We start from the raw sequence: 72089 nt of genomic DNA on the forward strand, positions 1-72089 counted from the left end.
TCCCTCTTATGCAAGGTTCAGCCCTTTTGCTTTGTATCTCTGTAATAACGCTTCATCTCTCTTGATCACCTATGTACTAGCTCATGACATGGTAGTGCCCCTTGCACCTTCTTTAGCATACAAGGTCCTGATGCCACCCTGTCACAGTCACTGCCTGTAGACTGCTGTAACAACAAGGAAGAGGATACATCCACTGCTAAACCATACATTGCAGACCCCAGCTTATCGTGATAGGTTCATATTTGTAACTTTGTAGCATCAGTTTACATATGATCATTGATTTTTTTATTTTTTTTTTGATTTTTTTAACTTTACCAAAAAGAACAGAGAGGCAGTGCTATTTGTAACATAGTTTTTAAGGCTGAAAAAAGACATCCATCCATCCAGTTTAGCCTGTTATCCTGTAAAGTGTTCTTCATCTTCTACACAGAGATGCCACGTTCTCGCTTCAGATCATCCTTCCAAGGTTGTACACATCAGGAAAGGGTTGAGGAGTATCATGGCAGGCTGAGAACAGAGGCAAATGTAAAGGGGAGAATGAACCAGGGCTTCAGCACTTCATTGATCCCTATTTTTTTTTAATCTATAATGATATTCATCCAGAAAATGGCCATGGCTTTCATCTTTGTACCACTGACAGGAGCTGTGACCATGGAAAACCATCACTGAGCAGGTGAGGGAAGACAAGAGACCAGTGACTCCCAATAAAGGTTAAAGAGTAACTAAACTTTTGTATACATTCTTGTTAACCTGTTCCTAATGCCCTAATAACACTTTTTGTAATGTAGTTTGTTAATGTTTTTTGTATTTTTATTATACTTTTCCCTACCTAAAGTGCATGTTTCACTGTGCACTTAAAATCTATTTCTCTGTACACCGCTGAGAGGTGTACAGAGTACGGACTGTACACATTTTATCAATTGGACCGCAGCGCAGTGAGTACGGGCACGAGCGCATATTGCTATGCCAGGATTTAGTAAATCTCCGGGGGGCACGGATAGGAGCAGCAATATGCGGCCCCATTGATAAAATGTTTACAGCCCATACTCCGTACACTGCTGAGCAATGAGCGGTGTACAGAGAAGTCGATTTTATGCGCACAGCAAAATGTGCACTTTAGGTAGAGAAAAGTGTAATAAAAATACAAAAAACATTACTAAACTATATTACAAAAAGTGTTATTAGGGCATTAGGGACAGGTTAACAAAAATGTATACAAAAGTTTAGTTACTCTTTAAGTTGACATGCCTGAGGGCCCGATGTGCCAGGGTCCTGCAAACCCCCTGGATAATGGAGCCTGGTTGTAACTAATAAGACCGTTGTGACCCCTATAGTCACGACACTGCTTCAAGAAGAGAATTTATATTACGATGACACTCATATGTAGTATACATACAGTACTGTTTGTGTACATGAAGTCAAAGCCTACCATGACTTGTGCAGACAAAACAAAAACACACAAAAACTAAGTTTTAACAAAATGAATACAATTCCAGTGATATCATACTGTAAGGTAATAAACTGTTTTCATTTTTAACATTCACTGTGGTGTTTGTTTTCATGCCGCACCCTCCAGCCTGTTCCTGAGATATGTCCCCCAGTGATACTAACACACTATATGTAATTTGCTTGTGGTTTTCCAAGGGGATGACTACCAAAATTATTCTCCTGAGTGAGAGCTCTCTCCATTACTCTAGCATTGACCGAAGAGCAAGACCAGCACTGGTTAAGGCAAGTAACTAATCTTGCAGATTCAAACTAGTGACAGGTCCTCCTAGAATATCTATTGATGTCACCCAACAGCCTGCACCAGACTCTAGAACACTAGAGAAGGTTAGGTTTTATGACAGCTGATAGTAGTGAGGCTGAGTCCTGAACTGTATAACGGTATACAGGAGGGTAGCTAAAGGCTCATGGGCCCTGGTGCAAGGGTTCACTTTGGGCACCCCTTCTAGGTTGGCCAGAGGTCTGGTTTTAGGCCTGGACAGTCCGGTTTTCTAGCTGCCTGTCCTCCATCCGGCACAGGGCCTGGACAGATGCAGGGATGTCCTCCATTTCAGCAGCTCACACTTAGACAGCAGCACTGCACTGTCTGATCGTGACCTGCAGAAACATATTGACTGAGGCTTCTCTAACCACCAGTCAGTCCCTAGAGCCGGCAGACATGGTTCTCTTTGGCTGATTGAGGGGGAGAGAAGCATTCCCGGCCCCAGTGCAGCTCACCTCACCATCTTCCAGGTCTATTTTTAACCCCCTTCCCCTGCACTGGGCGCGTGGCTTGTGGACTTGGGGTGTGGCTTGACAGACCCAGGGGCATGGCTACAATGTCTGGCTTTTGAGGGTGAAGCAAATGGTCAGGGCCGGTGCTATAATAAGGCAGACAAAGTGACTTAGGGCGCAAAGATGGGGGGGGGGGGGCGGAAAAAATGAAACTTTTTAAAAAAATACCCTGTATTTTTCGCCACTGGGTTTTATGGGGCGAGTACTAATGAAGCACTTCCATTTTGGAAGCGCTTCATTAGTAACGGAGGAGCGGGAAGCGGTGAAGGATCTGTACTCACCGCTTCCTGGTCCTCCGCTCGGCTGTCTGTTGTAAAGGGCTGCGCACCATGTGACAGCTGACAGCCGAGAACCAGGAAGAAGAGAGAGAGCGCTGGTGGGGAGGAGTGGTGGCGTCCAGGAGCAGGAGAAGTAAGTAATTTTAATTTTTATTTTATTTGCGCTGATGGCTGACATAAGAGGGCATGATGGCTGACATAGGGACATGATGGCTGACATGGGGGAATGATGGCTGACATGGGAGCATGATGGCTGACATGGGAGCATGATGGCTGACATGGGGGCATGATGGCTGACATAGGGGGCTTATGGCTGACATGGGGGCATGATGGCTGCCATGGGGGTCTGATCTGAGGCATTGGGGGTCTGATCTAAGGTCTGATTAACATTGAGGGTCTGATTGCTGGTCAGACCTAAGATGCAATGAAAAATATTTTTTTCTTATTATCCTCCTCTAAAACCTAGGTGCGTCTTATGGGCCGGTGCGTCTTAGAGGGTGAAAAATACGGTTCTCAAACCAGCGATTGTCTGAAGCAGAGAGAAGATACCAGGACCACACAGAGGAGAAGCCAGCTGCTGCAGATGGGACCAGGGCCGGGTGAGCTGCAAGGGGGGCGCCTAAATGTAGCTTCGCTTGTGTTGGCAAAAATCCTGGCGCTGCAAATGGTCAGTGCTTTGTGGCCAGGGACAGGGGAGCACATAGCCTTCATGCTGCCTGAGACAAAAATTTAAACAGCACTCCCCATGCCAAATTCTTGACCTATCCACTTCCCTCCAGCCAGAGGTGTAACTTTATCAGCATGCAATTTCTATAATACTGGTGTTTTCTTATGCGGCACAAGGGTCTTTGGGGACCCTCAGGCTCCTGGGCCCAATAGCAACTGCTACCTCTGCACCCCCTATAGTTATGTCCCTAAATGTATAGCAACTGATCTAACTTGGTCTGACCTGTTTCCTTGTAGACTGAATGCAGCAATCACTCTTGCAGAATGTCAGCCAATGCAGTCTGGTGTGTACTGGTGGCCTCTAGTGGTTGCTGCAACAATGTGTGTCACTATAATGTACAATGTAATAACAAATTCTTGGACAAAGTGGACATACTCACTGTATAATGTAAAGACGGTCATTAGAAGCAAAACTAACCATTGAAAACCATCATCAAGGCCCCAGAGAGCCACAGCTGCACCAAAACAAGTGTCTTATAATATCACTGGTAGTAAATCTACACAAGACAACACAAGGTTTATTATTCCAATGGTAAGGTCATAATAAAATATTTAATAACATCATAATAAGGGCTTATTAACACATCAGAGAATCACAGATGTGTGCTGTGTTCTCACCAGATTGCACACAAGCATCCATTGATTTTAATGTCTTTATGCACACATTCTTGTTTTGTTTTTGTTTTTCTGAACAATCATTTTTATTGAAATATTTTTTTTAAAGTAGAAGGAATCTCAGGAAGACTCAGCTCACAGGACTGAGAAATGTGTACAGGGCACTAATCATGTCAGCATTAATCACAAAAATAATAAGGAACATAAAAACACTAAAAGGGGAAAAAAGGAATAGGGAAAAGATGGGATAAGGAGGAACAAGGGGGGAAAAGCACGGGTTGAAGGGAGGGGGGTAAAAGTGAGTATAATTGGAGGAATGTAGCAGTCAGGAGGAAGATCAATACATAATATCAAACAGTTGACTTGTAACGCAAGTGAAAGGGTCACATAAGAGTACTCCAATGTTCTACCATTATAGTTATCTAGACATTAATTTGTATCTGTAAGGCTTACTGTGTCTGCATCGAGCTCATCACTCTTTACAGATTTAAAAGGCACTTTACAATAAGAACTGGTAAGCCAGGTCTCCCATCTCCTCTCGAAAGTCACATTGGAATTGGTAGATGAGGCCCAAGAACTTTCATACCAACAATTGTTGTTGACTGATCAAATAATTCTGTTGATGTTTGGTAATACGTTAGATTTCCAGCATAATGCAATTTTATGTCTTGTTCCTATCAAGAAGTGCAATATTGTTGCTCTGTATTCAAAGGGAAAATCATCTATTCCGATTGATAGTAAGTCTAATTCTGGAGCAGGATGGATCATGAGTTGGCAGATTTCCGAGAGGAGAGCAAAGACCCCCTCCCATAGTTTAAGTACTTTAGAACATGACCACCATATATGAGTATAAGAACCTTCCAATTCTTGACATCTACAACAGATGAGCAATATTGGAATATACTGTGGAGATATTGGGGAGAGTAATACCATCTGTATAATATTTTCCTAGCGGTCTCTATATGACCCGCACATTTGGAATATTTAGAGATAGCAGAGTAGGCTGTTTTCCATTGATCCGGGGAGAAGTTCTTTCCCAAGTCAGTATGCCATATATCTAGTATACGGGTCAAGGGGTCTATTGGTAATAATTTTAGGATTTGGTATCCCTTGGTTATCCCTTTGTCAGATAATCTTGCAGACGTGATCCATTCATGAAAATCAAGCGAAATGGGATTAATGTTGATATGGTCTGATGAGAGTAAAAGATGTCATACCTGTAGAAACTTATAGAAATTTTTGTTAGGGATATTAAAGGATTTTTTAAGAGAGTTGAAGTCTGTAAATATGTTGTTTGACCAGAATTGTGAGAATAGATGGAGGCCTGAATCTATCCAATTTTTTAAGCATAAGACAGGAATAACCAGTTCGAAGGTTCTAAAGAGGATGAAGAAAAGGAAAGTGGAATAAATTGGTCAACCCTAAATAGGGCTCTCCAGATTTTCTATATAGTTTGTAAACATATGAGATTGTTGTTAAATTTAGTGTGAAAGATTGGATGAGCTGTTAGATGGGAACTAATGGATTTGGGTCCCATAATCCATGTCTCAATCTCAACCCATTTTTGTGAAATGTATTTGAAGTATAGGTATCTAAACTGGTCACAAATAGAGGCCTTATAATAGTGCATTATAGATGGGAAGTTAATGCCTCCTTGGGCTAAAGATTTATATAAGATCTTGGCGCTGACTCTAGGTCTCTTTCTCCCCCACAAGTGTTGTAGTTGCATTGATTGGAGTTTGTTTCTATAGGCAGTGGATAGGGGAATGGGTACATTATACAAGAGATATAGGATTTTGGGTAATATAATCATCTTTATTGCTGCCACTTTACCCAACCATAATAGAAAATGTAAGTTTAAATCTGAGAAGGATTTTACTGATATTTTTGAGTAGAGGTTGATAGTTATGTTCAAATAGCAAAGAGGTATGTTAGGTTAGGTTTATTCCTAAATAACAGATTGCTCCATCAGCCCAGGTGTATCCAAAAGTATTGGGTATTCTTTTTGATATAGATAGTGGAATTCCCATATTGAGCATTTGTGATTTGTTTATGTTTATTTTATAATATGAGGCTTTACCAAAACAGAAAATTATGTCATTGATGGGACCCAGTGATTCCATGGGGTTGGATGTAGCTATATTAACATCGTCAGCAAAAAGCCTAATTTGGTGGTCTTGTTGTCCTACCTTTATACCTTTTATATGAGGTGATGAACGAATATGTTCTGCGAAGGGTTCCATAATTAGTGCAAAGATCAATGGCGAGAGGGGACAGCCTTGTCTGGTGCCATTCTTTATTTTAAAAGAGGAAGACAAGAAACCTGAAGTGTACACAGATGCATTTGGGTTAGAGTACAAAGACATCACTGCATATAGGAAGAAGCCTGTGTATCCGAATTTGGACAAGGTGGCTTTTATGAATCCCCAGTGTACAGTCGTGGCCAAAAGTTTTGAGAATGACACAAATATTAGTTTTCACAAAGTTTGCTGCTAAACTGCTTTTAGATCTTTGTTTCAGTTGTTTCTGTGATGTAGTGAAATATAATTACACGCACTTCATACGTTTCAAAGGCTTTTAATCGACAATTACATGACATTTATGCAAAGAGTCAGTATTTGCAGTGTTGGCCCTTCTTTTTCAGGACCTCTGCAATCGACTGGGCATGTTCTCAGTAAACTTCTGGGCCAATTCCTGACTGATAGCAACCCATTCTTTCATAATCACTTCTTGGAGTTTGTCAGAATTAGTGGGTTTTTGTCCACCCGCCTCTTGAGGATTGACCACAAGTTCTCAATGGGATTAAGATCTGGGGAGTTTCCAGGCCATGGACCCAAAATGTCAACGTTTTGGTCCCCGAGCCACTTAGTTATCACTTTTGCCTTATGGCACGGTGCTCCATCGTGCTGGAAAATGCATTGTTCTTCACCAAACTGTTGTTGGATTGTTGGAAGAAGCTGCTGTTGGAGGGTGTTTTGGTACCGTTCTTTATTCATGGCTGTGTTTTTGGGCAAAATTGTGAGTAAGCCCACTGCCTTGCATGAGAAGCAACCCCACACATGAATGGTCTCAGGATGCTTTACTGTTGGCATGACACAGGACTGGTAGCGCTCACCTTTTCTTCTCCGGACAAGCCTTTTTCCTGATGCCCCAAACAATCGGAAAGAGGCTTCATCGGAGAATATGACTTTGCCCCAGTCCTCAGCAGTCCATTCACCATATTTTCTGCAGAAGATCAATCTGTCCCTGATGTTTTTTTGGGAGAGAAATGACTTCTTTGCTGCCCTTCTTGAAAACCAGGCCATCTTCCAAAAGTGAATCCTCTTTAGGAGACGATCCTGGCGCTTGCTGGACTTTCTTGGATGCCTTGAAGCCTTCTTAACAAGAATTGAACCTTTTTTCTTGAAGTTCTTGATGATCCTATAAATTGTTGATTGAGGTGCAATCATAGTAGCCACAATACCCTTGCCTGTGAAGCCATTTTTATGCAACGCAATGATGGCTGCACGCATTTCTTTGCAGGTCACCATGGTTAACAATGAAAGAACAATGATTTCAAGCATCACCCTCCTTTTAACAGGTCAAGTCTGCCATTTTAACCCAATCAGCCTGACATAATGATCTCCAGCCTTGTGCTCGTCAACATTCTCACCTGAGTTAACAAGATGATTACTGAAATGATCTCAGCAGGTGCTTTAATGACAGCAATGAAATGCAGTGGAATGGTTTTTTGGGGATTAAGTTAATTTTCATGGCAAAGAAGGACTATGCAATACATCTGATCACTCTTCATAACATTCTGGAGTATATGCAAATTGCTATTATAAAAACTTAAGCAGCAACTTTTCCAATTTCCAATATTTATGTAATTCTCAAAACTTTTGGCCACGACTGTACTCTGTCGAACGCCTTCTCTATATCATGCAGGAAACTGTTTATTTGTGATTGGGTAGGTTGGATGGTATCCGTAGAGTACTCCAGATCATATAAAGAGGCATAATAGTTTGCGAATTCTTCTGCGATGTTCCTAGGATTAATTATTTTCCTTTTGAGGTTATCTAACAGGTATTGGATCCTAGATCTTGCTTCTTTTTTATTCTATTAGCTAGCATTTTTGTTGCTTTATCACCTTGCCAATAATAATTTGATTAGATTTTCCTGAGATGTAACTCATATTTATGATGCAGGAGGAGATATAGTTGGTGTCTGGTTTCTTTTAGTTTGGGAAGAATGTTGGGATTGAGAGATTGTTTGTAGTCTCCTTCTAGTGTTTGGATTGTTTTTAGAAGGTCATTGACCACAGCAGTTCTGATTTTCTTTTGAGTAGCTACCAGTTTTAAAAAGTCGCCTCTCATATATGCTTTGTGCGCGCACCAGGGAGACATTTCTGATGTCGTGTTATTATCATTAAGTAAAAAAAAAAACTCGGTGAGAGATGAAGAGGTTGCTTTTAAAGAGATGGGACACTGCAGAAGGGAGTTGTTGAGTCTCCACGGGGTAGTAAATTGAGTGTTACTTGTTTTGGACAGTGTAAGAATAATTAGCGCATGATCTGACCAGGAAATTCCTAGAATTTCTATTTGGTGAGCCTTTTGTAGGAGCCATATATCAGAAATAAATAGGTCTATTCGAGACCAGGATTTATGGGTATTAGAGAAGAAGGTAAAGTCTTTCTCGTTAGCATGCAGACAGCGCCATATATCAAATAAACGTTCTTAAAAAATAAAGTCTTGTAGTGTAGTTTTGTTAGATTGTGGATTTGGAGAGGGGTTTCTGTCTACTTTGGGATCTGGAGGAATATTAAAGTCCCCACATAGAAGTAATGATCCTTGTTGGATATTAATAGCAGAATGAACTATCTATTTAAAGAACTTAAACTGATGTTTGTTAGGGGCATAGATGTTAACTGGTGTGTATAATTTATTATTAAGGGAGCAGACTAATGTGATAAATCTGCCTTCTTCGTCTATAAGGTAATTAAGGCACTGGAAAGCCAGGGTGTTTTTAAAGCCAATGATGACCCCTCCTTTTTTTGTGTTGGGCGTGAGCATAAAATAGGTTGGAGAAGGAGGAGTGATGGAGTCTATGAGCATCAGATTGGTTCAAATAGGATTCTTGAATACAAAATATATCACATTTTTGCTTTTTAACTTCTGACCAGAATGTAGATCGCTTGAAAGGAATGTTCAAACCCTTCACATTGAGTGTTGGAATTTTAAGTACCATACAAATGTTTGAAAAAGATGTGTTGAGACAATAAGTGAAATACAACAAAGTGTTTGAGTAGTAGTGTCGAGCCCAATACAGAGTACCTCATAATAAATAAGGAGTTATCGAGTCCTTCTTCCTCAAATAGGTCCTCTGGACATCTGTAGAGTGATGGCAATGGAGTCGTGTAACCTAAAAACAAAAAAACTGAGAAGGGAAAAAATGAAACATAGATCCAACTGGGACGAAAAGTACCATGAGATTTAAATAAGTGGAGAATGGAAAGTCTCTTGGATAAGGAAGAGACAGACTTACGTAAGGGAGACCAGCCCACGATCACTAATGATTTGGTGGATTACAACAGGTTGCTAAGAGGTAAACCAAAAAGGCACTGAGCAGCCTGATGTATAAGGTCAAGTCTACATGGTGTTTTAAGGTGAGACTTGCTTTGAGTTGGGACCGACTTTAGACCACTCCTGGGTTAACATAGTCAGTTTTTTCCTTGGAGGTGACGCACACGATTCTCTACCTTGATCAGTTTTGCCTTTTTGAGGAAAGAATATGTTCCATTTGCGCAGAATTTCTTTGGCATCTTCAGGAGAGTTTAGAATATGCGTAGTACCATTGTGGTGTAATATCAATTTAACAGGATAACCCCATTTGTAGGGGATGTTGTTCAGCCTGAGAGTTTTGGTGTACTATATAAATTCTCTTCTTCTTGAGAGAGTTACTGGTGATAAATCTGTAAAGAGCAGAACTTGTTTAAATCTTTCAGGTTTATTTATTACAGTTTTTTTCATTATGGCCTTTTTAATATAGTAAAAATGAAGCCTGGCTAAAACGTCCCTTGGCACGCTTGCTGGAAGGGATTTTGGTTTGGGTGCTCTGTGTGCCTTATCTATTACCAGATCTGAGCTTGGAGTTTCAGGGAGATAAGCCACTATTAACTCCGTTAGAAATTCCTTTAGTTGCGAATCTGTTTCTAAAGCAAACATTATTGCGCCTACAGCGGTCTTCTAGGTCTGCTATTTTCAATTTGATAACCGCTAGCTCATCTTCAACTGTGTTGTGCCCGTCTACTAAGGTATTATGGGCCTTTACGAACTCCTCCATCTTATCTTCTAGATGAGCTGTACTCTCTCCTATAGCCACTATTTCAGTGAGGAGGGCTGAAATTGCCTCCTTAATGTCTTGCAATATGGACTCCCTGAGGTCTTTAAACATGAGCTAAAGATCTGCTCTAGAAATAGAGGAATTAAAGCTTGTAATATTGTTTTAGCCCGAAATCATGAGCGTCGATGAGGGAGCTGTACTCCCCAGGCTTTGGGCGCTTGCCACAGAGGTAGAGTTGCGGTATGGAGCGCTGGGTGAGCTTTTCTGAGGATTGTTTCCTGGAGAATTGTTGCTGCGGGTGGTTTGGCTAGCTGACACAGGTGAGCTCTGACTGCTCTGGCGGGAGTCGGCGCCATCTTTGTGAGCGGGAGGCGTGTGAGTAAAGAAGGCAGTCAACTTGGCTGGACTTGTACCTTTTTTTCTTCCTCTTGTCATCTTCTGTGACATTTATGAGGGTTAGTAGAAAGTTTGGGTTCACTCTTGGTGGAAAAATGTTGCTTAGGAACTATTTCTGTGAGCCACTTGCGATCGTAGGCTTGGAGCTACCAACTCACGCGTCCTTCTCCCCCGGCATCCGGCCACGCCCCCATCCTTGGTTTTTCACTGTGGCTCAGTGGTTAAACAACAGAATCGTGCACTACATTGGTCTGTAATGCTGACCAAACACACCCACTAGCATCCGTGTTCTGTCAGTGTTTTTTACAGACCATTGGTAGGAGATGCTCTGGAAATACCCTTTTCAGTCTAGTCAATATGGATGACATATGTGAAAAAGGGACCAAAGATAGATTATGGAGATCCCACATTCATGGGCCCCCTTGAGTGCATCAGCCCTATTGCAGCCCTCACCTGCGACGTACCTTAGGTGGCTCCCGATCCTGTACCCAAGACGGTCCTTTCACTCCCAGACTGTGATGCTCCTCCCCCTGTCTCTTTTGGTAGCCAGGAACATGTGACTGTTCCTGTACCATTGGGGTCCTGGATTCTGCCATATTGTTTCCCTTACCATTCTGTTCAAATGGGCCTCCTGCCTCTAAGATTCTCCCTGAAAAGGCTTCTTTTCATCAGCAGCTCCATCTTTATAATGTTCCTAATGTAGCGCCTTCTGTGGGAAGTTACCATGCAAGTGAGGGATCCATGCGGTGGACCTTGTATCTGTCAGATCCCGATTGCATTTGTCTGCCTTTCATGGCTCAGCCCCATATAAGGTTGCTTGGCACAGATTGAGAAAGAGAGCACATAATACAGAGCACACATTACTCCCATTACCATTCCAAGACTTTCAGGAGGAGAAAATGTTTGTGGAGATCCCGCTCTTCCCATTGTCCGTTTCTGCCTTCATCTTAGGGATCGTTGTGGTTGTGGAGCTGTGGGAAGTTCAGTTGTACAGGAAGGTGTGTTTTTGGTCACATACTGTAAACTGAGTGTTGTCCTCTACAGTTCTTTCCTTGGTGCGCCACTGGTGTTGTGATGTTTGCAGTTTATTAAAGAAATTTATTGTGTGCAAAGTGATCAAATGCTGGGGAAGGGAATGTTAAAAAAAAAGTGTCATACCTTAAGCATGTGTCAAAACCTTCTGTCATAATCCTTGTCCCATTTGGTCTTAGCTACTAAGGAGGCTGAACCTGTCCTTTTGAATCTTCCCTTTATTTGGACTGCATTTCAGTGTCTTTTTTTTAGTCCATTGAGGGTCAGTGAACTGGTCTCTTTTTCTCGGTCTCTTCCAGGTGGTTTGCAGTGTAAAAAAAAGGATGTCACGTTAGCAAACGGTTTGGTGTAGCTTCATATTCCTCACTGCATAGTATGGAGGGAGTAGCATGCTTGGTCTTTTTGGTTTTGGAGGACATGCTTTTCAGTGACAGTGCTAGCGATTTTGTTTCGTCGTGAGTCATTTCCAATTTCAAACTGTGTTTATGCAATTCTCGACTGTGGTAGGGGTTCAGGCCTGAGATTTTAGAATGCACTCGCCCAGAAATGGGTGGCTAAAGCGGGTTTGCCTAATATGGGGGTGCAGCATATAGGGCACTGGAAGTAGTCTGTTTCGTAAGTTACTTTATGTTCGTCCTGATCTTTTAGTCTAACAAATTTTTCCTTTTGCAGATCTCTATCCTGTAGTTTGTTTCTTGAGCACTTGTACATGTTCTGGGTGCACACCTGGTGGGAGAAATGTCAGATTATGGAATATTCAGGTATTCCAGCAGGGTGATACCTGAATATGCATCTTCTCATACAGCTGCAAAATGACCCATCTCTCCACAAGGATAGCATACTTTATTCTGTTATCACAGTGCAGCATTGACTCATTTGCCCCTCTCTGCAACATTTATTGCAGTTTGCAGTATGTCTCTCTGGAAAATGTCCTTTTGTACTCCTGGTTTTCTTATTATAATAGGTAGTTCATTCCTTTTTGCAATGTTATTCAGATTTAGTTCTGTCATATTAGGTACCTTCAGTAGTCTCGTTCTGAGATGCAGAGAGGTACTTCTCAATAACCTGATCTATGATTAGTTACTCTGTTGCAGCGAAAATATTTTAACTTGGTCACAAAATTGTCAGTGGCTTGCCCAGGTCACGACTAGTATCAATGGCCTGGGCGGGGCTAAGCTCTGTTCACTTGAATGGAGCTTAGCTCCACCCAGGCCATTGGATACTAGTCGTGACGTCACTGGGCCTGCGGTAAACAGTAAGAAGGCCGCTGCACTACTGCCAGCGCTGTTGCCTTCTCAAACAGCTGATCGGCAGGGGTCCCGGGTGTCGGACCCCCGCCGATCAGATGCTGAGGATAGATCATCAGTTTAAAAAAACTGCAGAACCCCTTTAAAGGTCTCTCACACTGTGAGAAACAAGATTCTCTGGTCTAAAGAAGCCAAGATTGAACTTTTTGGCCTCAATTCTAGGTGTCTTGTCACCACAAAGAACCCAATCACTATTCATTGTGGTTGCAGCATCATGCTGTGGAGGTGTTTTTCAGGAGCTGCGGCAGAGAAACTAGTCACGGCTGAGGGAAAGCGGAATGGAGCAAAGTACAGAGAGATTCTTAAAGCACCTAGGAAAAAGAGAGTAATACTGTTAGATTCAGGTGACATTAGCACATTTCTAATGTCAGCCTGTTTACTAAGCATGTTTCTGATGACAGAAACCCGTTAATGTTGAACCTGATTCAGAGTGCTCTGGACCTCAGACTGGGTGAAAGGTTAACCTTCCAACAAGATAGTGATCCTAAGCACACAGTTTAGAAAACACAGGAGTGGCATTGGGACAACTCTGTAAATGTCCTTGAGTGGCCCAACCAGAGCCCCGACTTCAACCCAATCGAACATTTCTGGAGAGACTTAAAAATGTCTTTCTACTGATGGTTCCCATCTAACCTGAAAGAGCTTGAGAGGATCTGCAGAAACAAATGGCAGAAAATTCTCAAATCCAGGTGTGCAAACCTTGTGGTATCATACCCAAGAAGCCTGGAGGCTGTAATCACTGCCAAAGGTGCTTCAATTAAAGGGATTCTGTCACCAGATTTTACCCCTATAACCTAAAGATATCCTCATGTCCGGACTAAGAAGAAGAATCCTAAGCTGGCCTTATTAAAAGTCACTGAGGCTCTATTTGTCCAAAAAACAGGTTTTTATAACCTGCCAATCACTTACTTAAGGTGCCCAAGGAGAGGTCCGTTAATACAGGGTGCCCGTCCGCACCCCTCGCCGTCCGGTGCCCAGCGCCGCCTTCCGTCTTCATCGCCGCCTTCTACAGCTCAGCGCCACCCCTGCAATCCTCCCGTCCCTTTGCCAGATCCCGCGCCTGCACACTAGGCTCGGCCTGATGCGCCCGTGCGGACTCCTGGCAGCGGCTTCATTGAGCGAAGTGCGCATGCGCCGGCGTGATGCGCACTTCGCTCAACCCTAATATGACCTGCAGATTGGCCGAGCCTAGTGCGCAGGCGCGGGATCTGGCAAAGGGACGGGAGGATTGCAGGGGCGGCACTGAGCTGTAGAAGGCGGCGATGAAGACGGAAGGCGGCGCTGGGCACCGGACGGCGAGGGGTGCGGACGGGCACCCTGTATTAACGGACCTCCCCTTGGGCACCTTAAGTAAGTGATTGGCAGGTTATAAAAACCAGTTTTTTGGACAAATAGAGCCTCAGTGACTTTTAAAAAGGCCAGCTTAGGATTCTTCTTCTTAGTCCGGACATGAGGATATCTTTAGGTTATAGGGGTAAAATCTGGTGACAGAATCCCTTTAAGTCCTGTATAAAGGTTCTGAATACTTATGTCAAGGCAATATTTTAGTTTTTCCTTTTTAATATATTAGCAAAGACTAAATGGGTTATTGAGTGCAGAATGATGGGGAAATAATATTTATTTTTTTTCAGCTCAAAGCCGCAAAAAGCTAAAGGGTCTGAAGACTCCAAATCCACTGTATTTTATATGTAGTCAGACAAACAATTTTGTGTTATCCCTGGGGTTTTGAGGAGCCAAGACTTTTTTTTTTAGATAGCCAGGAGGTCAGGATATGCCTAACATGCTTGATCGAGAACTTTCCAAGATACTTCCTCTGACTCATCGTCAACTGTGACTATATTACAAACGATTTTACTTTTTATATTTTATAATCTGAAAACTCAGACAAATCATGGCAGATATTATAATTCTGTCCAGGAGGTGGCAGCAAACTTTTTGTGTTTAAATCTAGGAACTAAGATGGTCCTGTTTTATTACTAGATGGCGCTCATAAATCAAAGACGGTTTTGTGTTACTACATTATAAAATACTTAGTAATAAATAAGCATATCTGAGATATAAAATAATTAAGTGGTCCTAAGAAATAGAAATGTACATAACTGGACGCTATACATTTTAGATCACAGTTTATTTAATAACAGCAATAAAGGTTCAGTTTTATTCCTCCCTGCTAAGGAACTTTATATTTGGACAATCACATGTGACAAATGCAAACCTGGATGCTATAAACTAAAATATATGACTACTGAATCTTATATAATACTTGGAAATACAGGTAGAGGCTTATCTATCCATATATACTGTGGCAGTGGAGCTGCCAAAGTGTCATATGAGGGCCATTAAAAGTGTGTATCTCACCCAGAGGAAGCTGGGTGAGAACAAGAAAGACATGGGAAGTAGGGTTTTCCCTCTGTGTGTAGCAGCCAGGCTTGTAATGCGTTGTAATTCGCAGCCAGCTAAGGAGCTCGGTGAAGTATCGGCTGGGCTCCTCAATCAGGGCTCCAGGTCTGGGGAAGAAACAGGCTGCGTCAAGGCCTGCGGGACCCTCTGACCCTCTCACCCTCTGAGGGGTAAGTACTGAGTGGTGTTTTGGGGAGCTGGGTGGTAGACCCAGATCCCGGTAGAGAGGGAAACTACTGTGTACTCAGTGGCCAGACGGCCGAGGAGTTGTGTTTATGTTTTTTTGACTGCTGTAAAAGTGACAATAAAGCTGGTGGCGGCCAGTTTGCACCCAAGTCTGCAGCGTTGGAGTGGCTTCTTGAGGTGTGCCAACCATCTAAGGTGAGAAGACGGTGATCCTGGAGAGCTAAGTGACCCTGAGTTGTCACAATACATATACAGTGCATTTGAAAAGCCTTTTACATTTTCACATTTTGTTACTCTGCAGCCTTTTGTGGGAAAAAAAATAATCAAGTTTTCCTCCATCAATCTGCACTCAATCAATGAGACTGTTCTGTTGCTAGTGGCAAACGCCTGTGAAGTCATATGGCTCATCCAGTAACCTTGGCACCCGCCTATGGAGTTAATCGCAAAAAATATATAACAGCTATAGCATTGCTATTGACAACAGCCAAGCTATGTACCTCACATCTCTATGGGCCAGATTTATCATTAGCTCAAGTCAAAATAATAGAGTGAAAAAGTCGCAAATTTTTGCGCAATCGCTAAAACTGCGCAAAAATGTGCAACTTTTATTGGCTCTGCGCTATGCTCACCAGTTTTCTGAAAGTGGGCGTGTTTTCTTATGTGAATTAATCTCTAGACAGATTTACTATTGCGACAATTGAAAAAGTTGCTAAAAATTGCGCATCTTATGCGACTTCTTAATAGAACATTCAAATTTTTCGTAAAGACGTGAAACTTTTGTAAAGCCGCTTACTGAAGGATAAACTGCTACCATCAAACCACATTTATCACAGTATTAAAGGACCATTAATAAATATGACTTAGCCAAAAGTGACTTTGGACATATGTCAAAGTGGAGTAAGATGTAAGTGTAATGATAAATCTGGCCCTATGTGTGTAATTGTCAAACTTTGTGCTTCAGTACTGTGTCTAACCATCAAGTTTACAGGTCCTTCTAAAAAAATTAGCATATTGTGATAAAGTTCATTATTTTCTGTAATGTACTGATAAACATTAGACTTTCATATATTTTAGATTCATTACACACGAACTGAAGTAGTTCAAGCCTTTTATTGTTTTAATATTGATGATTTTGGCATACAGCTCATGAAAACCCAAATTTCCTATCTAAAAAAATTAGCATATTTCACCCGACCAATAAAAGAAAAGTGTTTTTAATACAAAAAAAGTCAACCTTCAAATAATTATGTTCAGTTATGCACTCAATACTTGGTCGGGAATCCTTTTGCAGAAATGACTGCTTCAATGCGGCGTGGCATGGAGGCAATCAGCCTGTGGCACTGCTGAGGTGTTATGGAGGCCCAGGATGCTTCGATAGCGGCCTTAAGCTCATCCAGAGTGTTGGGTCTTGCGTCTCTCAACTTTCTCTTCCCAATATCCCACAGATTCTCTATGGGGTTCAGGTCAGGAGAGTTAGCAGGCCAATTGAGCACAGTAATACCATGGTCAGTAAACCATTTACCAGTGGTTTTGGCACTGTGAGCAGGTGCCAGGTCGTGCTGAAAAATGAAATCTTCATCTCCATAAAGCTTTTCAGCAGATGGAAGCATGAAGTGCTCCAAAACCTCCTGATAGCTAGCTGCATTGACCCTGCCCTTGATAAAACACAGTGGACCAACACCAGCAGCTGACATGGCAACCCAGACCATCACTGACTGTGGGTACTTGACACTGGACTTCAGGCATTTTGGCATTTCCCTCTCCCCAGTCTTCCTCCAGACTCTGGCACCTTGATTTCCGAATGACATGCAACAGTCCAGTGCTGCTTCTCTGTAGCCCAGGTCAGGCGCTTCTGCCGCTGTTTCTGGTTCCAAAGTGGCTTGACCTGGGGAATGCGGCACCTGTAGCCCATTTCCTGCACACGCCTGTACACGGTGGCTCTGGATGTTTCTACTCCAGACTCAGTCCACTGCTTCCACAGGTCCCCCAAGGTCTGGAATCGGTTCTTCTCCACAATCTTCCTCAGGGTCCGGTCACCTCTTCTCGTTGTGCAGCGTTTTCTGCCACACTTTTTCCTTCCCACAGACTTCCCACTGAGGTGCCTTGATACAGCACTCTGGGAACAGCCTATTCGTTCAGAAATTTCTTCCTGTGTTTTACCCTCTTGCTTGAGGGTGTCAATGATGGCCTTCTGGACAGCAGTCAGGTCGGCAGTCTTACCCATGATTGCGGTTTTGAGTAATGAACCAGACTGGGAGTTTTTAAAAGCCTCAGGAATCTTTTGCAGGTGTTTAGAGTTAATTAGTTGATTCAGATGATTAGGTTAATAGCTCGTTTAGAGAACCTTTTCATGATATGCAAATTTTTTTAGATAGGAATTTTGGGTTTTCATGAGCTGTATGCCAAAATCATCAATATTAAAACAATAAAAGGCTTGAACTACTTCAGTTGGTGTGTAATGAATCTAAAATATATGAAAGTCTAATGTTTATCAGTACATTACAGAAAATAATGAACTTTATCACAATATGCTAATTTTTTTAGAAGGACCTGTATACCCTCTGTTAGAGACTGTAACGGTATGGTCGTTGCCTCAGCCTAGAGCGCCAAACACCTTGCAGAGTCTGTGCAAATCACTGCGCTATCCTCAAGTGGTGTGCCATGTAATCATCAGATCAAGTGGAAATTGACTTTTTAATGTCCAATTTATGATAAGGTTTTACCCCATGGCCTAGTAGATTTGCCATCTCAGCCGCAAAGACTGAAGCACTTCTCATTTCCCTGGCTTTTGTTCCTTGGTTATATTTGGGTGTTTCTAATACAGTACTCCTTAGTCCTTAATACAGGTGTATAACAGGGATACCTAGGCAAACACTAATGGCGCTCAACACAAATACGACCTAATTAGGGAAGGAGTTGGGGTCAGTAATGGGGCAAATAAAAATCAAATACATTTAGATATACCTTCAATGGCGGTTATTCATGAGCCGTGGTAAAATCACTGTAAAATTGCAATCCAGCTGCAACAGAGTTGTATTTTTTGTCTTTGTGACTTATTTTGTAATGCGGTGGTCTGTACCTGTCTCTGCTTTGTTCCACCTGGTAGGCACGGCTGCTGCATTGCTCACCAATTTTACCACTCCAGGTTTCTCGCAGTTTTGAGCCGTCGGCTTCCCTCTCCTCCTGTCAGGCAGGCATGTCCTAGAATAGACAAACAACCCGTATGACAATGCCAATAACCCCCAAAAAAGTAAATAATAGACAATAATAGAAAAGTAGAATTTATTGATCCAGTAAATAATAACACAAATATAAATATAAAAAATAGGGTCAAAGCCCCAAAATGTATGCTACAGAAAAGAAGCCAATACAGCGCAGTTTAGACAAGGCCAATAGGATACTCATGGAGATAGCTGTCTTTAAGCATACTTTTACACTAGTATTTTTCTTTTCCGGTATTGAGTTCTGTCACAGGGGCTCAATACCGGATAATAACTGATTAGTTTTATCCCAATGCATTCTGAATGGAGAGCAATATATTCAGGATGTCTTCAGTTCAGTCACTGTACGGTTATTGGATGGACAAAATACCACAGCATGCTGCGGTATTTTCCCCGGCCAAAATTCCAGAACACTTGCCAGAATGCCGGATCCGGCATTATTTCCCATTGAAATGCATTAACTTTGGATCCGGTAGCTAGTGGATTTTCGTTCGCCGCCTGCGCCGGGATATAGAAGGAGTTGGTGTCGCAGCTTCCTGTTTGTCTCTTTGCTCCAGCCTGTGAGGGAAAAGGAAGCACGCCATTGAAGGTGAGTATATTTGTGTTTTTTTTGGTGCAACAATAGAAAATTAAATATAAGCAGCTCCTATGTACTGTAAGGGATTAGGTAGCGGGGCTGTCGTCTCCTGGGTAGACAGGCACAGTTTTGCAGGCACACCGAAGAAGTTGCAGTCCACACAGCAGGAACTTCGTCTAACTGACCTCAGCCAGCTTTATTGTCAGGTTGAGGTACAGAACATAAAACATAACAAACAAAAATCCTAAGCCTGTCCGGATCTAACTATACAGCATGAACCCTCCCTGACCAAGTGCCGGCCTAATACCAAGCACCTAAACAAAATAGCAGAGTCCATACCTCTTGGAGTGCTCTCACAGGCTCCATGCAGGTAACCTGTTCCCAGGCTGAGAGCTGTGTCTGCATTCACAGCCTTATATCAGGCTAGCACACCTGAGGAGTAATTACCTGACAGCCCAAAACCCGGACTGTCCGGATGGAGTGGGGCCCACCCTTCTCTCCCCACTCCAGCAACACAGGCCCTAAGAACAGGTTTTATGCAAACCCGAGTTGCAGAGACTTCTCCTGAACATTTCCCTGGTTGCTTTTAAATGACAGAAGTGAGAAATCTTGGGCACACATAGACCCCGTCCACTACTTCTCCAGACACTCTGTCACATATCCTGCCCCCCTGTTTCAGACCCGGGGCTGGAACACATCTGGACATCAGACAATGTTCACGTGACAAGGCATCTGCATTTCCCATTTGGGTCCTTGGCCTAGGCTTTACGGTAGACTGGTACTCTTGCAGGGCTAAGAACCATCTTGTTACCCTCCTATTTTTTTTCCTTATTCTCACAAATCCATTTTAAGGGAGCATGATCCGTGACCAATTCAAAGTAACGGCCAAGCAAATAGTAGCGGAGTGCTTCCAGGGCCCATTTAATAGCGAGGCACTCTTTTTCTACGCTGTTTACACACAAAGAAGGAATATAAAAGCCAAATTGTATGAACGCTGTAAGTTCGGTACTTTACCGCTCCACAGTTGTTGCAGCCATCCACGCTGTATGCTGTTCCTGTGCACTGCCAGGACCTACATGGTGTCCCACGTGGTCCGCAAGACTCCACGTGGCGTCCCACGTGACAGAGGTAGTGGAGTTTGTTCTGGGTCCTAGCGTCCGGACCGAAGATGGGACAGCTTTTATGCGATATTCCTGGCCAAGAGAACTACTTCAAATATCCACAAGGTACTGGTCCTTTTTATATAGTACATGGAAAATAGAGCAGTGCTTGCTGGGACAGTGAGATGACCACAATATATGGACCTGGATTCTTAAACTTCTCTGAATAATATGTGGAACAACTATAGGGTAAATATACTACTACACATATTTAAAAAAGAAAATACATAGTATGTTTTGAAACCATTATCTTTTAGGACTCAAACATTTTTAAAGCATAAAATACATGTAGAAAAACGCACATAAAAATGCATAAACATAGGAGACATAATGCCTTTTCATGCGTTATTTGTTTCGGGTCATAAAACGAGGTGCCGATATAAAACATGGTCAGTAAATCTAGATGTATCTCATACAATGTTGATGAGGAAAAGTATCTCAGAGGAATCTAAAAGGAACTTGCAAGTGAATAGGGCAGGCAGCCTGCCGGCGAGGAGAGATTGGGGTGCTGATAGGCAACCGGACACCCGATGTCCCATCACCAACAGGCCACCACCCCAAAGTTCTAGAGGAAACCAATCAATTCCATTTTAGCATTTAAACCCCTTGGTATCAGGGTGTCAAAATCAAATATTCTTTTAGACTTTATTCTAGACATGCAATGTGGCTCCAAGGCCTCTTAACTTTTTCTAGTGCCATGTGTGTGAAGGGTCACAATTATGTCGTTCTTTAAAATTTTTCGATAGGGAATGTAACTCGTATCCTCTTTTAATATTTGCCATGTGCTCTGCTACCCTCTTTTTTAGAGTGTTCTTTGTTCTCCCGATGTACTGTTTCTGACAGGCACATTGTAAAACATATGTAACATCAGTAGAGTCACAAGTTAATCCTTCTTTGATATTTAAACTAAACGTATTCTGTGTTGAATTTACTTTTAATGTTTTCTTTGAAAATGAAGTAGCCCTACAATTTGAACAACTTCCACATCTATGAAATCCCTTAAATGACATCCATTGTTGCCTGCTAGTAATCTTCTCGTTCCTAAGCGACGGGGCTACTCTTAAGCCCAAATTCGGTACTTTAGTGTAAGTGATATACGGAATATTTGTCAATTCGGATCCAATAGTTTCGTCATTACGTGAGTGGCACTAATGTCTTTTAATAATCCTCTCAACTGCTTTATGTTCAGAATGAAAGGGAAAAATCATTCTGAACATCTCCTCTTTTTCTTGTTTCTGGCCTAGGGGAGAAGAAATCTCTTCTATTCATAGCCCTCACTTTATCTAATGAATTTTCAAGTAAATGAATGGGATAATCTTTAAATAAAAATTGATGTTTGAGATCTATAGCTTAATTTTCAAATTGATTATCGTCAGTACAGTTACGTTTTAACTTCCGCAACTGGCTTGTGGGAATATTTATCAGCCATCTAGGGAGATGGCAACTGGAGAAATGAATTAAGCTATTTCTCATCACTGGCTTTGGTTAAGTACTACATATGGTTTTGTTCCTCTACTCTAATATTCAGGTCCAAAAATTGTATATTGCTCCTACTAACAGGAGTAAATGTAAGGTTCCTATCAATTGTATTGATGTCTTGTAAAAAAATAATTCAAAGATTCCATCGTGTCCTGCCAAATACACCACGTAGGTCCTGGCAGCGCACAGGAACAGCATACCTACTTTGTGTGAAAACAGTGTACTGGCTATAACTTGTGTACGAAGCATCCTAATTACAGCCTCTGGGACCTTCTAAAATACAAAAGCATGAACAAGTCTCAAATGGACATAGGTCCGGATATCATATATTGATATATTGTTACAATATGTGACATACTAAATAATCTTATTGGAGCATTATACCCCACAAATAAGAGTGACATTGATACAATTGAGATGATATGTTCCCAGCAGAGACCACATAGGACAATATCTTGGAATTTTATGTATATAATAGAGGTCTTATTATATTGTCTGCAGACGGGGGACACTTGTCTGAGAAAATATCGTCTACAGACCCATGCTTGTAGTATGGTTTTCTTATTGTCTGTTAATGTACAGGTCCTTCTAAAAAAATTTGCATATTGTGATAAAGTTCATTATTTTCTGTAATGTAGCATGAAGTGCTCCAAAACCTCCTGATAGCTAGCTGCATTGACCCTGCCCTTGATAAAACACAGTGGACCAACACCAGCAGCTGACATGGCACCCCAGACCATCACTGACTGTGGGTACTTGACACTGGACTTCAGGCATTTTGGCATTTCCCTCTCCCCAGTCTTCCTCCAGACTCTGGCACCTTGATTTCCGAATGACATGCAAAATTTGCTTTCATCCGAAAAAAGTACTTTGGCCCACTGAGCAACAGTCCAGTGCTGCTTCTCTGTAGCCCAGGTCAGGCGCTTCTGCCGCTGTTTCTGGTTCAAAAGTGGCTTGACCTGGGGAATGCGGCACCTGTAGCCCATTTCCTGCACACGCCTGTACACGGTGGCTCTGGATGTTTCTACTCCAGACTCAGTCCACTGCTTCCGCAGGTCCCCCAAGGTCTGGAATCGGTCCTTCTCCACAATCTTCCTCAGGGTCCGGTCACCTCTTCTCGTTGTGCAGCGTTTTCTGCCACACTTTTTCCTTCCCACAGACTTCCCACTGAGGTGCCTTGGTACAGCACTCAGGGAACAGCCTATTCGTTCAGAAATTTCTTTCTGTGTCTTACCCTCTTGCTTGAGGGTGTCAATGATGGCCTTCTGGACAGCAGTCAGGTCGGCAGTTTTACCCATAATTGCGGTTTTGAGTAATGAACCAGGCTGGGAGTTTTTAAAAGCCTCAGGAATCTTTTGCAGGTGTTTAGAGTTAATTAGTTGATTCAGATGATTAGGTTAATAGCTTGAACTACTTCAGTTGTGTGTAATGAATCTAAAATATATGAAAGTCTAATGTTTATGAGTACATTACAGAAAATAAACTTTATCACAATATGCTAATTTTTTTAGAAGGACCTGTATAATATTCTGACATTGATATTTATATTTTATTTTTATTTGTATTTACATTTTCGGTTATTATTCCCAATAAAGGGTTTTATATTGCCAATATTTGCAAAGGTCCATGTGTTTTTAGTTACAGTGCCCCTCGGTATAAGTACATAGTGGATGCTAGGAGTAGTAGTCCTAGGTAGTGCTACTCCTAGCATTCACTTTGCACTTATACTACCTGAAGTCCCTGTGCAAGAGTACATATGGACTGCAGGTAGTATAAGTACATAGTGGATGCCTGGATTAGTAGTCTTAAGTAGCACATCTTCAAGTGAGGCCGGGAGCTCTCCTCCTCGCCGACATGAAACGGTATGTCAAGTTAGGTAGCATTCCCAACTGTAATTTTTTGTAATTATTCAAATTATTTTTTTCTCAGTCATCATCTCTGGAGGAGATGCCTCCCGGCCATGAAAGTCCAACAGAGGAGGAAGTCGGGGGTGGAGGACAGCAAACGGTAGGTGTTTAAATAGTTTTTTCTCAAAAATTCATGTTATTGTGTGTTCTTTTTTTTTTTTTGCGCCATCTTGTCCCACTGCCTCTCAGAGAGGTCATTGAGCCTCTGCCAGAGGAAGTCGGGGAGCATGTGGCGGTAGGGGTCGTGTGAGTATTTTCAATCAAAGTCTTTTTAATTTTTAAAGTTAAAAATATTATGTTAATTTTTTTTATTTTATTTTTCTAGGGTTCCCGAGTCTCCACCAGAATGGATGAGGAGGACGTCGGCATTTTTTTATTTTTTATTGACAATGACCACCTCATCCAGATGGTGGAGGAATGACCACCGTTGTGAGACCACACCGACAGCCGCCACGCATACCACCAAGCAACCCGGCTCCTCTGGCACGAGATTTGTGAGGCCCAAATTGGGACGACCTCGGAGACAGGCAACGGGATGAGTGCTGTAAGTATACAGTATTTCATTTGTAGATAGCATACACGTATGTTTTATTGCTCAAGTGGTTTACCGTCTAGTTGATGTGGGCCACTGCCACCAATAGTTTAACAACAAATTTCAAAAACTTTTTTTATTGTTGTTGTGGCTGGTTCAATGAAACAGTAAACCATTTTTGATGTTAACAAATCATGCACTTTAAAAACTACCTTTTTTTATATTTTTATTTTTTTTGTTCCAGGGTTGACAATCCTGGTTCGGTGGCGGTCAATGAGGGACCGCTACAAGAAAGATTATAACGAGGAACTTCGGCACCCAAGTGGTTCTGGAGGAGCCTCAAGGCATACATATCGCTATTCTGCCACCTTGGGGTTCCTACGAAGAACCCTAGAGCTGCAAGGGTAAGATATGATGTGTATACAGATTATCCTGACCAGCTCGTCTGCCCCATTGGCTGATTTTAATTAGTTTTTGTATATAGCTTGGCCTGCTCCCCCTCACTCACTGAAGCCATATGGCACCAGGAGAGAGATAGTGTGTGGACTCTCATTGCAGTCCCTGGTGGCCGTGTGGCGCCAGGAGTGGTGTGGAGTGGGTCCGGCATGCATGCTGGTAACTGCTTTCCGTGGATATAATGGAGGCCATTTTGGCACCAAAAATGACAGAAATTCAGGCGGATGCAGTATGCATATGGAACCTGCACTTTCTGAATTGTATGGTAGCCGTCATGGCACATAACAGGTAAAATTTAGTGTTAGGAACCCGTCTAACTAGAGATCGCCTTGACGTGCGGCAGACGGACTCAAATAATTTTGTACAAAACGATTTGCCAAGCATCTCTAACTCATTAGTATAGCATTTGCAATTATGATGCAATTTTGTACTTTATTTGGTTTGCAGTGAGCTGTTGCATTGCACTTTTTGTTTAACAGTCTTGTTCTCAGCCATAGCAACGTGCCCCTGCGCTTTGGGATGTGCTGACTGACCCCCTTTTTCTTTGCAGCTTGTACTGGAGGTGTGGCTGCCTCCTTAGTCGTGCACTCCTGACCAGCTCGTCTGCCCCATTGGCTGATTTTAATTAGTGTTAGTATATAGCTTGGCCTGCTCCCCCTCACTCACTGAAGCCATATGGCACCAGGAGAGAGATAGTGTGTGGACTCTCATTGCAGTCCCTGGTGGCCATGTGGCGCCGGGAGTGGTGTGGAGTGGGCTCTGCATGCATGCTGGTAACTGCTTTCCGTGGATATAATGGAGGCCATTTTGGCACCAAAAATGACAGAAATTCAGGCGGATGCAGCATGCATATGGAACCTGCACTTTCTGAATTGTATGGTAGCCGTCATGGCACATAACAGGTAAAATTTTGTGTTAGGAACCCGTCTAACTAGAGATCGCCTTGACGTGCGGCAGACGGACTCAAATAATTTTGTACAAAACGATTTGCCAAGCATCTCTAACTCATTAGTATAGCATTTGAAATTATGATGCAATTTTGTACTTTATTTGGTTTGCAGTGAGCTGTTGCATTGCACTTTTTGTTTAACAGTATACAGATTATGAATTATGTTTTCCAATCTATGTGTATGGTCCAGTTGACTGTCATTTGGGACTCTGTCATGGACATCCACATAGTATTTTGTGCAGTGGAGATGAGTGAAGCGTGCTTCATATTATACTTCGGAAGTTGCTTTCCCCCAAAAAAATATCGTACTGTACATAGACACTTCTGTACATAGACACTAATAGAATGTATGGACTCTTATCTATGTACAGTATTTGTATGAATTTTTTGGGGAATGCAACTTCCTTTGTAGCTTTAGAAGTTGCTTTGCTCACCTCCTTGCTTTTACAGAACAGCAAGCAGTACTCTGGCGCAAGATGTTCCCCCCAGAGGCAGTCCCTGAAGAGCCGGCCATTGCTGATCCCTCTCGTCCAGCTCAAGCAACTGAACTCAGCGATCTACATAGATTTAGTTGTGTGCAGTGCACAATCTTTTTACCCTGCCCTGAGCCCAGTGACAGAGAAAAATAACTTTTATCCATCTGTTAGTTAGGTGGGCGGCGGCGGCCATTTTCTGCAAGCTCATTGCACCAGCACTGCATATGTGCTTTTGTGACATTCAAATCCAAGTTTGAAATACTACAATAATAATCTGGTTTAAAAAAAAAAAGACCCTTTCTTGGCAATATTCTACATCTGGTGCCTTTGCAGCATTAGTTAGTGTGCAATTTAAGCTAGAAATACAGCTATAATATGCTTTTTGGGCAAAATAGCAAATTTTAAAACCCTTGCTACATCTGCACGTGTGAAATTCAAGCGTTATATACTGCTGTCATAGTCTGTTATTAAAAAAACACCCATTTTGGGCAAAAAAAATAATTTTGCAGCCGTTGCTGCATATGTCATTGTGAGATACACCCTTTAGATACTGTGGTTCTATTCTGCTATTAATAAAACACCCCTTTTGGGCAAAAATCTTTAATTTCGGCCTAGTCTGGATCTGTACGTGTGAGATACACCCTTTACATACTGTGGTTCTATTCTGCTATTAGAAAAACACCCATTTTGGGCAAAAAACTAAATTTTGCAGCCTTTGCTGCATATGTCATTGTGAGATACACCCTTTAGATAATGTGGTTCTATTCTGCTATTAATAAAACACCCTCTGGTACCTATAATTGTGTTTGAACGCCCACAGCTTATTTAATCCCGCAGATCTTGCACAGTGAAGACTCAAAGGATTCCACTGAAAGCCTTATTTGGGGCTGCAAGGAGGAGGAGCAGGAGGAATGCTGTGACCCCTGGCTCCATGCCATGATGTCGGACTCTGAAGTCACCTCATCATCATCCTGCTGTGACTGAGAGGAGAAGTTAGCCATCCAATCCACAATCGCATCCTTTTTCTCCTCAACTATAATGTTGCACCTTTCCGAAGCCAGCCGGGTCAACTGCTGCTTTCTACTACAACTACTATTACTACTACTTCTGGATGGATAGTTGGTGCTACTACTACCTACATTCTGGCTCTGGGTATTTTGTTTGGAACCCTTCCATAGCCTGGGCATTTTTGGGCCTCTCAGATAATGTTGTCTACTATCCTGTGTGTCAAGGTAGTAATTATATATATATATATATATATATATATATATATATACAGTGGGATGCAAAAGTTTGGGCAACCTTGTTAATCGTCACAATTTTCCTGTATAAATCGTGGGTTGTTACTATAAAAAATGTCAGTTAAATATATCATATAGGAGACACACACAGTGATATTTGAGAAGTGAAATGAAGTTTATTGGATTTACTGAAAATGTGCTATAATTGTTTAAACAAAATTAGGCAGGTGCATAAATTTGGGCACCACAAAAAAGAAATGAAATCAATATTTAGTAGATCCTCCTTTTGCAGAAATTACAGCCTCTAAACGCTTCCTGTAGGTTCCAATGAGAGTCTGGATTCTGGTTGAAGGTATTTTGGACCATTCCTCTTTACAAAACATCTTTAGTTCATTCAGGTTTGATGGCTTCCGAGCATGGACAGCTCTCTTTAAGTCACACCACAGATTTTCTATTATATTCAGGTCTGGGGACTGAGATGGCCATTCCAGAACATTGTACTTGTTCCTCTGCATAAATGTCTTAGTGGATTTTGAGCAGTGTTTAGGGTTGTTGTCTTGTTGAAAGATCCAGCCCCGGCGCAGCTTCAGATTTGTCACTGATTCCTGGACATTGGTCTCCAGAATCTGCTGATACTGAGTGGAATCCATGCGTCCCTCAACTTTGAAAAGATTCCCAGTCCCTGCACTGGCCACACAGCCCCACAGCATGATGGAACCACCACTATATTTTACTGTAGGTACTGTAGCAGGTGTTTTTCTTGGAATGCTGTGTTCTTTTTCCTCCATGCATAACGCCCCTTCTCATAGCCAAATAACTCAATTTTAGTTTCATCGGTCCACAGCACCTTATTCCAAAATTAAGCTGGCTTGTCCAAATGTGCTTTAGCCCACCTCAAGCGGCACTTTTTGTGCTGTGGGCGGAGAAAAGGCTTCCTCTGCATCACTCTCGCATACAGCATCTCCTGCCACTTCGAGCCTTAACTTGAACTGAACCTGTGGTCTTCCATTTCCTCAACATGTTCCTGACTGTGGAAACAGACAGCTGAAATCTCTGAGACAGCTTTCTGTATCCTTCCCCTAAACCACGATGGTGAACAATCTTTGTCTTCGGGTCATTTGAGAGTTGTTTTGAGACCCCCATGTTGCTACTCTTCAGAGAGGAGGGAAACTTACAATTGACCCCCTTAAATACTCTTTCTCATAATTGGATTCACCTGTGTATGTAGGTCAGAGGTCACTGAGCTTACTAAGCCAATTTGAGTTCCAATAATTAGTTCTAAAGGTTTTGGAATCAATAAAATGACAACAGTGCCCAAATTTATGCACCTGCCTAATTTTGTTTAAACAATTATAGCACACTTTCTGTAAATCCAATAAACTTAATTTCACTTCTCAAATATCACTGTGTGTGTCTCCTATATGATATATTTAACTGACATTTTATATCGTAACAACCAACGATTTATACAGGAAAATCATGACGATTAACAAGGTTAACAAAACTTTTGCATCCCACTGTATATATATATATATATATATATATATAGAAGGAAGGTCCAGCGGGAGCACCAACCAGAGTGTGGGTGCAAGGTCCAACGTAGGGTAACGGCAATCTCCAATAGTATAGGTAAAAGAAGTAGGACTGCACTCCGGAATAGTGGTAAAAAACAAATAGTGGTTTATTCACCCATGATATGGCAAGTCTTGCGACGTTTCGGCTCACAAGAGTGAAGACTGTAATAGAGGGAAACACGTTTAGGCCTAAATTCCTTATCACTTCCAAATACTTTTGTCTGCTACCCTGTCTATTGGTGTAGTAATCATGTATATATGCTGCTAGTTTGAATATAATCGACAACCCCAATGAAAACAAACTGATTGGAAACATGTTTTTGAACACAGAAATAAAGGGAAATGGATTTAGGCCTAAATTTGTTATCCCTCACAGATACTTTTGTGTGCTGGCCTGTGTTTAGGTGTTGATCACCTATATGCTGGTTTAATTAAATTAAACAAGTCCCCAAAAAAATTTCAACTGTGTGGAGAAATAAATTAACGTTAACGGATGATTAAGAGCCAGGGCTCGTGAACAATTTCTTGTTAACACTCACAGGTAAATTGCTGCTCTAGCCTGTGTATTGTTGTACTGATCACAAATATGCTGCTTTAATTAAATTGAATAAGTCCCCAAAAATATATTATCCCGACCGTGTGGAAAGTGAACATATGGAAACAGATGACTGAGGCCTGACCTTTCATGTCGTTTTAACATTTCCAGGTAAATTGTTACCCTAGCCTGTGTACTTGTGTACTGATCACCTATACGCTGGTGTAATAAATTAAAACTGTATCCCCCCCCCAAAAAAAATAAAAATAATAATTCCATCCGCGTGGAAATGGAATTCACAGAAACTAACGTTTTAGACTTGATGCTCAATTTCACGTTAACACTCACAGGTAGATCGCTGCCTTACCCTGTGTATTGCTGCATTAATCATGTATATATTGTAGGAAGGTGCAAGGGGCCGTCATTGATGGAAGGTATGTGTCACCGAGGTTCCTGGCATCGGTGTGGTAAGAGCTGGTAGTTTTAAGTGTCAGCGGCAGCTAGTGCTGATTGACACTGTTTGTTGTTAGTATGGCTGTAAAGCCGATCCGGGCCGGCTCTTACTGAGAGTAGCTAAAGTGCTGGGTGGATGGCTTCTCCCCACGCTCCAGGCCAGTTGTTTATGGCCTATATAAAAACCCAGCCAGCAGTCTCGGCTGGGTGTGGATGATCCTCCATCTGACGGGGAAGCTGTGGAGACTCTGTTTTGGGATCTGTGAATTGGTGCCATGCTAAAGGCTTAAAAGCCGCATGCTGGAAAACAGGCACCTAAAGCCTGCTGTGGACTGCGGGGGAAAACTGCTAACCAGGTGAAGATTTTGTTCTATGGACATTGCATGGTGTGAACAAACACCAAGACTGTGAATGGTAATTTTGTGTTTCCTTATGTGTGAATAAACAGCGAACTGTTTAAGTTAAAGACTTTGTGATAGGAAAGTTACATTACAAACGTATGAAAATGGAATTCATGAAAATAGACTATTCAGGCCTGATGCTCAATTTCACGTTAACACTCACAGGTAGATTGCTGCACTACCCCAAAAAATTACATTCCAATGGAAATGGAAATGGACAATTGAAACCTGATGCTCAATTTGTTGTTATCACTCACAGGAAAGTAGTTTGGTGTACTGCCGATCACCTATATGCTGATTTAATTCAATTGAATAATTCCCCCCAAAAATGTAAAATTCAACCGTGTGGAGAAATAAATTAACATTAATGGATGGTTAAGGGCCAAGCCTCACACTGAAATTCATGTTCACACTCACAGGTAGATTGCTGCACAACCCTGTGCTTCGCTGTAGTAATAACATATATTTGCTGATTTAATTAAATTGAACAATCCCCCAAAAAATGTAATTCTAACCATGTAGATATAGAATAAACGGAGACGGACGATTGAGGCCTGATGCTCAAATTCACGTTAACACTCACAGGTAAATTGTTACCCTAGTGTGTACTATATGCTGGTTTGATTAAATTCAATAACCCCCTTCCCCCCAATTATTTTTTATTTTTGAACTGAACTGTGTGTGGAGATAATAAACATATTTAGTCCTAATATTTCGTTCTGAATCACTGATCACTGATACGGTTTTTCAAACTAATAAAGAAAAAGAAAATGAAATATGTGAGATGACCAGACACAGATATCTCACTATTCTATATGCCATGCTAAATTGATGGTAGAACACATGTTATACATTTTTTGTTTATTCCACCCTCACGCCCCCCCTCCCCCCCAAAAAAAGGATTTCTGTTAAAATAGGGGTTGCTCCACAACTCCTCACTCCTTTCTCCCTGCTGGCAGCTTCCCTGCTTGTTCCTATTCTACACACACAATTCTTCTTTGTAATTCTAGCTTTCCCTTCATGCTCCCTGGCAGTAGAATACTTGATTGATTTCTGACTGTCCCAGATTGTTTTTTCACTTACCTTGACTCCCTAAGGCCTCATGGTTACGACCGTTGTTTTGGTCCGCATCCAAGCCGCAGTTTTTGCAGCTTGGATGTGGACCCATTTACTTCAATGGGGCTGCAAAAGATGCGGACAGCACTCTGTGTGCTGTCTGCATCCGTTGCTCCGTTCTGTGGTCCGCAAAAAAAATATAACCTGTCCTATTCTTGTAGGCAGTTATATCAATGGCTGTCCGTGCCGTTCCGCAAATTGCAGATCCGCAAAACACACAACGGTCGTGTGCATGAGGCCTAAGATAGTTTTTTTTCTGGCAGACACTGTCTGTCAACCTGGGAGCCAATCAGGGCAAGCCCCCCCCTTCTCTCAGGGACACCTTTAGGGTCATGTGAGAACCCTTCTGCTTCCTCTCCAATGGTTTATTCCTGCCGACATGCGCACTAAAAATTGTCCAAAATGAACCTGAAAATATTTAGGTTCATCTGCTGTTCCGACAGGTTCGCTCATCGTTAGTCTGTTTTTTACTCACCACTGGTAGGAGATCCTTTGAAAATACATTTTCAGCTGAGCAGTGTCCGTGGAATAGGGATGACACATGGTCAAAAAACGGACACATGGACCAATCACAGATCCTTTACGGACGAAACATGGACAGATTTATCCCAGATATCAAATGGACACAGAAATGTGAGCAAGACCTTATGGATTACCCTATGTGTGTCTGGTATTGCAGCTTTGTTCCATTGAAGTGAGTATGGTTGTCCTGAAATACCACACGACCTGTGGACAGGTGTAGTTTTGGGAATAAACAGCCATGTTTTTATCTCAATCTTAGAATGATGAGTGGTGTAAAGTGAGGCATAATACTTTTGGAAATGGCTGCCTCCTCTATGTATGCAAGGGGATTATAGCAAACAGTCACAATCTATATATTGCACCTTCTATATAACATCACGCGACGCTTTGGATTAGATAAACATCCTTTTAATTGGTGAACATCATAAATACTGTTATTCCATTGAGCAAATTGTCAAAACATAATAATTACTCTTATAAAATAATCAATTCCCAACCATTTATAACTTAGAAATATTAATTTAAAATACTTAAAAATAAAATGTAAAAACTATAAATATCTGTAGAGTGTGGATAGGTATATTTACATCTCCGATATGTTTACATTATATTCCTGACCATAAAATTTCATATAATACAGTGAAATCTGACACAGTGCGGATTACATCTTCATGTCCTCATGGATACACCAGTTGAATGCTGCCTGGAAGGAATTGTCTAATGCAAGGGATATGTCTTCAGATCTGAGAATGTATGCAGATAATGTCTGTAAAGGAGAAGCTGCACTGCATAGTATTATTTAAAGAGCAGCAATATGCTGTAACCCATAGCAACCTACAGCTATCAATGACTTCTAGTATAAAGACACTGGGGGAGATTTATCAACCTGGTGTAAAGCAGAACTGGCTTGGTTGCCCATAGCAACCAATCAGATTCCACCTTTCATTTTTCATAGCTCGTTTGGAAAATGAAAGGTGAAATCTGATTGGTTACTATGGGCAACTAAGTCAGTTCTACTTTACACCAGTTTGATAAATCTTCCCCAATGTATTGGTGCACCACAATACTGTCCAACGTGTGTGTCTCAAACTGTTAGCTACAACTCCCATGATGTCCTGATGGCCATGCTGAGATCTGTAGTTTTGCAACAGCTGTAAAGCCACAGGTTGGGGACCACTCTGGTACAGCATACTTTGCAATGCACTAAACTGGAATATGGTCTCGGAAAACCATTTTCGTACTATGAGTCCCTTTGCTGCCAATCCCCACGATCATTTAGTGGATTCAGCTTTTATTTCCATCCAGCTACTAGAGAAGTGGACCCTTTTCTGTTAGTGCAACATGCCACCACATTGTGCAAAATACTTAGAGGGGTAGAACGAGATTGCAAAAAAAATAAAAAAGGATCTGCTACTCTTTCCAGAAAAAGCGCTACTTTTGTCTATAGGCTGTGTATGGTATTGCAGCTCAGCTCCACTTGGAGAAAGAATTGACCTTTTCTTCTCATTTTGGACACCCTTTTTAAGGGCAATGTCACCACATATAAAAAAAATTATTTTATGAAAAGTCTAATTTATTTTTTTTCCTAATTGAAATCTCATTTTTTTTTTATAAGGTGAAATGTCATCAGATTAATGTCATTGTATTAAATAACATGTGCAGCTGAAGGCGTAAAGATTTTATTGTGCCTGTGAGATCCTGGAGGACACGATTTTCTTCTAATATCTAGTGCAAAGGAAAAAATACTCGTCACTTGTGACCTTCTTGCTGGGAGGTATAAAAAGAGGAAATGCTGCTGTTTGGAATTGACCTCTCATCTTTGCGTAAACATGTCCCCTCTCCCCTACCCCAGCAAGTACACAAGTGCAAAACAATTCTCTTCTTTCCCCACCTGCATCCTGTAGGCACACTGAGAACACTCGATCATTGTGTCATTCATAAGAACTCAAAGCATGACATTGACGTCACTCTAAATATAACTTTATAATATTATTCTTGGCACACGGAGTTACACAGTGGCTGTAAAGCAAATGACATTATTATTGTTGGAAAGCATACTCCTGGAATAGTAGTATCAGTTTTCTATATGGGAAGGAAGGGGGAGAGGACATTTTTACTAACACTTGGATCAGTGCATAAATCTTGGTTCCTTCTATTAAAAAGCAGGTGTATCACTACACGCTTGTGTAATCTTCAGGTTCTGTGACAGGTTGCCTGCAGCCTGACCACTCAGGAGCATACATCTCCGAGCTTGGCTTTTGGATTGACTCCACAGGAAAACCTAAAGACCACAAATTCAGCTCTATGTAATGTTAATTACCAGTATAATTCTTCCTTGACTCGTGGAGTGAACCTAAAAGGTGCACATTTATCTATGTAGCTGGTAATGTTTCAGATAAGCCTGTCCATTCCTTCTCCCGGAGCAAGGAACGACGTCTTCTACCGTATCCTAAAGGGTCCTTTGTGTCTCTGTTTGACCCGTCTTTGTTGTTGTTGTTCCCAAGTCGGTAAAGTAGGTTGGCTAAATTCTGAATCTGGCAGGTCCCCAAATGACAACCACGAGCACTGATGGAAGCGGCATAACGTTTCTCTCTCAGGTGCAACAAGGAACTGGAAATAAGAAAATAAGTACATACATTTTATAGATCATGAATATAGCAGCAAGTTATGAACTTTATTGTCATCCTACAGACTGTGCCAAAAAGAGGTTGTATGAGTTCAGAAGAAAGGGCATATTTTGCCTGAAGTAGCCTATGAACAGGAGGGGCACTATTTCTGGAAAAATAGATCCTTTTTGCTAATCTCATAAAACCCTTTAACACTCATTTCTAGAAGCTATTTCTACCATTCACCAGATCAAGGAGCAGTTTATTTCCCAACAAGACAACACATATATTCCTTTACCTTAGGGAATTCTGACCGGTCCGTGCTTCTTTTGTGACTTCCTCAGTAGTTACATCATTGTCACTGTCTCTTACATTGCGCTTTAGTCTTTGGTTTGACAGATCTTTAAGCTTTTCCAGGAATGATTCCACAGGTGGTGGCATACGCCTACAGAGAAAGAAATGTAATTAATTACAATACTTATACAATCACCAAGCTTTTGTATGGGTGTGTCCACACATGCTGAATGGCATTGTTTGCCATGTGGCAGCTTACTGCTCGAGAAAACAGTTGTTCTATGTCTATGGCCACCTATGACTTATCACTGTAAAGAGTTTTTCAGTGGTGGCTAAACTCCCAGGAGAACAAAAGGGCTGAAATTTAAAGAAACCAATCCGTCTGTCCCCCGACATGTGACAGGGAGAGTCATGAGGTCCTCATGCACATTAGATTATTGACCAGCCCTACCAAAAAATAATATTACAATACTCTAATGTGTATGGGGCAGGGGGGAGGCTTAAATTCTAGCCACCAAGGTTTGATAATCTCTTGTATAGTCAACATTCATTGTGAGTAACTGGAGAAGATTACTAGTCACATAGTTTAGTAGATGTTGAAAAGTCATGCAATAAGCTCACCTGTCCCTGTTCTCCATCCAGTGAGCTCTGCAGACATTGATTGTCATCACGAGGAAAAACAGAATAAGAATATATCCACGAAAAGCCATGACTGTGGAAAAGAGAACAACATGACATCAGTACACAACACCGGCAATGTCCTTGTCCAGCTAGTTTCCTTGAACTGGGATAAATTTATACTGTGTTTTTATTCTCACAATTCTTATGCAAGAAGTAATTGTTTTTGTAACATTTTGGCACCTGGACAAAGTAGAGCAAAAATAGTAAATGTATGGGATTTAATCCAATAGAGGAAGTCGTCTTCACTGTGCACCATTGTGAAGCCAGTATCACAATGATCTGGGTCATACCATAGAGTTCAGCTGTATCAGGTAGTGACAAGACTGTGGAGAGCGCAGCCAAATGCAGTGACTAATGTAATGGAAACACTCCCTGCCTAACGGCTACCATACACCTACATACATCACTGAAAAAGGAAAGCTGCATTCTCAAGTATTCATCAAGAAAATGTGTCTCCTGTATGGCATTGCAGAGTTGCGACACCAGACACAGCTACTAGACAAGAGTGGCACTGTTTCTGGAGCAAAGCAAATCTTTTTCTAATCCTAAACAATCCCTTTAATTTACTCGCTATTCTATTAAATAGAGCTTAGCCTGATATAGAAGACAAAAAGGCATTATATGTATCGTGCTCCGTTGTTCCTGTATAAATAAACGGTAATGAATAAAATGCTATGGAGAAATTAAATGATTCTGTCCGGACACAGGGCAGGAGACAGGGCAGGGAGTGTTGATCTTCAACAACCAATGACCTCCATAACCTAGGGTCTGCAGTTGCATTTGGTACCTTTTGGACTTCATAACAGCCCAAATGATTACTTTTGGGTGTAATTTTCCATTAGAGTCCACCTTCACAGTTTGACAGTATTCAACTCAACTATGTGTTTCCCATAGTTCTCATGTACCCCAAAAATTTTGTGGTCCTCAAAACACTGACACTGGCCATGTGCATCCTGCATTTTGGTCAGCTCCTAATAGAACAGCCCTATCCTTGTCCGTAAAACAGATAAGAATTTGACATGTTCCATTATTTTGCAGGGCCGGGGAATGGACATACTGACGCAGATAGCACACGGTGTGCTGTCTGCATCTTTTGCAGCCCCATTGATCTGAATGGGTCCTCATTCGACCCGCAAAAAGTGAAGTTCTGAGGCGGACCAAAAATACGTTTGTGTGCATGAGTCCTTATATGCCAGTGATGGTGAACCTCTTAGAGACCGAGTGCCCAAACTGCAACCCAAAACCCACTTATTTATCGCAAAGTGCCAACACGGCAATTTAACCTGAACACCAATATCATATATCTTCCATGTACTTTATCATTTAGCTATAATAACCTGCCTACATTCAGTGCGCTGCCTGTGCTTTTCATAGCATGTCCTGCACTGTTGAATGGCAGGAAAAGTTTAAGGCATATTGGTAAACCATAGACTTTCACCAGGGTGTGGGTGCCCACAGAGAGGGCTCTGAGTGCCGCCTCTGGCACCCGTGCCATAGGTTCGCCATCACTGTTATATGCCATACCTAAAGGTTTAGGAAGCTGAGATATGGGTAGTTGTTTGTAGGGTTCCCACTCTGGGAAACTACTTTGGCTCTGGGTGTGTAACTAAGGCTCTATTCACACTGTGTTATACAGTGATTGTCTTTGGTTTCTGTTTGGGATGCATGTGCCTAATGTATACCACTGAGCGACATTTTACACCAAAAAAAAAAGTATACTGTGCTGTGTACGTTTTTTTTTTTTACTGGATGACTGTATGGAATAGCGCAATCTACGCCATTATTCCTGACAGATAGTGGTCTGACGGAGGCTGAAAGCTCACTCTTTTGGCCTCCGTTGGTTGAGTGGGGGCTGTTTAATGTATCCACAAGGAACTTTCCTGACCTATACGGTAAATGTAAACTGCAGACACAATGCGAAAAGACCCTATAAAAAATAGAATGGTGTTTCTCTTATCCAAAGGCAGGCACAAGAAAAACTAGAGAAATTCTGCAGTCCCTGCAAACAGCTCCCTGTATCTCAGCTTACTGGGCAATATATTTAATAATGAATGCCCTCCAACAATTCATTCATAATATCCCAGCAGCGCTTATTCACTACCACATGTATCTGTTACTAAGTATCAGCAATATGGAGCATTACCACCTGCCTAGTACTTAATACAGTTAAAATACATATATCATAGTTATTTATAAGCATAGCCAGCCTAAAATAAATATCTGCCACCTAAGGCATGTACTAAACGATAGTACATAGCTAGATTTGGCTTCCTGCCTGTCAGGCTTCAATCTATGATTTACTATGCAACAAAGGATGCTGATGCTAAAATGTGAAGCGTAGTATTACATTAGTAAAAGAAGAGATGAATGAGCAGGTACAGATGTAGCAGAGCTGAATACTTGGGGCGTCATCATTTATGCCTCAGTGAGTTGCATTACTCAAATACACACTTTGATATGGTGATGAACTCCTTAGATATAAGGATTAATGCAACGTCTATGGCTATTCCTCTGCTACATTGGTGTATTTTAGGCCTGGCGTTTGAACAGAACAGTGAGGAACCCCACTGTGTGCTCAGTGGATTATATAGCCTAGGGACAAGCAGAGCAAGCACTGCAACCCTTATATTATATTGCATCAGAAAGTCCAAGTCATTCCAACAGAATTTGCAAGTCTCTGCCCGCCATAGGGAGATTAGCGCTGACTTGCTCACTGTGTTTTATTGCTTTGACACATTTTTAACCTAATAATGGAAATGGACTATATACATCTGCTTGCAAAGTATTGCTAAGAAGCCAAGCCTGTAGCAGAGTTGTGTCACCAAACTTCATCTTTATATGACTTAAAATTATTGCAATATCTTATATTAGAGCTATTGTGATGAGCAAAGAAAGCAGCACCATAGGGTTAATAAGCAAATTCAACCCTGCTTCATTTGTAAAAAAAAAAAAAAGAAACTAATAATATTTAAAATAAATAAAAATTAAGAAAAAATACATTACAATTTAAAAGAGATTGTGTATTTTACATTATGATTTAAGGAATTATGAAACCAGTAAGCATCATGTCAAATTTAGAAATATTTGAATTTTAGAATTCAGAAAATAAGTCTGAATAAAACACAAGAGTTAGATTTTTGGATGAGCGCCACTCACCTTTATTTATATCCTGCGTCTGTCCTCAGAAGTTCTCTTTGGCTTCTTCCCTGGCAGAGTGTTCAGTCCAAGAAATAAGTGCTTTGTCCCCCTGACTGCAGCTGTGCCTGGGACTCCTTTATATGCTGCCTAACCTACAGGGGAGGTCATGTGCAGGAGGATGATGATGATGATGATGATGACGTCACGCAGGGAGGCAAAGAACAACAATGTTGAGTAAGTCTCAATTAAATAGACTGCATATAATTCCTGGCACGTTTATCTATGTTGTGTCAGGCAGGGGAAATTTGTAAAATGTCAGAAAAATTATACATCTTTCTGAATTTATACAGTAAAAATACAGACGTAAAACACAGGCATACAAATGACAAAAATGTGATACATGTGCATACAAAAAAGAAATCATTTATCTTAAAACTATTTTCAGCTTGTCTTGCTTGTTCTTCAGTATTTTAGGGAGGATGTCCAGTAAACCTTACAAGCTAAATTAAAGGGGCTGTCTTAGATTAACAATATTAATCTATTTTTTATTTATTTTTTCTAGAAACTGTGCCACCCTTTTCCATTGGCTGGTTAGGGTATTGTAGCTGAGCTCCATTCAAGTGAAAGAAGCTGAGCTGCAATACCAGTTTCAACCCGTAAACAAGAGTGGTGCTGTTTCTGGAAAAATAATAAGACCTTGCTGACTAATATTTGACAGCCTGTTTAAGGGGTTGTGCAGTGCTAAAATATTAATGACCTATCCTCAGGATAGGTCATCAATATCAGATCGGTGGGGGTCTGACTCCCGGCAGCCCCCTGATCATCTGTTTGAAGAGGTAGCAGCGCTCATAATTACACTGTGCCGCTGTTGTAAATGAGACAGAGGTCATTTTGAAGCGGAAGGAGCTCTCGCATGAGTGCTGCCACCTCTTAAACAGCTGATGTGGGGGTGCGGTGAGTCGCATCCCCATCGATCTAATATTGACGAGCTATCCTTGAGGATACGTTATCAATAATTTAGCACTTCATAAACCCTTTAATAAGGTGGTAGGCGACTGCATATGGACGAGACTGCATACAAAGAGTTGAGCGGGGTTTGCATATACTGTATTACATAGGGACCAATGTAGGAATGGAAATATGTTTTTTCTTTTTAGTTACATTTATCACTTCTGGCAATTTTGGTAGCACTCACCATAGACAAAATATAGAAAGGCCCTGTTGGGTAACTAGATAAAAACACCCCAGGGAGGCATAGGGGGCACAATTGGTAATTTAGGAAGTGCATGTACAATCTTTTTCTGCAGAGCTCTTATATAACTATACTTCTTTATGTTTAAATAATCATTTTAGGGAAGTTTGAGATTAAGTGCTATTTGCAGTGTGTTGAAATTAATTTTCTATCTGAACCCGTACTGAAAACCAAAGTTCCACCATTAAAAGTGCAATTCAGAATAATCCCATTTACAATGCCAACAGGCCCCCAATGTGTCCCTAATAAATAATAGTGCTAGCAATGTGCCCCTCACAAGCAGTATAATTGTTTAACTATGTACTGTTTCATATCTCTATAGGAACTCAAATTTTGTGTACAGAGCTCCATGGCTAAACTTCCATTCAAATAATAAATCCTGGCTTCCTAATTTCACCTCAAGGGGGAGCTTCAGTAGGAGAAATATGACAACATACAGCACGCCGTGGTCATCACTGACCGCCCAATAGGTGAGCATAGCTGTTATCAATCAATCCACATCTTTGTGCTTTCTCATGGGTCCTGTGATGTAAGTTTTTTTTCCTTTTGTTCACTGGGTCCTGTTTGTGCCACTATCTAAGCCAGTGTCCACAAACTGCCTGGCAAACCTAATCTCCCACGGTGGCTGACGTCCCCAAACCTTGATTCGGGACAGCTGGCTATAGCTAGCAGCAAATAAACTGAATCTTTGTTATGCATCTACGGTGTCCTGTTGAAAAAGAGCCCAGATCCCATATGATACATGCAGGGACGGACAGGCCATAGACCCTACAGGGAAACTTCCCGGTGGGACAATGACCAAGGGGCCACCTGAGCCATCCTCATGTCGGCCAGTGGCAGTTTTTGGGACAGTATTTTGTAATGCACTATGGTACCTGGCTCTGTTGGGGTGGTATAATGTGCCTCAGTATGGTATTGCTGGCCCCACCTACTTGTGTTCACCCTGATTTCCTAACTACAAAATGGGGCCACTTAGCTTTTTTTCCGGGGCCACTTATCTTTTTTCCGGGGCCACTTTAAGTTCCCAGTCTGCTCCTGGTTACATGCCAACAGTCTTTGTGGGACACATGTCTGCCCTGCCAGGAGTCTGGGAGATCTCCCTATTTTGGGGAACTCCTGAGCAATCTGGGAAACTTGGCATGAACTAATATGAGCCCCCAAGGCAAACAGAGGAGAATGATGCTTACTGGAGTTATATCAGAATAGTGGTAATAAACTTGATCTCCCTACTGGCTTTTTTTGTGACAGCGGCTTTCTTCTACAAACAGCCCCACGCCTGTCCATGGGTTGTGTCTGGTATTGCAGCGCACGTACTACATACAACCTGGGGAGCTGGTTCTGGAAGAAAAAGCAGCCTAATTATTCAGAGCCTGTACAACACCGTTTAGTGAATTGCTAACTATGCCCTTTCCAAGATACTGTACATGCTTCAAATCCAGGCTTCACTTTTATTATGTCTCTTTACTGAAATGAAAGATTAAAAGCAAACAAAATAAACCTGATTCATCATGAAAAGTCCATCCAAAATGAGACGACTCATTGTGGTGAATCACATTTATGTTAGGAAATTCCAATCTGCATGAAAAAAAAAGGAATAATTTAGTAAATACATCATGTTGCATATCTTGTGCTGATCCTGGATTACAGTCCACAGCTGCATTCACGACTTTGCTGGTCATTGTTGGAAACATGGTGCAGATTTGTGTGCAGAAAATAAGCAAGAAAACTGCAAACAAGAAACACTGAGTTTTTATGCGGTTTTTGGTTTTGGATTTTCAGCAGATCTTACCCTTCCATTAAAAAGGGTGAAATCTACACAAAAAAAACGGAATGTACTCCGTATGCATTCCGTTTCCGTATTTCCGTTCCGTTGACAGATAGAACATGTCCTATTATTGCCCGCAAATCACGTTCTGTTGCTCCATTCAAGTCAATGGGTCCGCAAAAAAAAGGAACACATACGGAAACGCATCCGTATGTCTTCCGTATATGTTTATTGCGGCACCATCTATTGAAAATGTTATGCCCCGCCCAATTTTTTCTATGTAATTACTGTATACTGTATATGCCATACGGAACATGGTTATAAGGGAAAATAGCATTCTTAATACAGAATGCTTAGTAAAATAAGGATGGAGGGGTTAAAAAAAAAATATATTATTTAACTCACCTTAATCCATTTGTTCGTGCAGCCCGGCTTCTATTCTGTCTTCTTCTTTGATCTGTGAGGAAAAGGACCTGTGGTGACGTCACTGCGCTCATCACATGATCCATCACCATGGTGATGGATCATGTGACGGACCATGTGATGAGCTCAGTGACGTCACCACAGGTCCTTTTCCTCAAAGAAGAAGAAAGAAGAGAAGCCGGGCTGCGCAAGTGGATTTTACTAAGCATTCTGTATCAAGACTGCTATTATTTTCCCTTATAACCAAGTTATAAGGGAAAATAGTAAAGATTGGTTCCCCATCCCGATTGTCACCTAGCAACCATGCGTGAAAATCGCACCTCATCCACACTTGCTTGCGGATGCTTGCGATTTTCACGCAGCCCCATTCACTTTTATGGGGCCTGCGTTGCGTGAAAAACACACCAAATAGAGCATGCAGCGATTTTCACGCAAAGCACAAGTGATGCATGAAAATCACCGCTCATGTGCACAGCCCCATAGAAGTAAATGGGTCCGGATTCAGTGCGAGTGCAATGCGTTCACCTCAACTCACCCATGTGAAAGGGGCCTAATAGTTCTGTATAGATACCAAACCAACAAAGTGTGACGGGAAATTTCAGCTCTGAAGGCTGCAGAATTGTGTGTACACAGACCCTCATTAATGTTTCCCAGTGACATGCCAAAACAATAAAGAGGTGGCCTGTAGTGTTGGGCGAACTTCTGTTTTCAAGTTCGGCATACAAGGTTCGGGTTCGGGTTATCTAAGAATTCCGTTATGGATTCCGCTATCACGGACGCTTATGGTCCGTCGTAGTGGAATCCATAACAGAATTCTTAGATAACCCGAACCTTGTACGCTGAATTTGAAAACAGAAGTTCGCTCATCCTTAGTTGTCTGATTTAGAAAACTTATTTTTAAATATCCTATTAGGGTCCATTCACACTTCCGTTGTTTGTTTCCTGATCTGTTCTGTTTTTTGCTGAACAGATCTGGACCAGATCTGGACCCATTCATTTTCAATGGGTCCTGAAAAAAAACGGACAGCACAATGTCAGATTTTTTTTCAGGACCCATTGAAAATGAATGGGTCCAGATCTGGTCCAGATCTGTTCAGCAAAAAACGGAACAGATCAGGAAAGAAACAACGGACGTGTGAATGGACCATTAGGGAAAAGTTGATAATGGGAGGTCTCCTGTTCAGGATCCTCTATTATCCAGTGCAAAGACCAGCTACAAAGAAAGTCTCTGTCCCAGGAGGACTCAGCAAATCTATACACTAAACAGGCAGCCTATTGATTTCAATGAGAACGGTGTAATATTCCATCTCGCCTGTGGTGGCACAAAAGGGTAAGTAAACACTTGCTGTCAGGTTCCTCCACAGATTAAAGCTTTTTGCTGGAGGTCTATGTAGCAGGACATTATAAGATCAGATTTGTCTCTTGTGATACAGGATCACTGACTGCTGGCATGGGTTGAGAGACAAAACCTGTACCCGTCTCACAGAGGCTTAGCAAGAGAGGAGCACCCAGCACTTCGTCCAAGACCTGCCGGATAGAAATGTGAGGGGCATGCAGGACATGAGTCTTTGGAAGTTCTGCTTTCTCCCTTCTTTTTCTGTCGGTATTGCAGAATGGTACAACAGCCAGAAGACTGGCACCACGAACCATTCCTGCCTGCTTGTACATCCAGCAATCACCTACACTGTATGGGGACAAGTGGTGGCTGCTGCTATTGCTTGTCCTTATACAGATTCCGTGTTTCTGTCAGCAGATCCCTGTTTATACAGCACAACCTTGTGGATTCTCGAGCAGAAAAACCGCAGTGTAAGACAGTACCAGCAAAGTGTATAAGATTAGACAAGTCTCATGTACACTTTGCTTTTTCGTTCCGTGCAGAAATTAATCTGTGTGTGGATTTCACCCTTTTCAATGGAAGGATGAGATCTGCGGCAAAACTGCATCAAATCTGCACCAAAAACCGCAAGTACTCACCGGGCAATGCACATTGTCCAGATCTTCTGCACTTTTTCCCGCATCCTAGTGCAGGTACCCATTGCAGACTATTGTAACTTAATCCAGGCAGCAGATCTCTGGGCTGAGAGGAGAAGGACGAGGAGAGACTGCAGAGTAGCTCAGGCAGCAAGCAGATTCTGTCCTGCTCACCCCAGCGACTTGTCTACTGCTACAATATGACAGCTCTAATGTATGTATTTATGTATTATGTACACGTGTGTATACTGTATATGAGTGTAATGTATGTATGCATGTGTGTGTACTGAATAGAAGTACTATGGGGGTCATTTATTATCCTGAAATATGCGTATATTATTCCAGGCATAGATTGAGGCGCCACGGCAGGTCTACAAAAGTGGACGCGGCAGAAAAGGGGACCGGCCAGTAGGCACGTCTCATTATAATTTTCTATGCCTATTTCAGGTGTGGAAACTGGCTTACATTTAGACTGGCGCTGGATGTGCCGAAGTTATGTAGAGGCCGGTGCCTCTCCATACTTCGGTGTATCCACCACCAGCTATAGGGGTAATTAAGACTAGCGTCTTAAACGGCGGTCTTAATAAATTACCCCCTATATATTTGTGGTATAGTGGTACTAAATATGTGCATAGTATAAGGGCTTGAGGTATGTGTGCTGTATAGCCATACTATCTGTGTGTGTGTGGTATAGTGGTAGTATGTATGTATTCTGTATACTTTTTTACTGTAACTTTCCATTACCACTTTCCAACCTCTGCCACCTCTGCTTCTATGTGCAGTGTCATTTATTCCATTAAGATGGATCCTGGTCATAACGGACATACAGATTACATACAGTATGCCATTTACATCGCTTCAGAAAACCATGGCTTCACTTCTCAATTATGTGGAGCTTAGCGGCCGCCACTGTTACCTTACAATATATGTATTAAATTCATTTAAATCCATTTGCTGAGTGGATTATGCTGCAATAATAGCCATGTTCTTTCCAGTTAATACTTTATACGGCTTATAACAAATGAACACCTATTCTTCTCCATTGTCCATTCTGCAAATAATGTTAATTTGAGATTATGCATAGGATGTTAGCAGGGATATTCATAAATCAGAAGTGAATGCTTTTACAGACTAAAGGCCCCTTTACGAAGGGATTGAGACACAATGCTGTAAACGATACTGGTTTACACGTGTGGTATTCTAGACAATGAACGATGCTTTTGGTGTCTACATCAGCAATTGCAAGAACGACAATCTACACAATTGTCCCTTGTCGATCGATGATTCAGTACTTTTACACTACATAATAATTGATCACTTTCACTCAATTTTAATTTAATAAAAGGAGGCATAATAGGTATAAAGTAGCCTTTATTGCACTGCTATAATCCACAGCAGCGGTTATGGTATGTTATCTCATTGAGAATATTTCCCATTGGAAAGTGATCAGATCACTGCTCACAGTTTATGACCAAATTCATGTGGTTACTTATCCCATGTTATAATTTTCCAGATAGGTAAATACAATATACAATGCATTCGGAAAGTCTTCAGACACTCACTTATTTCACATTTTGTTATGTTGAGGTCTTGTACTAAAATTGTTGTTTTATTGTGTAAAATAATGTTACATATTTTGTGTTTTGGCACACCAGAGGAGGTATCGATGGCAGTGGTTGGCAGTAACAGGGCTAACCATCCTGTTTCTCCCCTCTTGGTAAGAGTGGGCTGGACCTGCTTCCTGCCGGGAGGGGGAGTTCTAGAGTAGCCAAAGAAGGAAAGTTAGCACACTGCAGAGCTCCTGCTCCTTGTAAAGAGTTTCCAACACTGCTGCAATGTGAGGGATTACTGTTTAGACACCCGTCACCCTAAACTTCTACTAGACCAAAGTTCTACAAAGTTATGTATACAAGTGATCATCTGCATCCATCCAGCCTGCCTCCATACCTCCGTAACTGATGTCAGAAACTGCACTTTGACTTTGCTGCTATTGCATGTATATTAGGTTATATTTTGCACTAAAAAGAGACTGTTATATGTTTACTTCTGGCCTGACTACATTTCCACTGCACCGATCTCTAGGGAGTGATGGCCTGAGGGAGTACACTGTACAGAACATCTCATCAGGGCCACTACCACTCCCATCTTCTGCATCGGCTCCTCAGGGGCTTGCTACACATGTTCAGCCTTTGTACTGCAAGCAGTGATTGACTTTATCTTAGTTGAATATGTACTTAATAAATCTATTTACTCCCTAAGTAAAGATTTTGGACATACCATTCCACGACCAATGTATAACCTCAATAGTTACAGGCATTTATCAACTGCACAAACATCACATAAGTCATTAAACCAGTGAACTGTACATTCAGTAATCACTTAATCTGTTTGCTGTAGGATAATTAGCTCTCAGAAAACGGTTCTACAAATATGGCATTCACAGGCCAGTAAAGGTTAGGAAACTGTATAGAAACCATACTAATTTGTATCCATGTTAACATGAAGTCACGGAAACAAGATGTATCCATTGGAGCTGATATAATGTATAGATGAGGCTGATCATGGTCTGATTATGGTCGCTCGATTGGGACTATGTATTCTATAGGTTTTATTTTCTTTATTATTCTATTCATTTGTTCTTTAGACAGTAGAGCAGTATAATTACATAGTTTTTTGGTTTGGAAATGTACTGCAATTGTGCATATAAACCTGAAATAGTGTATTCACTGCATGCATCAAGGGGTCCTATGGTATACCACAACAATATATTGTGCCCCAGAGTCTAGACAAGATGCAACTTTTTAATTTAATATAGAGTCTGCAAAGTGTTTATTGAGTGGGCACAGGGTAGATGTGTAACAATTGTACTGTGTGCTCTGAAAAAAAAATCATATGTTTCCTGGGCGAGGTGGTAAGGGGGTCTTCCTACCTAGACTATAGTTACACAGCAAGTTTGGACATTGTCTGCATGAGACAGAATACAACCATGACACAACTGTTGCGAAAAATCTAAACTTGCTGGATTTTTAATACGTTGCACATCATAGACCACAATGTGAACATTGATCTGTCTGGGATTTTGTTGCTTTTTACAGGTAAAGTGCACACAATTTTTTGTTCAAGCCTTGTCTGAGATATGATTTCGTGCAACCAAGGTTGCAATGCAGCCCATGCTTTATGCAGCTGTCATCGTTCTTTAATCAATGGTTAAAGGGGTTATCCAATTTCACAAACAGCCCACCATGTGCTGGGCCCCTCAGAGGGAATATACTTACTTTGCTCCCTGCGCCGCCGCTGCTTCTTCCTGTACATAAATAAAAACATCGGGTGTCGGGGGGGAGCAGGAAAGGGCAGACAGGGGCGAGCCTTCCTACCATCACGGGTGACGCTAGGGAGGCTCCTCCCCATCCTCGCCTGCCATTGGCTGCTCACCCCGCCGACTCCAACTGGGCAAGGTGGTCAGTGACAATAGGCGCAACATCCTGGCCATTCTAAATATTGGGGAAATAACAGATGCTCCCTGCATGGCCTTTTAACAAAATTTACTGGTTTGCGCAAGGTGCAGGCAATGTCCAGAAGACTATCCCTCTTTTCATTCATTCTCACGTGGTGAAGAACATTCTACTGGACTTGCAGACTCAGAAATGTCTGCAGCTACACTGTTTAATCCTTGATGTTCCAACTCGCTGGAATAACATTGCTTATGCTTGAGCGTCTGTACAAGCAGCAGAAAGCTGTGAACAAGTAGGCCATGCACCCAGGGCTGGTTTTAGACAAAATGTGGCCCTGGGCAAAATCAAAAGTGGGGCCCCAAATCTTGTAATAATGTACTAACAACACAGTTACATTCTGTAGATTCCAGCTCTCCCTCACAGATTTACACTCCGTAAGCTCCTCACACAGTTCTTCACCCTTATGGCGGGCCTATAGAGGTCCTGAGTGGGGGGCTATTAGGGTTGCCACCTTTCCCAACAAAAAATACTGGTTACACAAGTTAAAAAGGTTGGTGTGGGTTATTACGGGTGGTATGATCATATTTTACGTTTTGCTCAATTTTTTTCATAATAAAATAAAACTTTTCACTGTTGGGGACTCCCTGTGTATTTAAATTACATTTAGCCTCTATTTTTAAAATGTTTCTGCAAAAACCTTAACAACTGGGCTGTAGAGCTCAATGCTATGTTATTGCTGAAAAACCTCATCGAAGTTTCTCTTGTGTTAAAAACTTAATAGAAGTTTCTCTTGTATTATACAAGAGAAACTTCTATGAGGTTTTTCAGCAGTAACTTAGCATTGAGCTCTATAGCTCAGTGGTTAAAAGGAACCTGTCACCATGTTCTGACATATAAAACCGAATGTACCTTAATACTTGTTTACTCTGATAGTTCTCAGTGATCAATCCATAATCTTCTCAGGACTAACCTGTCCTATTTTATCGTTCTATAAGCTTTCCCGACTTTTATGTTAATTAACATAAAAGAGTCATATCTTACATCTTTGACCTGAGAAGAGTCAGATTTTCTCTGAGTCAAGCACCTCAGCTCCACCTAAGAAACGCCCCTATCGATAAAATCTTGCACAATATTCATTTCAGGCAGAACTACGTTGCAAGTTCAAAGGAAAGGGCAAGTGCGCGATTTCGGACGAGCTTACAAGCAGTGAGGGCAGACATTGGCTATCAATCAAATTCTAGGGGGAGGGAAATAGGTTATGATGGTGTGAGGGGAAGGAATTATTTATGCAAATGAGCCGGAAAGCTTTATAGGGTGATAAAATAGTACAGGTTAGTCCTGAGAAGATTATGGATCGATCACTGGGAACTATCAGGGTAAACAAGTAAGGTACATTTGGTTTTATATGTCAGAACATGGTGACAGGTTCCCTTTAAGGATTTTACCTCTAATATAGAAGGTTGTCAGTTTGAATCTCCACAGAAACATTTTAAAAATACTGGTTACAGAAGTTAAAAAAGTTGGTGTAGGTTAAAACTGGTGTTATTTACTTTACTTACGTTATTATCATATTTTACGTTTTGCTCCATTTTTTTCTCAATAAAATCTAATTTTTGACTGTTGGGAACACCCTGTGTATTTAAAGGATAACTGTCACATTTAGATCCTAATTTCAATTTTCATATATGTAGTTACTAATAACATGATATTCCAGAATCAGTTACTATTAGACTGATTTACCCCATATTTAATAAGATTCAGCCCTTAGCAACCAGTCTGCATAAAACTGCAATTTCACTATTCAGTTAAGATGGCCGCCACTGCCCTCACCCTGAGGCTAATCCCGCCTGCCCTCACTAGCCAGTAACAATAGCCCCCCAAAAGTGTCAGTAACCAGAGCCCTTCCCCTAAAGGGTTAATCTCCTGCAGCACAAAGGGGGTCCTCTTACCACATGTTGCTTTCATTTATACACTGAGCAGACGGCAGATCTCCCTTCCCTGGTCTGCGCTGCTCCAACCCTGCATTCTCCAGCTCTGCTGAGTGAGGGAGTGTCTGCCAAGCGCAGGGACAGGGAGAAGTGCACACAGCCCAGGCACTGTTATCAGCTTCTGGGGAGGACCTGGCTTTAATCATTTACTTACAGTCCCTGGCTGTCAGTAATGTAATCTTACCTTGCACGCTGCGTGCTTCTGCGTGCTCCGTCTATCAACAGATAGATGGACCATGCCTAGCAACCCTATTTTAAGCACAGGTAAAAATAGTCAGTACAGGGAACAAAAATGTGGAATTAAGGGGTAATTGAATGCACAGTGAAAAGTTGAAATAGGGCCACCAAGGTGATATTAATCACCACAATCCAATACTCCCCCAAAAATACGACAGTTATCCTTTAAGTTTTTAGCCTCGATTTGTAAAAAGTTTCTTTGGGGATTTGAACTCACAACCTTCTACATTAAGGGAAAGAAACTTAACCACTGGGCTATAGAGTTCATTGCTAAGTCAGTTTCTCTTATGTTAAAAACCGCATAGACGTTTCTCTTGTACTATATGTACTATATGAGGTTTTTCAGTAACAACTTAGCATTGAGCTCTACAGCTCAGTGGTTAAGGTTTTTGCATTTAATGTCGATGGTTGTGAGTTCGAATCCCCACAGAGACATTTTAAAAAATAGAGTCTAAATTAAATTTATATACACAGGGAGTCCCTAAGCATAATGATCATGCTTGGGAATACCCCTTTCATGTTCATAACATTGACTCCATATATAGACACATGCATATATGGAGTCAGAGCAGGGACTCCTAAGTCGGGAAATTCCCCACTCTGGAGTCCTGACTGTTCAACCTTCTGCAATCTGTGGGGTGGTACTGATTCTGGGGGCCCTGAAGCAGGAGGCCCTTAGAGGATCGAGGCCAAGGGCAATTTCCCAGTTTGCCCTCCCTAACACCGGCCCTGCATGCACAAGACTGCCTCATCAGGGAGCATGTGTTGTTTCCAGGTCTGGCAGTGGCAGCTCATGCTGCAGTTGTCCCTCATCCCTCTTATATGTATTTTTGAAGATAGGTGATAGGTAGCAACAAAGGAGGAGAAGGAAGAACAGCTAACACATCTTGTTGTTTACCCTGTAGCTGTTGGGGACCCACAATGAGAAACTCCCATGGGGGAGGAGATGCTGCCACTTGAGGAGGAGGAAGAGGAGTCGTAGTTGGAGGAGAAAGAGGATGATGATGACAGTGACACTGGCTATGACACCTAATTGTTTCAGTGCAGGGCGGAAGTGGAAAGAACTGGCTCCTCAGGCACGCTGGCCAGAATGGCGATCTGTAGACTGGCTTGCTTACACAGTGACAGCCAGTTTAGTGCCATCAAGCAGTATGATGATTTCTGGATAGTCATGCTTTTAGACCCTCACTATCACAGAAAAGGAGGATAAATTACATTATTAACACAAAACATTGTCTACACAGCTTGCAGCCTCTTACAGCAATTCGACATCTGCCACCAGCATGTCTGAAAGAGAGGTCCCTCTCCACCCCATGCAGAGTTGCCTCCTTGATCAGCAGATGCCGCAGCAGCCATTTCAGTTTCCTCAACATGATGGAGTAGTTTTTCCACGTGCCGTGCCAGGCTGAGGCCAGTCAGCAAGCCGTCAGCTTCCGCCATAACGCCCAGGTTTAGGCCTGTCTCTCGCGCATTCCCTGTTCCAAGACCCTATGGATTTCTGGGCAGGCAGACTGGAACAGTGGCAAAATAGGAAAGCACGCTCTCGTTCGTCTTTCTTGCCCAGCCTCCAGTGTCATCTCGGAGAGGGCTTTTATTGTCATGGGAGGCGGGGTGACACCCAAACAGATCAAGTTGTCCTCTGCCAGTGCCTTTTTTCAAAATGAACCAAGCTTGGATTTTGGAAGATTTTCACTCTCCTCCAGCTGAGGCCGATAAATAAATCTGGCCTCGTTGGCAGTGCCCATTACTGCTGCGACCTGCCTATCATCATCACGTTCTGTACTGCTGCCGCCACCATCATCTCGCTGCTGGGGCCTGCCAACCATCATCTTTCATGAGGCTGCTGCTGCTAATACCCTACTAACACCACCATTAATGCAAAGCATCTGCCACTATTACCACTACCACCACTACTACTATTACTACTACCCATAGGCAGCCTGATATGTTCCATGCTATGCCGCTTCTGCTGACATTACTATTGTAGCCGCATTCTGCTATATCCGTACCTTTCCAAATCCTCACTGCACATTTTTGGATGCTTGGTCCCCCCACCCCACAAGCCATTTTTTTTTAATCCCATAACACCGTGTGTGTTTACACATCATCTGTCAGGGACAATTTTTGGAAGCCTTGGAATATGAAAAAGCGAGAGACTTGGCGATGTGTTGTGTAGTTAAACACGCTGTATGTTAACGCAGTCAGACAAGCGTTTACCCATAGCTGTATGTATGTCATAGCATGTATGTCATTGTCGCTCAGACCTCATTTACTATTGCTGTCCTTGTGTTCTAGAGCTTGGAGAGGGGAAAAGAATTCAGAAAACAAAAACTAAAAGAGATAACAAGTTTTCCTAAAAATTATCAGTCCAAGGAGGCTAGAGGGGGTTATATACCAACTTTCAGGGCAGTAGGAGCAACTTCCGTTCAGCCTGAATCAATTTGGGTCGGAGCCAAACTTTTTCAAAGATTCAGCAAACTGGACCCGAAACGAATTTCGTGTGGTTCGCTCATCTCTATTGTAGATGATAGATAGATAGATAGTTGTGCACTTATAATAAAGCACATTATTATTTTATCACCTGGAGTATATTTTTTTTACTACAACAATGAAAGTTCTTTTACAAAATGATAAAACGTTATTTTGTCAGGTTTGATCTAAAATGTTAATGCTCGTCTCACAGCAGCTGGTGATTTTATGACTATGGAGACCAGTAAAAGGTTGCCATCCATGCTTTCCACTTGTAAAAAATCATTAAGCCATTTTTCAGCTATTACAGTTCCAAGGCAAATAATGCAATATTACATATAAATCTGAATGGGAGCTTATAAACTATGTTAATTAAAAAAGCTGAGTTATAAATATCTAGACAATATGCAGGTGCTTGGTAATTTACTGACCCATAGTAGTAGACTGTCAGAAAATATTTGAACAAAAACTAAGTGCAATGAACTGGCTTAATGAATTTGTCCCATGTCATATCTTCCTATTGATTCAGTTAGGTCCCAGATTGTTATATCAATTTCTACTGACACCCAAGTAGGAAAAGAAGCTAGCTACTTCCTCCCTCACTGGTTACTACTGAGCTTATCAGCATTCCTGATTATACCATTATGATACAAGATTGTCTTTCTAACTATACAGTCGTAGACTCAAACAAGCATGTTTCTTCACAGTAAGAAGAATGGAAGAAGCAGAACAGGAGAACAGACAGGGGTGACCAGGTGACAGAGAAATTAGCCTGTTAATAGCTAATATGGCTGACATATATCCAGAAAATGAAGCTAGAAGAAGACTGGCTGAAAAGAAAGCTCAGTCATGTTTGCCTTCTTAACTTGAAGTATGAAGCCTTAGTAAAACATAATAGCAAATGACGTTAAAACATGTTATGCTATGAATGGCAGGAGGAGTCATCAGATTTAGTGTCAGCAAAGTCTATCCCAGTGCTGGGAACATGTCCAATGTGTGATGCAATGAGTATTGTGAATGTAGCAATGTTTATATAAGAGATAAATGTATAAACACCAGTAAATATTATGTCTAAACAGTGATGACATTCTTTATAATTGCTGGATGTTAACACAATGGGGCAGATGTGAAAAAAGTGGGTGCATGCTTTGCATCACTTTTATTAACTGTTTTACATACTTTTCTAAGCACTTTGTGCCTCACCCAACAAGGGGTTTGGCTTTGTGGGAAATGGGGCATGGCCTAAATGCACCTCCATGTGCCAAAATTATGGCACATTTTTGGAGTGAAATTATGCCAACTTATAGGTGGCGTAAACTTAGACTAGACAGTGTTTTTGGCACACAGACACTTTTTGGGCTAAGGACAAAATTCTGGTGCTTGAACAAATTTTGGGTTTAAGAACCTGATTCTAGTTCTAGTTAATCTGTCACCGGATTTATGATACTCCAAATTTACGAAGGGCCATGTGCCAGATTAGTAAATTTGTCTAATATTAAAACTGTGTTCAGCAGATGATTGTATAGACAGTGCAATCTGTTGCTCAGGAAGGATCATTTTTTGTACTAGCAGAACGACACAAACAGCTGATGAACAATTGTTGGCTTGTTCATCAGGTGATTGCCAGCACCATTCAAAAGGCATATTATCCAAAACTAGTATTTACACAAACATCTTAGATAATCTGCCAGATCATCTGTATTTGTAAAATAAGAACAGAAAGGTATAGGACGGCTCACCCCTGTGTTGGTGATGTATAGGTGCTCCAAACTAGTGCGACACCCTACTCACCAGGTTAGACAAATGTATATAAAGTGAATGGGCACTCTGATAGATGGAGTCACATACAGAATCAATACCAAATTTATCCAATTTAATAACACAATAGAACACTATAAGTATAAAATCCTAGCATAGATTACCATATAGAATATAAAATAAAATATTATAAAATATTAAAATAATGGCACTGTATGATACAGTAATACACTAATTAATGTTGACTGATGTTGATCCGACAATTGATATCGTCACAATTGTTCAATGGGCTTATGAAATGTTCATGTAGAAAAAAAGGAAGAAAAAAGAGAGTCCAAAGTTCCTCAATGTGAATATGAATGTAGATTATTATGCAGACTCACATTAATCTTGCAGAAAAATGATGATGGTAGTAATTAATATTGTTGTTCTCAATATACGATGGTATATGTTGGTAATACCGCACTCAGACGGTTTCTATATTAAATCTTTCCCAGAGTAAATTTTTTGATAGATAACAGCAAGCAGTGATTGCACAGATTTTACTCAGCTCTCGGTATGAGCAGCTATTACTCACAGTTAGCAGCTTCGGTTCGTGGCGTCCCACGAGCTGTCCTTATGTGGTGAGGTTGCTTCTTTATTGAAGATTTTTCATACGGTTGGTATACCGAATCTTTATTCTTTCTGTTGGAACACGGCTGTGTGGAGCTGTAACACACGCGGTCCCAATATTTGAGCTGACTTCCTGACCGAAGGTTCCCGCCATAACCTTCGGTCATCAGACTTAAACAGCCGGACATATGTTGGATAACATCGACTAGATGGCCCACAAGTGAAGCGCTTCACTAAAGAAATCCACCGGCGGAATCCACAGCCTGCAAACCACCGGTTCATAGCAGGTATTTCAGCAAACACTGAAGCTCCGTACATTTGGAGACACGTGGAACGCCAAAGGAAGTCAGCTCAAATATTGGGACCGCGTGTGTTACAGCTCCACACAGCCGTGTTCCAACAGAAAGAATAAAGATTCGGTATACCAACCGTATGAAAAATCTTCAATAAAGAAGCAACCTCACCACATAAGGACAGCTCGTGGGACGCCACGAACCGAAGCTGCTAACTGTGAGTAATAGCTGCTCATACCGAGAGCTGAGTAAAATCTGTGCAATCACTGCTTGCTGTTATCTATCAAAAAATTTACTCTGGGAAAGATTTAATATAGAAACCGTCTGAGTGCGGTATTACCAACATATACCATCGTATATTGAGAACAACAATATTAATTACTACCATCATCATTTTTCTGCAAGATTAATGTGAGTCTGCATAATAATCTACATTCATATTCACATTGAGGAACTTTGGACTCTCTTTTTTCTTCCTTTTTTTCTACATGAACATTTCATAAGCCCATTGAACAATTGTGACGATATCAATTGTCGGATCAACATCAGTCAACATTAATTAGTGTATTACTGTATCATACAGTGCCATTATTTTAATATTTTATAATATTTTATTTTATATTCTATATGGTAATCTATGCTAGGATTTTATACTTATAGTGTTCTATTGTGTTATTAAATTGGATAAATTTGGTATTGATTCTGTATGTGACTCCATCTATCAGAGTGCCCATTCACTTTATATACATTTGTAAAATAACCCTTAGGGCTGTATTAAGCCCCATGCCCACGTCCGTGGAACACGGACCGTGTGATACTGGCCTGGATTTCTTCTGAGTGCAGGAGCGCATGGCGTCATTGGTTGCTATGACGCCGTGCGCTTCCTGCTGCGGCCGCAGTACAGTGGAACACTGGTATGATCTATACCAGTATATTACTGTACTGCGGCAGCAGCAGGAAGCGCACGGCGTCATAGCAACCAATGACGCCATGCGCTCCTGCACTCAGAAGAAATCCAGGCAGGCATGAGGCTCATAATGCTCGTTAGCGATCATCTGGCAGTCTAATACTGCCGCTGTTTACCCGTTCTTGTTCATCGAGCAATTGTGATCTTTCAGCATTCAGCAAACAATTAGACAGCATGGGGACGAGTGATGGCATAACGATCGCTGATCCCCATGCTGTGGAGGAGATCACTGCATGTAATAGCAGCGCTCTCCTGGGCTCGCGAGCAGGCAATTACCAGGAAGGAACGCTTCCTTCCCCACAATTGCCTATAGGATCACTACATGTAATACAGACGTTACTCAAGCCAATATACCTCAAACTTTGCATTAATTAGTAGTACAGTGTATGTACATGAGGAATAACACTATTTCTGGCCATTATATGAATTGTATCTGGCTTCTTTAGCAGTTTTCCCCTGGCCAGATCTGGTGAGTGGAGACCAGTTCCCATCCACTGCACACAGAAAATAGAGGAGAATCTGCTTCCTATCTCTTACTCACTGAGAAGCAGCTCAAGGTATATGGAGGACATTATAGAGAAATACTGACCTCCATGGTTGTGAATAAAGCACTTGAGCTGAGATATAAACTTCATATTAAGCTGCAACAGTTTCTTTGTTGTCTCTCCCCCGGATTTTTGTATCACTCAGCTTTTGCTCACTCCTCCCCCTGCTCTCTTCATAGACTTACTTGTATTATATTATGTGCAATATGATCCTTCTGTGGGAATGATCAGTCCTGGACGTGTTTAAGTCATTTTTCAAACTGAAAAGCAATTAGGAAGGGGTAAGCAGCTGATAACAGGAGAACTAGATATTTATCACTGATAATACATATTACAAAGTTTCTTACAGTCACTTGTACTATTGATTTATATACATTTCTGTGAAGAGTTAGTGACTACTTAACTAAAAAATAAATAGTTGAGGCAATTAAATCCTTCCTCATCAGGAAGTTACCTAGAACTGATGGGCTTCATGCCGCGTGGTATAAAATAGGGGTTGATTTCCTGGCATCTATATTTCTTGCCCTTTGTAATTCTATCCTGCAAAGCGGATCTCTGCCTGATAGTATGCATGAATCCCTGATTATATTAATGCTCAAACCTGGGAAAGACCCAACTGACTGTGGATCGAACAGACCTATTTAATTATTTAATAGCGATACTACAATCCTGATTAAGATCTTTCCCTAACTCATGATAACTCTGGTATACACACCTTGGTATTCATTGACCAAGCTAAGGCTTTTGATTCGGTAGAATTGATATATCTCTGGGCAGTAATATGCCGTTTTGGTTTAATTTTCCCTTAAATGGCTACAGTTCCTATATGCGTCACCTGTTGCTCATGTGAAAACGAATACCTACATATCTGATAAGTTTTTTTTAGGTAGAGGCACATGGCAGGGTTTCCCCCCTGTCCTTTGCTTTATTTGCTATAGCCATAGAGCCTTTCACTATTCACATTCGGGCATCCCTAAATATTGTAGTCTTTGAGGAACGTATAGCTCTATATGCTGATAATACTTGTTTTTTTCTACAAGACCTGCAGACATTCCCAACCAATGTGATTGTTGTTTTTTTAATTTTTTGGGGGGTCCTTTTCTGGGGTCAATGTTAATTGGGACAAAATTTACTTTTGACGCAGAGATGGGAGATGTACTAATCCCTACTCCTTTTTGGTGGGTCAGTCAGACTGGCTGTCTTGTTCGCTGATCTTCTCAGCCTTTCTTACACTGATAATATACTGCCCCTACCAGAGTTGGTGAAGGAATCAGCTTAGAAATGGATCTCCTTTCCCCTCACTTTGGTTGGTAGAGTTAACCTACTTAAAAGAAAACTGTTGTCTAAATTTCTATACTTCTTTCACATTTTAAGGGCTGTATCCCTAGAAAAATGTAAAAAAAAAACTTTGTTTGCCTGTTCACTGGGGTGGACTGGCACGTCCTAATTTTTATCATTATTATTTGGCTTACCACAAAATAGCGATAGATCCAACACAAGACACTAGCTACATATTGACCTATAGTGGGCTCCTCCAAAGTGTCCATCATTTTCACATTATGCCAAATCATCCAGCAATATGTGAAAATGTATGTGAAAATGAGAAATTATAGATTGGTGTGGAGAGACAGTACCTGTGTGTGTGTGTGTGTGTGTGTGTGTGTGTGTGGGGGGGGGGGGGGTGGTGAGACCAATCCTTCGATGATACTGGCAGGAATAAAGTTACTCTTTCTCTCTCCCCATACATGTCCTTCTCTTTCCCCTCCCCTTTTTTGTTTTTCTTTTCTTGCGCTAGTTTTATTTCCCTAATATTAGGGTTCCTTTTTCCAGATTTTGTTGAAATGGTCTAAATTTGCAGGCCTACTGCCATACATTATATAATAATCTGTTACCCAAGCCTGCTACTGTGTTTGCTTCTCTGAAAAATGTCTGTTACATTTGTATGTTCTGACTGTAAGCCATTTGTTTGTATTTGCACTTCTGCTCTGTGTGTGATGTATGGTCTTATCGTTTGGGTGAATGAATAATTTTTGTAGTTCGATTTTCTGCTGTAATGATATTAACCTCTTGTGTAAGAAATTAGAGCCATTTGCGCTATGCAAGTCAGTTGGTAAAAGTGGAGTAATACGCGAGCGTGGCCCTTACATTTTTTTTCCTATGGCTAACAAAATACATTTTTGCAGCTCTCTTTTCATTACACTGATTTAATAAGTTTAGATAGAAATGTTTATTTTTTATTTTTTTATTATGGGTAATATTTCTCGATAAAGTATTGGAATGAGTTCCTTATTTTGTTTAGTTTTCGTGTGACGTTTTGATGTCTTTGCTGAATGGGATGGGCGTTGTGGTTTTTTCTTTATTTGTATTTTATTTTAAAAAATCCCCCCATAAGATCATAAAAATCTTCAAATCATTATATATATATACAGTACAGACCAAAAGTTTGGACACACCTTCTCATTCAAAAAGTTTTCTTTATTTTCATGACTATGAAAATTGTAGATTCACACTGAAGGCATCAAAACTATGAATTAACACATGTGGACTTATATACATAACAAAAAAGTGTGAAACAACTGAAAATATGTCATATTCTAGGTTCTTCAAAGTAGCCACCTTTTGCTTTGATTACTGCTTTGCACACTCTTGGCATTCTATTGATGAGCTTCAAGAGGTAGTCACCTGAAATGGTTTTCGCTTCACAGGTGTGCCCTTTCAGGTTTAATAAATAGGATTTCTTGCCTTATAAATGGGGTTGGGACCATCAGTTGCGTTGTAGAGAAGTCAGGTGGATACACAGCTGATAGTCCTACTGAATAGACTGTTAGAATTTGTATTATGGCAAGAAAAAAGCAGCTAAGTAAAGAAAAACGAGTGGCTATCATTACTTTAAGAAATGAAGGTCAGTCAGTCCGAAAAATTGGGAAAACTTTATAAGTGTCCCCAAGTGCAGTCACAAAAACCATCAAGCGCTACAAAGAAAGTGGCTCACATGCAGACCGCCCCAAGAAAGAAAGACCAAGAGTCACCTCTGCTGCGGAGGATAAGTTCATCCGAGTCACCAGCCTCAGAAATCGCAGGTTAACAGCAGCTCAGATTAGAGACAAGGTCAATGCCACACAGAGTTCTAGCAGCAGACACATCTCTAGGAAACCACTGCTAACGACAGGCAACAAGCAGAAGAGACTTGTTTGGGCTAAAGAACACAAGGAATGGACATTAGACCAGTGGAAATCTGTGCTTTGGTCTGATGAGTCCAAATTTCCACTGTGTCTTTGTGCGACGCAGAAAAGGTGAACGGAAGGACTCTACATGCCTGGTTCCCACCGTGAAGCATGGAGGAGGAGGTGTGATGGTGTGGGGGTGCTTTGCTGGTGACACTGTTGGGGATTTATATTTAAGATTGAAGGCATACTGAACCAGCATGGCTACCACAGCATCTTGCAGCGGCATGCTATTCCATCCGGTTTGCGTTTAGTTCGACCATCATTTATTTTTCAACAGGACAATGAACCCAAACACACCTCCAGGCTGTGTAAGGGCTATTTGACCATGAAGGAGAGTGATGGGGTGATGCGCCAGATGACCTGGCCTCCACAGTCACCGGACCTGAACCCAATCGAGATGGTTTGGGGTGAGCTGGACCGCAAAGTGAAGGCAAAAGGACCAACAAGTGCTAAGCATCTCTGGGAACTCCTTCAAGACTGTTGGAAGACCATTTCAGGTGACTACCTCTTGAAGCTCATCAAGAGAATGCCAAGAGTGTGCAAAGCAGTAATCAAACAAAAGGTTGCTACTTTGAAGAACCTAGAATATGTGTCATGGTCTTACCTTCTTACTGTTCTCCTTCGTTTGACATGTGCTGGCGGCCATCTTGGTTTCTGGGTTTCTTGTAGCCTCCCACCCTGCGGCTTCTCCTTCCCACTGGGAGGAGCTGGATGCCTAGCTCATATATATAGGAGGTCTGTGGCTTCAGTTCCTTGCTTGGTCCTCCTGTGTTCACATGCTTCTAAGACTGCTGCTGCTTCTGGTTCCTGATCCTGGCCTCGTCTGACTACCCCGTTGGTTCCTGATCCTGGCTTCGTCTGACTACCCCGTTGGTTCCTGATCCTGGCTTCGTCTGACTACCCCGTTGGTTCCTGATCCTGGCTTCGTCTGACTACCCTTCTGGTTCCTGACCTCTGTCTACGCAAGACCCTGCTTCGGTTTAGCCATCCGTTTGGACTTTTGCTTACGGCTTGCTTTTCAATAAAGCCTTCTTATTTTCCACTTATCTCTTGTTGTACGTCTGGTTCATGGTTCCATGACATTAGGACCAAGCCATGAATTCTGACGGTACAGGGCCATCCTCGCTACCTACGCTGGTTGCCAGACTTGATCAGCAGGATCACCTGTTGGGTCGGTTCGCTGTGGCGTTGCAAACCCTGCTTGAACGCACGGCTCATTTCGCTTCCGTTGCCGATGGGTCGGTTGTCGCTCCTGGGCCCGTTCCTACTGCCGCTCCGGTTGTTGCGCCAGAGTCTACCCCGACACCTGTTGCTGCGCCTGCGGTGTCTCGGGGTATGACCGGTTCTGCCCCCCTTCCACAGCGCTTTGGGGGAGAGCCAACTCAGTGCCGAGGTTTCCTTAACCAGGTGGGCATTTATTTCGAGTTGCTGCCACATGCCTTTCCTACTGAGAGATCAAAGGTGGGCTTCTTGATCTCGCTGCTCTCGGACAAGGCCTTGGCCTGGGCCAGCCCTTTATGGGAGAACAACAATCCGGTGGTTGCCGAGTTTTCTGATTTTGTTGCTTCTCTTCGGAAGGTATTCGATGTGCCGGCTCGTGCTGCCTCTGCTGCGAAGCTCCTTATGTCCATCAGACAGGGTTCACGATCCGTAGCTTAATACGCCATTGAGTTTCGTACCCTGGCAGCAGAGGTGGGCTGGAATAATGAGGCTCTGGTCGCTGCTTTCTCTCATGGTCTTTCGGATGCCTTGAAGGATGAGGTTGCAGCTAAGGACCTACCAGTGGAGCTCGAGTCTCTTATTTCTTTCCTGATTTTGATTGACACCAGACTCAGGGAGAGACCTTCCTTTAAGGAGAGCCTGCGGAGGTCTTCTAACAGATTGGCGCCTACGTTTGCTGTCCCACCCGTGCCTCCCTCTCCTCCCACGCCTCCTGGGGATGACTTGTCTGGGGGTGAACCCATGCAGCTGGGGTTTGCTCGCCTGTCCGAGGGGGAGAGGGTACTCCGGAGACGCGAGGGCCGATGCATGTACTGTGGTCTCGGTGGGCATTTTCGGTTGGCATGTCCGAACCGTCCGGGAAACGCTCGCACCTGAGATCCTGTCGGGGGCAGATCTTGGGTGGAGTCTCCTCGTCCCCGGTTTCCCGTGTTGACAAACCACTGATCACTGTTGTCCTCTCCTGGGTCGGGGGCTCGGTGACGACCCAGGCGTTGGTGGACTCTGGTGCTGGTGGTTTGTTCATTGATAGTGTGTTCGCTGCCGCCAATTCCATTCCTCTGCAGCCTCGAGGTTCCCCACTGGCTCTTGAGGCGATAGACGGCAGACCCCTTCTGCCGCCACACGTGACTCATGAGACCCTTCCAGTGGGGATAGCCATTGGTGCCGTTCACAGAGAGTCGGTCTGTTTCCAGGTGATTTCGTCTCCACACTACTCGGTGGTCTTGGGGTACCCCTGGCTCCAGAAGCATAATCCGACTTTCGATTGGAGATCGGCCGAGATCCTCTCGTGGTCACCGCAGTGTGGGGCTAGTTGCATCCATGGGCCTGTCAAGTTGCTGTGTACTTCCTCGGACTCTCTGTTGCCTCCTGAATACGAAGAGTACCGGGATGTATTCGATAAGGTGCGCGCGGTTGCCCTACCTCCGCACCGCCCATACGATTGTGCCATAGAGTTACAATCTGGTGCCGTTCCTCCTCGTGGCAAAGTCTATCCACTGTCGGTAGCGGAGAATGAGGCCATGGAGGAGTACGTGAGGGAGGCGCTTTCACGCGGACACATTCGCAAATCCTCGTCCCCGGCAGGGGCTGGATTTTTCTTTGTGAAAAAGAAGGGCGGTGAGTTGAGGCCTTGCATCGATTACAGGGGTCTCAATCGCATCACGATCAAGAACGCTTACCCGATACCCTTGATTTCCGAGCTGTTCGATCGCCTCAAAGGGGCCACGGTCTTTACCAAACTCGACCTGAGGGCGGCATATAACCTGGTAAGGATCAAGGCGGGCGATGAGTGGAAGACCGCGTTTAACACCAGGACCGGTCATTATGAATCCTTGGTTATGCCCTTTGGGTTGTGCAATGCGCCCGCAGTCTTCCAGGAATTCATCAACGATGTTTTCCGTGACCTGTTGCAGCAGTGTGTGGTGGTCTATTTGGATGACATCTTGGTATATTCTGAATCCATGGAGGCCCACATTATGGATGTCAGACGAGTGTTGCAACGGTTACGAGAGAACAGGCTGTTCGGTAAGCTTGAGAAATGCGAATTTCACCGATCCCAGGTAACCTTCTTAGGTTACATCATTTCCGCTGAGGGGTTCTCCATGGATCCTGAGAAGGTTTCGGCTGTCTTACAGTGGCCCCAGCCCAGTGGTCTCCGTGCCCTGCAGTGCTTTTTGGGCTTCGCCAATTATTATTGAAAGTTCATCAGGGACTTTTCTATGCTAGCCAAGCCGCTCACGGATCTGACCAGGAAGGGCAGTAATTTCCAGGTCTGGCCGCTCGAGGCCATCCGAGCGTTTGAGGCTCTAAAGTCCGCCTTTGTGTCGGCTCCGATTCTGTCGCATCCCAACCCTGGGTTGCCCTTTGTCCTCGAGGTGGACGCGTCTGAGACGGGAGTAGGCGCGCTCCTGTCTCAGCGTAGAACACCAGAGGGTCCTCTGCTTCCTTGTGGGTTTTACTCCCGGAAACTGTCTTCCGCGGAGTGCAACTATCAGATTGGTGACAGGGAGTTATTGGCCATCGTGCAGGCCCTTAAAGAATGGAGGCACTTGCTCGAGGGTTCGGTGGTTCCGGTTCTCATCCTGACGGACCACAAGAATCTGACCTACCTTTCTGAGGCCAAGAGATTGACACCACGTCAGGCCAGATGGGCTCTGTTCTTGTCACGTTTTAATTACGTGGTCTCCTACCTACCCGGTTCCAAGAACATCAGAGTGGATGCCTTATCACGGCAGTACTCCGAGCTGTCCGGGGAGGAGTCGATTCCGACTTCGGTCATACCTCCGAATCAGATCCTGGCCGCCATTCGCACCAGCCTGACCTCTCCCCTGGGTGAGCAGATTTTGGCGGCTCAATCTGGTGCTCCCTCTGGGAGACCCAACGGCAGGTGTTTTGTGCCTGAGGAGTTGCGCATTCGGTTGTTGCGAACCTACCATAACTCCAAGGCCGCGGGGCATCCTGGAAAGAATCAGCTGTCCTGGGCTGTTTCACGTCTGTTCTGGTGGCCTTCTCTACGTTCCGACATCGCCGCATATGTAGCGGCATGCTCCGTTTGTGCCCAGAGTAAGTCCCCTCGGCACCTTCCGTTGGGCCTTTTGCAACCCATAGCCACCGGGGAGCGCCCATGGTCACACCTGGGGATGGATTTCATTGTGGACCTCCCTGCATCCCGAGGCCATACGGTCATTCTCATGATTGTGGATCGGTTTTCCAAAATGTGCCACTGTGTTCCTCTCAAGAAGTTACCCTCTGCACAAGAGTTGGCCACGATTTTCGCCAGGGAGGTCTTCCGGTTGCACGGTTTGCCCAAGGAGATTGTGTCGGATCGGGGGAGTCAGTTTGTGTCCAGGTTCTGGCGCGCCTTTTGCTCCCAGTTGGGGATTCATCTCTCTTTCTCCTCGGCCTACCACCCTCAGTCCAATGGGGCCGCAGAACGATCCAATCAAGCCTTGGAGCAATTCCTTCGTTGCTATGTCTCCGATCACCAAGACAATTGGGTTGACCTCCTGCCTTGGGCTGAGTTCGCCAGGAACACGGCAGTGAACTCTTCCTCTGGGACGTCTCCCTTCATGGCCAATTATGGGTTCCAACCTGCCGTGTTACCGGAGGTATTCTCTCCCCAGGATATTCCGGCTGTGGAGGATCACCTTTCCGTCCTACGTGCTTCTTGGGTACAGATCCAGAGGTCCCTTGAGGTCTCTGCGCAGCGCCAGAGACTCCAGGCTGATCGCAGACGAGCGCCCGCTCCTTCCTACCAGGTCGGAGACCGTGTATGGTTGTCCACCCGCAACCTCAACCTTCGAGTGCCCACTCCCAAGCTGGCGCCTCGCTTTGTTGGTCCCTTCCGAGTGCTTCGCAGGGTAAACCCGGTAGCCTATGCCCTTGCGCTTCCTCCTGGCATGCGGATCTCCAACGTGTTTCATGTCTCCCTGTTGAAGCCATTGGTGTGTAATCGTTTCACTTCCTTGGTTCCTCGGCCCCGTCCGGTCCAAGTGGGCAATCGTGAGGAATATGAGGTGAGCAATATCCTGGACTCACGCCTGGTCCGCGGTCGGTTGCAGTTTTTGGTCCATTGGCGTGGTTATGGTCCAGAGGAGCGTTCCTGGGTTCCCTCCGCAGATGTCCATGCTCCTGCTTTGCTCCGAGCCTTCCACGCACGCTTCCCTCAGAAACCGTTCCTTACTCCGCGGAGGAGGGGCCCTTGAGGGGGAGGTACTGTCATGGTCTTACCTTCTTACTGTTCTCCTTCGTTTGACATGTGCTGGCGGCCATCTTGGTTTCTGGGTTTCTTGTAGCCTCCCACCCTGCGGCTTCTCCTTCCCACTGGGAGGAGCTGGATGCCTCATATATATAGGAGGTCTGTGGCTTCAGTTCCTTGCTTGGTCCTCCTGTGTTCACATGCTTCTAAGACTGCTGCTGCTTCTGGTTCCTGATCCTGGCCTCGTCTGACTACCCCGTTGGTTCCTGATCCTGGCTTCGTCTGACTACCCCGTTGGTTCCTGATCCTGGCTTCGTCTGACTACCCCGTTGGTTCCTGATCCTGGCTTCGTCTGACTACCCTTCTGGTTCCTGACCTCTGTCTACGCAAGACCCTGCTTCGGTTTAGCCATCCGTTTGGACTTTTGCTTACGGCTTGCTTTTCAATAAAACCTTCTTATTTTCCACTTATCTCTTGTTGTACGTCTGGTTCATGGTTCCATGACAATATGACATATTTTCAGTTGTTTCACACTCTTTTGTTATGTATATAATTCCACATGTGTTAATTCATAGTTTTGATGCCTTCAGTGTGAATCTACAATTTGCATAGTCATGAAAATAAAGAAAACTCTTTGAATAAGGTGTGTCCAAACTTTTGGTCTGTACTGTATATATATATATATATATATATATATATGTACAGTCAGGTCCATAAATATTAGGACATCAACACAATTCTAACATTTTTGGCTCTATGCACCACCACAATGGTTTTGAAATGAAACAAACAAGATGTGCTTTAACTGCAGACTGTCAACTTTAATTTGAGGGCATTTACATCCAAATCAGGTGAACGGTGTAGGAATTACAACAGTTTGCATATGTGCCTCCCACTTGTTAAGGAACCAAAAGTAATGGGACTGAATAATAATCATAAATCAAACTTTCACTTTTTAATACTTGGTTGCAAATCCTTTGCAGTCAATTACAGCCTGAAGTCTGGAACGCATACACATCACCAGACACTGGGTTTCATCCCTGGTGATGCTCTGCCAGGCCTCTACTGCAACTGTCTTCAGTTCCTGCTTGTTCTTGGGGCATTTTCTCTTCAGTTTTGTCTTCAGCAAGTGAAACGCATGCTCAATCGGATTTAGGTCAGGTGATTGACTTGGCCATTGCATAACATTCCACTTCTTTCCTTGGTTGCCTTTGCAGTATGCTTTGGGTCATTGTCCATCTGCACTGTGAAGAGCCGTCCAATGAGTTCTGAAGCATTTGGCTGAATATAAGCAGATAATATTGCCCGAAACACTTCAGAATTCATCCTGCTGCTTTTGTCAGCAGTCACATCATCAATAAATATAAGAGAACCAGTTCCATTGGCAGCCATACATGCCCATGCCATGACACTACCACCACCATGCTTCACTGATGAGGTGGTATGCTTAGGATCATGAGCAGTTCCTTTCCTTCTCCATACTCTTCTCTTGACATCAATCTGGTACAAGTTGATCTTGGTCTCATCTGTCCATAGGATGTTGTTCCAGAACTGTGAAGGCTTTTTTAGATGTCATTTGGAAAACTCTAATCTGGCCTTCCTGTTTTTGAGGCTCACCAATGGTTTACATCTTGTGGTGAACCCTCTGTATTCACTCTGGTGAAGTCTTCTCTTGATTGTTGACTTTGACACACATACACCTACCTCCTGGAGAGTGTTCTTGATCTGGCCAACTGTTGTGAAGTGTGTTTTCTTCACCAGGGAAATAATTCTTCGGTCATCCAGTACAGTTATTTTCCGTGGTCTTTAGGGTCTTTTGGTGTTGCTGAGCTCACCGATGCATTCCTTCTTTTTAAGAAAGTTCCAAACAGTTGTTTTGGCCACGCCTAATGTGTTTGCTATCTCTCAGCTTTTTTTTTTTTCAGCCTAACGATGGCTTGCTTCACTGATAGTGACAGCTCTTTGGATCTCATCTTGAAAGTTGACAGCAACAGATTCCAAATGCAAATAGCACACTTGAAATGAACTCTGGACCTTTTATCTGCTCATTGTAATTGGGTTAATGAGGGAATAACACACACCTGGCCACAGAACAGCTGAGAAGCCAATTGTCCCATTACTTTTGGTCCCTTAACAAGTGGGAGGCACATATGCAAACTGTTGTAATTCCTACACCGTTCACCTGATTTGGATGTAAATACCCTCAAATTAAAGCTGACAGTCTGCAGATAAAGCACATCTAGTTCGTTTCATTTCAAATCCATTGTGGTGGTGTATAGAGCCAAAAATGTTAGAATTGTGTTGATGTCCCAATATTTATGGACCTGGCTGTATATAGGGAGTAATTTATCTTGCCTAAATTATGTGTATTTCAGGAGCAGATTGCGGCTCAGTTGTTAGTTGCGCCGCAATCTGCGACTTCTCCCCGCTCACACCAGGTCTAAAAAAGTTAGCAGGGAATGGGGTGGGCCAGCTGGCCCGTCTCATTCACCATTTTCTTACGTCTGTCTCAGGCGATCCACCGCCAGCATTGGGGTTTAAGAAATGTGCCCCATATTTTTTATTTTGCAGTTATCAACTGGAATGTCTATATCCATAGGAACCACCAGCAGAAAACAGAAAAAATACTATTATGTGAAGAAGGCAGCCAAGATCCAGTCTCTAGTGGTGAAGCAACATAACAGACAGGAAAAATCCACAGTTCCTTTACAGTAGTGCTGTCATACATACGCTGTACGACTACACTATATAGCACTGACAGTCTCACCACATCTTTCCCAGACGCTTGGGATAGTGAAGAAGCAGAAATATCCTTCAAACCAAGTAGAATGGAGAAAATAATGAAGGGCACTTCATTATTTGTATAAGTAAAATGTATTCCATATACTCATGTTAAATTAAAATAATCTTGGGTTCCCCTCTCTGTGGTCATCTGTAGTAACATTAGTGATTGGCACAGCTGATATTGGTCTGGTAAAACCCAGTAGCTGTGACATGGCAGGCAGCATTGCAGCTGTCCCTATTCACTATGCAGCACTCATTGAGCACTATGTAGGCTAGAAAACATTTACAATGGTACAAGGTTAAAAGGGTTTTCCGAGATTTTACTACTGATGACCTACCTTCAGGATAGGTCGTCAGTTTCTGATCAGTGGAGGTCCAACACCAATGCCAATCATCTGTTTGAGAAGGCAGCGGTGCTTTGCTTGGTAACACGCTCAGCCCTATTCATTTCTGGGGGGCTGAGCTGCTCCTAGGCCAATTGACCAACGAATGTGTTGTCACTGGCCTGGCAGAAGATGTGACCCCCACTGATCAGATACATTTGTAGTGCGATTTGCTCACCGGGGGCCCAAGACGCGTCTGTGCAGCTCCCCACTAGGGCGTAGTATTGACTTTATTTAAAATCTGGGTTTAAACAATGGGGGTAACACTTAAAAGGTAGCGTGTCTCCAAACATTTTATCTGCCAGTTAAAGGGTTTCTACCACTTGAATATCACATATTTGGTGTTCAGACACTAGCGATTCGCTAGTGTCTGTTCTTGCCTACAAGCTAATTATCACATTAATCCGGGCTGCCGATACCTCAAAAAAAGCACTTATATCTTTATGCAAATGAGCCTCTAGGTGCTATGCAGGCGTTTTTCTAAGCACCTAGAGGCTCCGTCTACCTTGCATTTTGCCGCCCTGCGCCTCGCTCCAGCACGCCCATCTCTCACTGTAATCGATCCTCCCCCTGCTTCAGCCTTCCGAAATCCCGCGCCTGCGCCGTCCGTCGCGGCATTCGGAGGCATTCGGCGCAGGCGCAGTCAATGTCTGACCGCTTGCTGCTGGGCTTCGTCTGTCCCACGGAGCTCTGTGACGTCATCGGCGCAGGCGCAGTTGAAATGTCTGAGCAGGGAGCGGTCAGACATTGACTGCGCCTGCGCCGAATGCCTCCGAATGCCGCGACGGACGGCGCAGGCGCGGGATTTCGGAAGGCTGAAGCAGGGGGAGGATCGATTACAGTGAGAGATGGGCGTGCTGGAGCGAGGCGCAGGGCGGCAAAATGCAAGGTAGACGGAGCCTCTAGGTGCTTAGAAAAACGCCTGCATAGCACCTAGAGGCTCATTTGCATAAAGATATAAGTGCTTTTTTTGAGGTATCGGCAGCCCGGATTAATGTGATAATTAGCTTGTAGGCAAGAACAGACACTAGCGAATCGCTAGTGTCTGAACACCAAATATGTGATATTCAAGTGGTAGAAACCCTTTAAAACTAGATAGTGACGCACATCTCCTTTTTTTCTAATCTGTTTTTATTTTCTGATTTCTGATTTTTTTATTCTGTTTCCTGAAAATGATTAATGGGGCATCCCTCTTACCTGAGCTGTTCTTAACAATATTTAGAAAGTATTAAGAATATCGCTCTGTGACCTGTGTAGAGGTCACTGTACAAGAAAAGAATAGATAAGCTTTGACAATCAGCTATTGTGAATGGGTGAATCCTGTGTCATCTACGCACAGAGGTGATATCATTGCAGGCAGGGTTAGAATTACAGATAAGCAGATAGCTGCAGTAAAGTGATCTGTACAGACCAAGAAGTGGCGTCTATTATTAGGCTTAGTGGCCAGTGCGAAAACTGCAGGATTTTATGTTTGTTTGTTTTTTAACATTACATTTTTATATGGTTTTCACAAAAGAAAACACTGGCAACAGTAGTCGAAAGCAGATTAAACAGCCAACACAGCAGGCTATCGCATAAACCTAGAATATCTGAAGCAGTTAGACCCTCAGAATGTCTGTACATTTTTCCAATGAAAAACAAATCTGTAAAGAAGAATAAAAATGATAAATCTAATGGTCTCCTCAGAGGACTATCCACTCCAGTAGGGCCATCAGTGATTTATATAGAATATCCTATACATTTTTAGAAAGCTTAGGAATAGGATATCTCTATAGCCAAGGTTTCCAACATTCCATAAAAGTATGTAATGTGTTATTCCTAAGAGCATGCAACCTCTGATATATGTAGTGTATGGAAAATAGGTCCACCAAATCTGATACGGGTGGGGCCATGAGAGACTTCCACTTTCTAGCTATAAGGAGTTTAGCTCCCAGTAGAACATACAATGTCAGTTTACATGATCTAATGAAGACTTTTTCAGTTCCTAATAAGAAATGCGTTAATGCCGGGGACATTGGTATCTGAAAATATAGAACAGAACTGAGAAGTGAAAACATCTCTCTCCAAATTTGTGTCACTGTCAGACATTCCCAAAAAATATGTACAATAGTACTCACATGCGTATTACAGCGCCAACAGAGGTTACTTGCGCCTGGAAAAATATGAGCTAATTTGTAAGGGGTATAATACCGTTATTTTGTGATACACTTCCAAAAGACTGAAACATAATGTGGCTTTTGCTGTCCTTTTAAAAGCGGTCTGCCAATATTTAGGACCATAAACCGAGTTCAAATCTTTTTTTAAATTAAGGATGAGATCTCTTCTGTACTACTGTATCTCGTAAAACACAAGCATATATATCCGTAGTGGACGAGAGGTTAAGTCTTATTAAAGAGCCAATTATAAATGGGAAGGGGGCACCAATACCTCCAGTATAGGAGTGTGTGACGGAAGAGTGATTGATGGCAGGTACTTTTCCCCCAGAATCCTGTCATATGCAGCTTAAGCTCCAGGGAATGCCCAGTATGTAGTGGAAAGCCCAATCTTTCCTGAGGTGGCTTTGTAGAAAAGCCGGTATAGGGCCTGGAGTTTTGGATTCGGGAAGAGTTGGGCGGGTTCCCCAAACCACAGTCCACTTGTGGTAGAGATGTAGCCTGCTGATTAGCTACACCTGCACCAGTTGCATGAAGAGAACCCAGGCAGAGTCTGGGCCTGAGAGCTGGATGATATCATCTGGAAGTGACACTCTGGTGCTTATGAGTAGCTTGCTGTGGTTTACTTCAGTGCTGACAGTACCGTATCTATTACAGTTAGGGAGATACTGTTTAGTTAGTGCTCAGATGAGCAGGGTTTGTTTTGTGTTTTGCCTGAAATGTAAAGGCCATTTATTTTTTTCTCTTGAAACCACAATAAAGTGGAACTTTATTTAGACTTTTTCCCATGTGTCACTATCTCTGACTGTCCGCAAGCCGACCAATCCTGCCTCTATCAGAGCTAACACCCAGAGGGGCTTAATAAAAAGAAATGACGCAATTTTAAATAGTTAAAGAGCCGATCAGACGGTAAAGCATACATGTCCAGGAAAGCAAAGAAAAGCTTCAAAACTTAAACAGATCAGAAAGTAAGATAATCCCTTTCCCCATTCAATACTTGATTGGGAAAGAAGGGATCAATATCCTTAAAATAGCAAGCGATAGAGATACTGATTTGGTCTGAGATGTGTTGAAGTAGCATTTATGCAGTGTGAGCCAAGCTGAGACCAACACTCTTAGAATTGAGGTAGTAAGAAGAGTTGTTTTATTATCCAAAACATATGACATGAGGAGAGTATAAAGAGAGGATGTCCCATGTTGAGCTTCTTCTATATGTGGCCAACTAGAACTTTGAGTAGAGGTCCACCAAGGATGGTGTTGGTTGAGATTAATAGCTAAATAATAGCTCCATAGATTTGGAACACCCATGCCTCCCTCCCTTATAAAATAGATACTCCAACTCTGGGGCGACCTCTGCTTGAATGGATGAGTATAAGGGATCTAAATCATCTTTATGGAAGTCAGCTACGGGAAAGCATAGTATGGGATATCTGGGAAAGACCATTGGTAAGGAAACTCAGCTTGGATAGCAGTACGGAGAGCAGATGAGAGACTAATAGACAGTATTTGAGACTTATCTGAGTTAATCTTAT

General features: G+C 42.5%; 1 protein-coding gene and 1 long non-coding RNA gene across 2 annotated transcripts; one reads left to right on the plus strand and one right to left on the minus strand.

The window, feature by feature from the left end:
* The first annotated feature begins 23939 nt into the window (after positions 1 to 23939).
* Positions 23940 to 24811, plus strand: LOC122928066. Its single transcript, XR_006387843.1, has 3 exons — positions 23940 to 23985; positions 24211 to 24429; positions 24662 to 24811. It is a non-coding gene; the product is annotated as an uncharacterized LOC122928066 (long non-coding RNA).
* Positions 24812 to 34103: 9292 nt separating this feature from the next.
* On the minus strand, positions 34104 to 38995 carry LOC122926695 (pro-adrenomedullin-like). The gene is made up of 4 exons (XM_044278162.1): positions 38878 to 38995; positions 35662 to 35752; positions 35045 to 35191; positions 34104 to 34750 (listed from the first exon to the last, which is right to left on the minus strand). The coding sequence occupies exons 2-4, from the start codon at positions 35748 to 35750 to the stop codon at positions 34513 to 34515; spliced, it is 474 nt and encodes a 157-aa protein (XP_044134097.1). The 5' UTR covers positions 35751 to 35752; positions 38878 to 38995; the 3' UTR covers positions 34104 to 34512.
* Between the last annotated feature and the right edge of the window lie 33094 nt (positions 38996 to 72089).

The sequence above is a fragment of the Bufo gargarizans genome, chromosome 2 (genome assembly GCF_014858855.1).
Source record: "Bufo gargarizans isolate SCDJY-AF-19 chromosome 2, ASM1485885v1, whole genome shotgun sequence".
Lineage (NCBI taxonomy): Eukaryota > Metazoa > Chordata > Amphibia > Anura > Bufonidae > Bufo > Bufo gargarizans.

Coding starts and splice junctions, on each gene's coding strand:
- LOC122926695 (XM_044278162.1), bottom strand. CDS start 35,750: ATGGCTTTTCGTGGATATATTCTTATTCTGTTTTTCCTCGTGATGACA. Junction 35,192..35,661: donor TGGATGGAGAACAGGGACAG/GTGAGCTTATTG, acceptor CTTTCTCTGTAG/GCGTATGCCACCACCTGTGG. Junction 34,751..35,044: donor ACCGGTCAGAATTCCCTAAG/GTAAAGGAATAT, acceptor TCTTATTTCCAG/TTCCTTGTTGCACCTGAGAG.